The following is a 59,589-nucleotide window of genomic DNA, read 5'->3' as shown; positions in this document are numbered from 1 at the left end:
GAAAGTGAATCCCAAGGATCTTTATAGACATATTAAGAGTAAAACAATAACAAATGATAGAATTGGTTCTCTTGAAAATCAGTGTGGTCACTTATGCTTGGAGTCAAAAGAGATGAGGGAGATTTTAAATGTTTTTTTTCATCTCAGGAGACAGAAAGAGGATCTATAGAACAGAGGCAAAACAGTAGTAAGGTCATTGGCCATATCCAGATTACAGAAGAGAGGTGATTGCTGTCTTGAGGCAGATTAGGGTGAATAATTTTTTTATAAACAATACTTTATTAAAAAATAAAATTATATACAATAAACCATTCAATGACTCTCAATCCTTTACAAATGTTTCTGTTACGGTCTTTACTTTTTCACACCTTTCACCACCCACGTGGCACTCTGTTACTGTTATTGTGGATAAATGCCCAGGGCTTGTCATGCTGTCCCCTGTCCTGGACCTTGTGGGATGCTAATGCAGAAACTGCAGGGGCTCTGGCAGAGGTAGTTGTTGTGAATGTGACAAAGTCACCAGAGAGACACTGAAGCTGGTGGATATAGAAGTCTTTATTCAGCAAAACAAGCAGGAATCATTTGGAGACACTCTTGGAAGAAGAGGCCTCCTGACCCAATATTACATCACATCTTTATATGCTAACGATCAAAGATAACAGCAGGACAATTCTATAGTTACAATGTATCAACAATGTTTCCTTTGATATAGTTTTCAAACACCATCATCTTAAAGCACAAACTAACGGAGATGGGAGTAGACTCTCACATGGTGGATTGGATAGTGGACTACTTGACAGATAGACCTCAGTATGTGCGGTTGGGAGACTGTAGGTCTGACACAGTGGTCAGCAGCACAGGAGCGCCACAGGGAACCGTACTCTCTCCGGTCCTGTTCACCCTGTACACATCTGACTTCCAATATAACTCGGAGTCCTGCCATGTGCAGAAGTTCGCTGATGACACGGCCATAGTGGGGTGTGTCAGGAATGGACAGGAGGAGGAGTATAGGAAACTGATACAGGACTTTGTGATATGGTGCAACTCAAACTACCTGCGTCTCAATGTCACCAAGACCAAGGAGATGGTGGTGGACTTTAGGAGATCTAGGCCTCATATGGAGCCAGTGATCATTAATGGAGAATGTGTGGAGCAGGTTAAGACCTACAAGTATCTGGGAGTACAGTTGGACGAGAAGCTAGACTGGACTGCCAACACAGATGCCTTGTGCAGGAAGGCACAGAGTCGACTGTACTTCCTTAGAAGGTTGGCGTCATTCAATGTCTGCAGTGAGATGCTGATGATGTTCTATAGGTCAGTTGTTGAGAGCGCCCTCTTCTTTGTGGTGGCGTGTTGGGGAGGAAGCATTAAGAAGAAGGACGCCTCACGTCTTAATAAGCTGATAAGGAAGGCGGGCTCTGTCGTGGGCAAAGTACTGGAGAGTTTATCATCGGTAGCTGAGCGAAGGGCGCTGAGTAGGCTACGGTCAATTATGGAAAACCCTGAACATCCTCTACATAGCACCATCCAGAGACAGAGAAGCAGTTTCAGCGACAGGTTACTGTCGATGCAATGCTCCTCAGACAGGATGAAGAGGTCAATACTCCCCAATGCCATTAGGCTTTACAATTCAACTGCCAGGACTTAAGAACTTTTTTTAAAGCTATTATTAATGCTTTTTGAGTTAGTGATTTAGATGCATATCATATTATTACTGAGTTAAGTATTGTATGTAATGAGTTTTTGCTACAACAAGTGTATGGGACATTGGAAAAAATGTTGAATTTCCCCATGGGGATGAATAAAGTATCTATCTATCTATCTATCTATCTAAAATGAATGTTAAGCTCTCACCACAATCACAAACAACTCAGCACCTAAGCGCATTTTCACACATGATGCAGCCCACAGACTCTGGGCTGCATCATGCATATGCAGTCATCTCAGGGATATGGGGAATTTCTGCTATCGATCCCCGTCTGCAGCTGCAAAAACACATTGTTCTTGGTGCATTTTAAAGTCAATCTACAATCCACGTTCAGGTATGAAGACTGGCTGCTGTTGAAATTAGTATTTGCTGTCTACCATAACTCCAGAAAGCGGCCTAACAATATTTAAAACATCCTTAGCCACGGGTGAGGTGTTGGAGGACTGGAGGATCACAAATGTTGTTCTGTTGTTCAAGAAAGGCTCAATGAATAAGTCAGGAAATTATAGACCTGACATCAGTCATGGAAAATATTCTAAGGGACAGGATATATTAAATTGAATTGAATTGACTTTATTTCTTATATCCTTCACATACATGAGGAATAAAAATCTTTACGCTACATCTCCATCAGAATGTGCAATGTGCAATTTATAGTAATATGTGATAATATGTACAACAATATAGAATAGAAATACAATTGTATCTGATGGCCTGGTGGAAGAAGCTGTCCCGGAGCCTGTTAGTCCTGGTGTTTATGCTGCGGTACCGTTTCCTGGATGCAAAGCAGTTGGAACAGTTTGTGGTTGGGGTGACTCAGGTCCCCAGTGATCCTTTGGGCCCTTTTCACACAGCTGTCTTTGTAAATGTCCTGAATAGTGGGAAGTTCACATCTACAGATGCGCTGGGCTGTCTGCACCACTCTCTGCAGAGTCCTGCGATTGAGGGAAGTACAGTTCCCATACCAGGCAGTGATGCAGCCAGTCAGGATGCTCTCAATTGTGCCCCTGTAGAAAGTCCTTGGGATTTGGGGGCCCATACCAAACTTCTTCAACCGCCTGAGGTGGAAGAGGTGCTGTTGTGCTTTTTTTCATCACACAGCTGGTGTGTACAGACCACGTGAGATCCTCGGTGATGTGGATGCTGAGGAACTTGAAGCTGTTTACCCTCCCAACCCCAGATCCATTGATGTCAGTAGGGGTTAGTCTGTCTCCATTCCTCCTGTGGTCCACAACCAGATCCTTTGTATTTGTGACACTGAGAGAGAGGTTGTTTTCTTGACACCACTGTGTCAGGGTGATGACTTTTCTGTAGGCTGCCTCGTTATTATTTGAGATAAGGCCAATCAATGTAGCGTCGTCAGAAAATTTAATTAGCAGATTGGAGCTGTGGGTGGTGACACAATCATGGGTATACAGGGAGTAAAGGAGGGGGCTTAGGACACAACTCCTTCGCTCCAAGGAGAAAAGGCCGAGTTCACTCAACCTATTCTCATAAGGCATACCCCCAATCCAGGCAATATTCTTGTAGATATCCTCTGCACCCTTTCTATGGTTTCCACATCCTTCCTGTGGTGAGGCAACCAGAACTGAGCACAGTACTCCAAGTGGGGTCTGACCAGGGTCCTATATAGCTGCAACATTACCTCTTGGCTCCTAAATTCAATTCCACGATTGATGAAGGCCAATACACCGTACACCTTCTTAACCACAGAGTCAACCTGTGCAGCTGCTTTTGAGTGTCCTAAGGACTCAGACCCCAAGATCCCTCTGATCCTCCACACTGCCAAGAGTCTTACCATTAATACTACATTCTGCCATCATATTTGACCTACCAAAATTAACTACTTCACACTTATCTGGGTTGAACTCCATCTGCCACTTCTCAGCCCAGTTTCGCATCCTATCAATGTCCCACTGAAACCTCTACACTATCCACAACACCTCCAACCTTGAAGGCCAAGGTCTCTGAGCTTCTTGTCAAGCCTGGATGGAATTATGGTGTTGAATGCTGAACTGTAGTCCAAGAACAGCATTCTCACATAAACATCCTTCTTCTCCAGATGTGTAAGGACGATGTGTAGAGCTGTGGCTATTGTGTCATCTGTCGATCAGTTGTGTTGGGAGGCGAATTGTAGGGGGCCCAGTGTGGGTGGCAGCATGCTGCAGATGTAGTCCTTGACCAGCCTCTCAAAACATTTGCCTATCATTGAAGTGAGTGTGACAGGACACCAGTCTTTCAGACATGTTACATTGGTCTTTTTAGGTACAGGGACAATGGTGGGTGTTTTGAAGCAGGAGGGCACTCTACACTGGGAGGGGGGAGATTAAAAATGTCAGTAAACACACCTGCCAGTTGTGCTGCGCACATCCTGAGTACTCGCCCTGGGATGCCGTCTGGTCCCGCAGCCTTGTGACTGTCCATTTGTTGGAAACACCTGCGTACTTCAGCTTCAGGGATGATTGAGGTGCAGGTCTCTTCAGTGGCTCTCCTCGGGCTCAGTGTTGGCAACATCGAACCAAGTGTAAAACACATTTAGCTCATCTGGGAGAGAGGCAGTGATGTTGGCAGCACCACTGTGCTTAGCTTTGAAGTCTACGATGATGTGCAGACCTTACCATAAGCTGCATGTGTTGTTGGTGGAGAGTTGTGTCCGGATCTTGTCCCTGTATTGTCGTTTCGCTGCCTTGATGACTTTGCGCAGATCGTAGCTGCATTTCTTGAGTTCCTGTTGGTCACCAGCAACAAAAGCTCTGTCTCACGTGGTAAGTGCTGCTCGCACGGAACTGTTGATCCAGGGTTTCTGGTTCAGATAGACCCTGAATCAGCAAATTTGCTGATGATACCATCACCGAGGATCTCACGTGGTCTGTACGTACTAGCTGTGTGATGAAAAAAGCACAACAGTGCCTCTTTCACCTCAGACGGTTGAGGAAGTTTGGTATGGGTCCCCAAATCTTAAGGACTTTCTACAGGGGCACAATTGAGAGCATCCTGACTGGCTGCATCACTGCCTGGTATGGGAGTGTAGTGGACAGCATGGAAGGCTATCAAAGCTTGCACTGTGATCTGGACCCACTGGGAAAATGGCAGATGGAATTTATTGCTGACAAGAGTGAGCTGTTGCAATTTGGCAGGGTAAACCAGAGTAGGACATACATGGTGAATGATAGGTTACCGAGGTGTGCGGTACAGCAAAGGGATCCAGGAAAACAGATCCATAATTATTTGTAAGTGGTACCACAGGTAGATAGGGTCATGAAGAAAGCGTTTGGTGCATTGCCTTCATAAATCAGAGTACTGAGTACAGGAGTTGGGATGTTATATTGAAGTGGTATAAAACATAGCTGAGACCAAAACAGGAGGATTGGGTGCAGTTCTGGTAGAAATAAGATTGAAAGAGTGCAGAGAAAATTTACAAGGATGATGCCAGGACTTGAGGACCTGTATTAAAGGGAAAGGTTGAATAGGTTAATGTTATGTTTTGTAACTCCAAAACATAAAACTAATTGAATGAAAAACATGGAGATATGTGTATGTTTCATTTTTACTTTAGTGAGGTGAGCACTTATGACGTGGTGGCATAATGACGTATGCCATTCATGTACTTTTACATGTAACCCGTAATGAATTATTTCAACAAAGAATGCTTAATCAAACAACACATTTACAATATTACTCAAATATTACTGATATATTAAATACACAACAGTTAGGACTTCATTCCCTGCAGCACACAGCAAGGAGGGGAGATCATTTAGAGGTAGAGATATGGTAAGTACATGGAGGCTTTTCGCCTTCAGTTTGTGCGAGAATAGAACTAGAAGTCATAGCTTTAAGGTGAAATGTGTAATATTTTGCAGGTCCCATCTGCAGCTGGATTACAAACTTCCTCTCAAGACGTACAAAAAAGCTGGATGAACTCAGCAGGTCGGGCAGCATCCGTTGAAAGGAGCAGTCAACGTTTCGGGTCGAGACCCTTCGTCAGGACCAAAGAAGGAGGGGGCAGGGGCCCTATAAAGAAGGTGGTTTCCCTTCTGCGTCATCAATGATGCCCTCACCCGCATCTCCTCCATTTCCCACACTTCGGCCCTCATCCCATCCTCCCGTCACCACAACAGGGACCGTGTTCCCCTTGTCCTCACCTACCACCCCACCAGCCTCCGGATCCAGCATATTATCTTCCGCAACTTCCGCCACCTTCAACAGGACCCCACCACTAAGGACATCTTTCCCTCTCTACCCCTCTCTGCTTTTCGCAGGGATCGTTCCCTCCACAACTGCCTGGTCCACATGTCCCTCCCCACAGACCTCCCACCTGGTACTTATCCCTGCAAGCGCAAGTGCTACACCTGTCTCCACACCTCCTCTCTTACCACCATTCAGGGCCCCAAACAGTCCTTCCAGGTGAGGCAACACTTCACTTGTGAGTCTGTTGGGGTAATCTATTGCATCCAGTGCTCCCGGTGCGGCCTCCTCTACATCAGCGAGACCCGACGCAGATTGGGGGACCGCTTCGTTGAGCACCTCCGCTCCGTCCGCCACAACAGACAGGATCTCCCGGTTGCCACCCACTTCAACTCTGCTTCACATTCCCATTCGGATATGTCCATACATGGCTTCCTCTACTGCCATGATGAGGCCAAACTTCGGTTGGAGGAGCAACACCTCATATATCATCCAGGTAGTCTCCAGCCCCTTGGTATGAACATCGAATTCTCCAACTTCCGGTAATTCCCTCCCTCTCCCTTTCACCATCCCACTTTCACTCTGTCTCCTCTTCCAGCTGCCTATCACCTCTCTCATGATTCTGCCTTCTTCTACTACCCATAGTGCTTTCCCCTTAGATTCCTTCTTCACCTCTCCTGCCTATCCCCTCCCTGCTTCCCCTCCCCCACCCCTTGATCTTTCCTCTGATTGGTTTTTCACCCTCCCCCCACCTTCTTTATAGGGCCCCTGCCCCCTCCTTCTTTGGTCTTGACGAAGGGTCTCAGCCCGAAACGTTGACTGCTCCTTTCAACGGATGCTGCCCGACCTGCTGAGTTCATCCAGCTTTTTTGTCAGTGAATAAAGATGATCATTGATCTTTGATCCTTGATTTATAGAGAATCTGAGGGGAGATTCTTCACTCAGAGTGTGGAACGAGCTAACAGTGGAAGTGGTAGGCATAGCTTCAACTGTAAAATTAAAGAGAATTTTGCATAGGTACATTGATGAGAAATATATTGAGGTTTATGATCTGGTTGCATGCAGAAAGGACTAGGCTAAAGATTGGGCTGGCATAGACTAGATGGGCCAAAGGGCCTGCTTCTGCACTGTAGTGCTCCATGACTATAAAAGATTCATTGTTAGATCGGAGATGCGGAGAAGGCACTGCACTGTCAATTGTGTATTGGGAGAAGTTTGTGTGGTAGGGGGTGGGGAGATCATTGTCTGGAAAGATTGGATGGGGTCCTGCCTAAATGTATCCCTGAGGTGGGTGGACGGGGGTGTGAGGTGGTTCGGGAAGGGGCAGGGATGGGTGGTACAAGAGGTGGTCACAGGGCAGCCTTTGCATTTTTCACAAGCTGAGTTTTTGGTTGTTGAGGAGGAAGAGCAGCTGACTGACGGAGCAGGTGAGCAAAATCTGTGACTGGTCTTCTTTAACAGTGTAGTTAGTGCTCAGTTTTTTAATGCCTTCTCAGAGGTGTTACTTTTCAGATTGGAAACCGAGCCGAAGGTAAACAGACCGAGATCCCTGTGGTCTGCTTGATTTTCCTGATCCATGCAGAGCTGTCTGTGCTTCTGTTCCAAAGATCAACTTGCATTTATTTCATTGAAAGCCCCAACTACAAAACTGCCAAAATTGTAAAATCATTTTGTAAAAATTCAATTGTAAAAAAAATGCAGTCTCAGTAATACTGAAAGTCACAATGGTACAAAATGCTTCTCAGCTTTACCAGCTGAAGGATGAGGTGCAACCATTCACACCTCTGTATGTGTGATTACAATTGTTCACAGTGGTTCCCCTGGAGGGGCTGGCTTGCGTGTGTCTAAATATACAATTCCCAGGCTTTCTGTCTGCAGATATTTCTCTCAGTCATAATCAGATTTATTATCACAAACATGTCGTGAAATTTGTTGTTTTGCGGCAGCAGTAAAGTGCACGACGTAAACCTCGCTATAAAATACAACACAGTACAGTGCAAAAGATGAATAGCGAGTTTGTGTTCATGGATGCATGGACCGGGACCGGTCAGAAATCTGATGACAGACAGACTGAAGCTCTTCCTAAAACTTCAGGCTTTATCCCCTCTGGTTGGGTGATTGTAACACTAGAGGTGATAGGTTTAGGGGCGATTGTGAGATATTTAAGGGGAATCTGAGGGGAAATTCTTCACTCTAAGGGCGGTGTGAATGTGGAATGAGCTGCCAGCGGAAGTGGAGGATGCAGCTTCAGTTGTAACGTGCAAAAGAAGTATGAAAATGTACAATGATGAGAGAGGAATGGTCCAGGTTCAGGTACTTGGGACTAGACAGAAGACGGGACTGTTGTGGATGAGATGGGCCAAGGGGCCTGTTTCTGATGACGATAAAAGATCCAGTGTTGGATCAGGGAAGGCACTGCACTGTGTATTGTGAGAAGTTAGTGTGGTCAGGGGTGGGGAGACAATTGTCTCTGAGGTTCTACCATTCCAAATGCTTGGGCAGGACTTTGGGAACAGAGTGAGGGTGGGCGGTGCAAGAGGCGCTCACGAGGCAACCTTGATTGATCACAAGCTGAGTGATCAGGCTGTTGAGGAGGGAGAGCAGCTGACTGATGGAGCGGAAAGACAAGGCTGGGTGAGCAAAAGCTGTGACTGTTGTTCTTTAACATTGTGGTTAGTGCTCAGTTTTTCTCTGAGAAGCCTCCTGCCTTCTCAGAGGATCACCCATTTACAAAAAACTTTTCTCAGCTACTGACTGGAATTTGTTAATTGAACCGAAGGTAAACAGACTGAGATTCCTGTGGTCTTACTTATCCCTCTTACTATCTCCTCTTTCAGTTAGCCCTGACGAAGGGTCTCGGCCCGAAACGTCGACTGTATTTCTTCCTATGGATGCTACGTTCCACCAGCCTTTTGTGTGTGTTGTTCCTGTGGTCTGCTTGATTTTCCTGATCCATGCAGAGCTGTCTGTGGTTCTGTTCCAAAGATTAACTTGCATTTATTTCATTGAAAGCCCCAACCACAAAACTGTCAAAATTGTAAAATCATTGGAAAGATTTTAAAAAATGCTTCGTTCACACAAGACCAGATAAATCCGTAACCGAAGATCTTACTCTTCGTTTTGACCCTCCGTCCACACTGAAACGGCGTTTTCCTCCCCCGAAAACGGAGCTTTTCTAAAACACCATCCAGAGTGTGTACTTTTGAAAATGCCGGAATGGCCGGAGCAGTGTGGACGGGGTAACTGGAGAAATCTGAAAACGCTGTCATGAAGTGCTGGAACAGATGGTGACGGCAGCGCGCCATTTCATTGTTTTCTTGAACGCAACCTAACAATTTCAGAACAGACGGCAGCGAGACTGATGCCAGAAGAGTTAGAAATGTACTCACCAAATACTTTGACCCATAACTTACTGAATAAATAAGTATACTGTACTCACTTTGCCCTGTTTTCTGTCCTTGATCGTATGAAGGTGGTTTACCTATTTATGCAAGTACTTCCCTGACAATAGATGTGTAACAGCCTAATGTAACATTGTATGGAAATACAAGATAACACTGATGCAGACATGTTTTATACATTTAACAAGGTGCTTTATTAATGCAACAGAGTTAGTCAGTTTTTCAGTGTTCGTCGTCAGCCGGGTCAATCTGTCCGTGAACTCCCTGTCGGTTGCCTCCGTACGCTCCAGAATTTGTTTTTTTTTACTTTTAAGTTCTCCTGCGCGAGAGCCGACAGCTGTCCGTCGATTAAGTTTTTCTAGTCTGTAACTACACAAACGCGTACCAGGTCTTTCATGGTGAGTGAGATGCGACACTAAACATGTCGCTTGTTTTCGGTAGATGTGTCCTGCGCATGCGCAGGAGGAGGAGATTCGCCGAAATCTCCGTTTCAGTGTGGATAGAGATATTTTCAAAAATGCATAGTGTGGACGCCTATTGTTTTTACGCGAAACGGGCATTTCCAAAATTATCCGGTCTAGTGTGGACATAGTCTCAGTAATACTGAAAGTGACAATGGTGCAAAAGCTGAAGGATGAGGTGCAGCCATTCACACCTCTGTATGTGTGATTACAATTGTTCACAGTGGTTCCCCTGGAGGGGCTCGCTTGTGTGTGTCTAAATATACAATTCTCAGGCTTTCTGTCAGCCAAGGCATCAGATATTTCACTCACTATTAAAAAGACAGGAGAACTGAGTCAGTTAAAGGTAGAGGAGGGGGAGTATGCTTCATGGTTAACTCATCGTGGTGCACAGACATGGTGGTTCTGTCTCAGTTCTGCTCAGCCGACCTGGACTATCTATTGGTCAGGTGTTGTCCGTTTTATCCGATGAGGGAGTTTTCCACCCCTGGCCAATGTCAGGCAGGCTCTGGAGGAACTGAACAATGTAATCAGCAGGCATGAAGCAGAGCACCCTGGTGCCTTCCCAGTCATTGTGGGAGATTGCAACCAGGCCAGCTTGAAGAAGTGAACTTCGACTATCAACTTGTCACCTGTGGAACCAGAGGAGCCAACACACTGGACCACAGTTACACCACCATCTAGATCACTTACTGTGCTATCCCACACCCACACTTTGGAAAGTCTGATCACCTGGTGGTACTTCTACTCCCAGCGTACAGGCAGAGACTGAAGACATCAGCACCAGTGGTGAGAATCATGGAGAGAGGCGGAGGAATGTCTACAGGACTGCTTTGAATCAGTGGACTGGATAATATTCAGGGATTCATCTTCGACTCTGAATGAATGCACCACAGTTGTCACTGATTTCATTGAGGTCTGTGTGGATGTGTCTGCCTTTCAGAACATACCGGACATACACAAACCAAAAGCCATGGATGAACCAGGAGATTCATAGCCTACTGAGGGCTAGATCTGTGGCATTTAAAACCGGAGACCCAGAACTATACGAGAAGTCCAGGTATGACCTACACAAGGCTGTTTTAAGAGCAAGAAAAACAATTCTGATTGAAGTTAGAGGCGGAATCAGATGCACATCGCTTCTGGCAGGGTTTGCAGGCCACTACCTCCTGCAAGGTAAAACCTAACTTCATGAATGGCTGTGATTCTTCACTCCCAGATGAGCTCAACAGCTTTTACACTCTCTTTGAAAGGGAGAATAAAACTACACCTGTGTGAATCTCTGCAGAATCTGGTGACCCTGTGATCTCTGTCTCAGAGGCCAACATCAGAACATCTTTCCAGAGGGTGAACCCTCGCAAAGCGTCAGGCCCGATGGTGTACCTGGTAAGGCTCTGAAAACCTGGGCTAACAACTGGCAGGAATGTTCAAGGACATCTTCAGCTTCTCACTGCTGCAGTCAGAGGTTCCCACCTGCTTCGAACGGGCGACAGTCATACCAGTGCCCAAGAAGAGCAGGGCGAGCTGCTTCAATGACTATCGCCCAGTGGCACACACATCTACTGTGATGAAGTGCTTTGAGAGGTTGGTCATGGTCAGAATCAACTCCTGCCTAAGCAAGGACCTGGACATGCTGCAAATTGCCTACCGCCACAATAGGTCTACGGCGGATGCAATCTCATTGACCTTGGATCATCGGGAGCAGCGGGTTAGTTGCCATGGGCTGTGTGTCCAGAGGGCTGTGCCTTCCTGGGGCTGACTCTCTGGGCGCAGAGCTCGGAAGAAGTGACGCAACAAACTTTTAACGTCGTAAACCAGTGAGTTGTTTGTTATGTTTCCCCTCTCGCTGTGAAACGGGGACACTTCTTTTTCCCTTATTAGAGAGAGAGAGCCTGGGGTATGTCGAATACCGGGTGAACAAGTAGTCTTTGGGGTACTGCAAGTCTGTGTCTTTACTGATGCTTTGCTGCAAGCTCGAGTGCTCGGTGAGGGGGGGCGCCAATGCTTTTTTGCTGGTGGGGGTGGGTGGTCGTTGCCTTGCTGGGCTTTGGGGTTCTAACATTTAACTGTCATTCATTCTTTGGGGCACTCCTCTGTTTTTATGGATGTTTGTGAAGATAAAGAATTTCAGGATGCATATTGTATACATTTCACATTAAATATACCTATTGAACCCATTGAAAAGGCGATGCCTCAAAAAGGACCCATATCACCCAGGACTGGGTTGTGAGGTGGAGATGCGTCTCTACCAAAGGAGGTGTGAGGTGCTCCTTCCCTCCGCCAGCCTGCAGGTCACCCTTGGGCGAGGTGCAGCACCTACTTAGCCCCCACCCCCAATCAGGGTCATGTGAAGCCATGGGAGCAGGTGGTGGATAGTCGTTTGAGCAGCCGGTGCAGATCACAAATCCTGGTTATGTGACCACTGACACCAGGCAGGCAATCTCTGAAGAGTATTGATAATGGCCGGGGTCACCCGTCTTGTAAAGACACTGCCCAGAAGAAGGCAATGGCAAACCACTTCTGTAGATAAATTTGCCAAGAACAACCATAGTCATGGAAAGACAATGATTGCTCACATCATACGACACGGCACATAATGATGATGATGATGATCACCCCGGACACGCCCTCTTCTCATTGCTACCTTCAAGGGTGAGGTACAGTAGCCTGAAGACACACCCTCATCATTTCAGGAACAGCTTCCTCCCCTGAATGGACAATGAATCCATTCGAAATACCTCAGTATTTTTTTTGCTCTCTTGTTACACTTCTTATTTAACTTAATTTTTAATATATATTTCATATTGTAATTTATAATATGTTTATTATGATGTATTGCTCCCACAAAACAACACATTTCACGACATCTGCTAGTGATATTAGACCTGATTCTCACTCTGATTCAGTGAGTGACAGCAGGGGCAAGACGTGAAATGAGGAACAATGGACATGCTAAGATGGAATCAGATGGACTCAGGGCTTAGATGAGCATACAAGATTTTGATATTACTCAAGCATGGTTTCGCGATCAGCAGAACTGGCAGCTGAATTTCTCAGCAAGATAGGTGCGGGGGTGAGATAGGAGGGGCGCTGTGATGTGGAGTAGAGAGGACATCATGAAAAAATCTTAGAGATGTCAGTGGGAACATCCAATAGGCTATCTGTGTAGAATTAAATAGAGGGCATGTGGCGACCCACTTTCTGCGCAGGCGAACTGGCTCACAAATAGCCAGCGTGCGGGGGGAGACTTTGGTAATGCACCTCTGACGTCATTTCCGCCCGGAGAGGGCGGGTGCTAGGGATTAAATGCCAGCGCCACGAAGTTTGAATAAACTAGTCTCGAAACGACTTACCGACTGCGTGTCGTTTTTTCAGCTCTGTGTGTAGCACATCGCTACATTGGTGACCCCGACGGTCCAAACAGGATTTGGACCAAAGATGACCGACTCTTCATCTGTTCACGCAGTTTCGCTAAAACTGCTGACTTTCTGGATGCTGCGACCACGCGTGTGGTTTAGCCAAGCAGCAGCCCAGTTCCAGATTCGGCAGATATCCTCTGATTCCACGCGTTACTACCACGTGCTGAGCACCCTTGACCAGCAGATGGCCGCCCAGGTTGCGGATTTCATACAGTCGCCCCCGGAAGAAGACAAATATGAAGCATTCAAAGCGCTGCTCATTGGGACCTTTGGCCTCTCACGGCGTGAGCGGGGTGCCCGGCTGCTTCACCTGGATGGTTTGGGAGACAAGCTGCTGTCAGCATTGATGAACGAGATGCTGTCCCTGGCTGACAGACACAAGCCCTACCTCATGTTCGAGCAAGCGTTCCTGGAGCAACTGCCCAGGGACACACATCTGCTGCTGGCTAACGCAGATTTCAGCGACCCCCGGAAGGTGGCGGCCCGGGCAGACGTGCTGTGGAAAGCCAAGAGGGAGAGCGTGGCGTCCGTCGGTCAGAGTACCAGGCCATGCGCCCAACAGCAGACCAGACCAGGCCCGGCAAGGGAGCGCACACAACACAGAGGCAAGGACATTACTTGGGACGAGGAGGCCGTGGGCACTTTCGTTAAAGCCAAGGAAGCCTTGGCAGATGCTGCGATGCTGGTGCACCCCAGAACAGACGTTCCAACCGTCCTCACAGTGGACGCATCTGACACAGCAGTCGGTGGGGTGCTGGAGCAGCTCATCGAGGGGCGCTGGCAACCCCTGGCTTTTTTCAGCAAGCACCTACGACCACCCGAACTCAAGTACAGTGCTTTCGACCAGGAGCTGTTGGCATTGTATCTGGCAATCCGAAATTTCAGGTACTTCTTGGAAGGCAGGCCGTTCACCGTGTTCATGTACCACAAACCATTGACCTTCACGTTCACGAAGGTGTCCGATCCCTGGTCGGCTCGCCAGCAGCGACATCTGTCCTACATCTCCAAGTACACGACAGACATCCAGCATGTCTCGGGAAAGGACAACGTCGTGGCGGACGCACTCTCCAGACCAGCTGTCCAGGCCCTGTCCCTGGGGGTGGACTATGCAGCACTGTCGGAGGCGCAGCAGGCAGACGACGAGATGCCCAGCTACAGGACCGCAGTATCGGGTTTGCAGCTGCAGGACATTCTCGTAGGCCCAGGTGATAGGACCCTCCTGTGCGACGTGGCTACCAGCCAACCTCGCCCCATCGTCCCGGCAGCCTGGAGGCGGCGAGTTTTCGACTCCATACACGGTTTGGCACACCCATCTATCAGGACAACCGTCCGGCTGGTCTCCAGCAAGTTCACGTGGCATGGACTTCGCAAGCAGGTCAGTGAATGGGCCAGAACGTGCACGCAGTGCCAAACAGCCAAGGTGCAGCGGCACACTAAAGCCCCGCCGCAGCAGTTTGAACCCACCCACCGGAGGTTCGACCACATTCATGTGGATATCGTGGGCCCCCTACCAGTGTCCCGAGGAGTGCGGTACCTCCTAACTATGGTAGACCGGTTCACGAGGTGGCCAGAGGCGGTCCCGCTCACCGACACATCTGCTGATTCCTGCGCCCGAGCACTGATTGCAACCTGGGTAGCACGTTTCGGGGTACCGGCCCACATTACCTCCGACAGAGGCGCCCAGTTCACCTCCAGCCTGTGGTCAGCTGTGGCCAGCCTGTTGGGAACGCAGCTACACCACACTACTGCCTACCACCCACAGTCGAACGGACTAGTGGAACGCTTCCACCGTTACTTGAAGTCAGCTCTCATGGCCCGCCTGAGAGGACCTAACTGGGTGGACGAGCTTCCCTGGGTCCTGGTTGGAATTCGCACAGCGCCCAAAGAGGATCTGCATGCCTCGTCGGCCGAGTTGGTGTACAACACACCCCTGGCCGTCCCGGGAGAGTTCATACCAGCCCCAAGGGGGCAAGAGGAAGAACCCGCAGCAGTCCTGGACAGGCTACGCGAAAGGCTCGGCAACCTGGCCCCCGTGCCGACTTCACAGCACGGACTGACCCCGACCCATGTACCCAAAGAACTGCAAAACTGTAAGTTTGTGTTTGTACGAAGGGGCGGACACCGGGCACCGCTACAGCGGCCGTACGAGGGGCCGTTCAAGGTGATCAGCAACAACGGGTCCACGTACGTTCTGGACATTGGAGGGAGAGAGGTGGTTTTCACGGTGGACGGACTCAAACCAGCCCATGTGGACTTGGCGCAGCCAGTCGAGGTTCAGGCACCGCGGCACAGAGGCAGACCTCCCAAACAGAGGCTGATCCAAACTGTGGACATTGGGGGGTGTATCGCCGGTTCGGGGTGGGGGGGTTATGTGGCGACCCACTTTCTGCGCAGGTGAACCGGCTCACAAATAGCCAGCGCGCGGGGGGAGACTTTGGTAATGCACCTCTGATGTCATTTCCGCTCGGAGAGGGCGAGTGCTAGGGATTAATTGCCGGCGCCGCGAAGTTTGAATAAACTAGTTTCGAAACGACTTACCGACTGTGTGTCGTTATTTCAGCGCTGTGTGTAGCACCTCGCTACAGGCAACCATTTTGTTGTCATTGTACCATAGGCCATCCAATATCCAGCAGGAAGTAATGGAGCAAAAATGAAGGGCAATTAAATATGCATAAAATGAGGTTGTAAAAGTAGGTGATTTCAATTTCCCTAATGGTGACTGGGACATAGATTAGATAGGACAGAATCAGGAAAACGCTGTGAAGCAATATATAGATGGGCCTACTAGAGAAGGTGCTACACTTGACTTTCTCTTAGGAAATGATTCTGGGCAAATCTATTAGGCTTAAACTAGCTATGGAAAAAGATAAAACTTTAATTTGTGGACCTGTCCTAAACTGGATCATGCCTAGTATTGATAGCATTGGATAGGAGTGTCAAGGCAAAGCTGGCTGAACTGAGGAACTCTGGTAGATGAGGGATATTGATGCTGTGGTCAGGAAAAGGGATGTGGCATAGGTAGTGAGTCTCCCGTGGTGTATAAAGGATGTACCTGTTCACAAAAGAGGGAAATCTGGAGGAGGCAGAGTCAGATCCTAAAAGATTCTACAAGTATTGTATATTAAGAGACAAAGTAACATTGAATATTGTCAAATGCACAGGTACAATGCAATGCTTACCTGCGGCAGCATCACAAGCACGTAGCACCATTATACGGCCACTGGGGTAACTAGGTAGAGAACAGGTCCCAATAATTGGATCGGTGCCTTCATTCGTGTGTGGGGCCACGTGAAATGAGCGAGGTCTGAAGTGCGTTCTTCTCGGCTGTATTTATGGTGGAGAAGTTGATGGAAGCTAGGGAATTCTGGGAAACAAACATGGATGTCCTGAAGCAAATTGATATTGCAAAAATGGAGGCGCTGGCAGTCTTAAAACGGTTAAAGTAGGATAACTCTCTTTGGTCTGACTAAATATATCCTAGGACATTTTAGAAAGGTAGGGAAGAAAAGGTTGGTGCTCTAGCTGAGATATTGTGATTATATTTGTATCTTTGTTAGCTACAGCTGAGGTACTCTACTGGAATTTACTCTGTACTCTGTTATTGTTTTATCTTGTACTACCTCAATGCACTGTGTCCTGAATTGAATTGTATATATAATATGCACAACAAGCTTTTCACTCTGTCTCGGTACGTGTGACCTTAATAACGGAATTCCAATTTCAATTACCTGAAGGCTAAAGTTGTGCCTATGGTTAAGAAAGGCAGCATGGATAAGCCAGGGACCTACAGGCCAATGGTGAGAAAGTTACTGGAGGGAATTCTGAGAAACAGGATCCATCAGCATTAGAAAAAGCGATGACTGGTCGGGGATAGTTGGCATGTTTTTATGCATGGGAAATGAGGGCTCACAAACTTAACCTTTGCAGTTTGCACTCTGTTGTGGTGGATAGCTCTGCCCCATTGCCTGGATGTAGCCACACCACCTGTACTCTATGGAAAAGTTCTTTCAACATGGTAAGTCCTGCAGTCACTGTAGAACAGGGACTCTGAGGGACCAGGGGTCTAAATAGGGAAAGTAAATATGGCTTTCTGCATCATGGGTCATGTCTAACCAATCTTACAGAGTTTTCCGAGCAGGTCACAGAGAAAGTTGATGAATGAAATGCAATAGACGTTTTCTACATGGACTTTAGCAAGGCCCTTGAAAAGGTCACACATGGGAGGCTAGTCCTGAAGGTTAGGTTGCTTGGCATTCAGTATGAGGTAGGAAATTGGATTCAACATTGCCTTAGTGGTTGCCTCTGGCTGGAGGCCTGTGACTAGTGGTGTGCCGCAGGGATTGGTGTTGGGTCTGTTGTCGTTTGTCATATATTTTGATGATTTAGATTAAAATGAGGTAAACTGGTTCAGCAAATTAGTGGATGACACCAAGACTGGGGGTGTAGTGGACAGTGGTCCAGTTACAGACGGAGGTACAGAGGCTCAAGTTTTGAAGTTTGTTGAATAGTACTGAGGGGATGGTGGTGTTGAGCACTGAGCTGTAATGAATCAACAGCAGCCTGATGTAGGTACTGCTGTTGTCCAAGTTTCTCAAAGCCAAGTAAGTTCGGAAGAAAGAAGAGGTCAAAAGAACTTGACTCATGGTCAGGTTTTATACCGAAGACTAGTCCGAGGTGAACAGAGAAAGTGGAATTCTATTGTTGGCAGAATTTCAGAATGTGACAAGAGAGCATACAGGAGCAAGATATATCAGCTTGTTGAATGGTGCCGCAGCAACAACCTTGCACTCAACGGCAGTAAGACCAAAGAGCTGATTATGGACTTCAGAAAGGGTAAGTGGAGGGAACACAAACCAGACTGTGAGCAGGTTTACAAGTAGATGATGGGTGTAACATGAATGTAAGAAAGAACAAGCCAATGATTGGGTACAAATGCAGACAGAGCAAAGAGTTAAATTGTACCACAGAGGCAAATTTCAAAAGGGCAAAGAATGCAGGACTGAAGGTGCTGTATTTAAATGCGTGAAGCATTTGAAATAAGGTTTACAAACTTGTGGCGCAGTTACAGATTGACATTGTGTTACTAGATTTTCAGAAGGCATTTGGTAAGGTGCCACACATGAGGCTGCTTAACAAGGTGAAATCCTATGGCGTTACAGGAAATATACTGGTATGGATAGAGGAATGGCTGACACACTGGAGGTAGTGAGTGGGAATAAAAGGGGCCTTTTCTGGTTGGCTGCCAGTAACTAGTGGTGTTCCTCAGGGATCAGTATTGGGACCGCTACTTTTCACATTGGTTGTCAATGATTTGGATGATGGAATTGATGGCTTTGAAGCAAAGTTTGTGAATGATACAAAGATAGGTGGAGGGGCAGGTAATGCTGAGAAAGAAATGTGATTGCAGCGGGACTTAGACAAACTGGAAGAATGGACAAAAAAGTGGCAAATGGAATCCAGTGTTGGGAAATGTATGATAATGCATTTTGGTAAAAGGAACAATAGTGCAGACTTGTATCTAAATGGGGAGAAGGTTCAAACATCAGAGGTGCAGAGGGACGTAGGAATCCTCGTGCAAGACTCCCAGGAGGTTAATTTACAGGTTGAGTCTGTGGTAAAGAAGGCAAATGAAATGTTGGCATTTATTGCAAGGGGAATAGAATGTCAAAGCAAGGAGATAATGCAGAGCCTTTATAAGACACTATTCAGGCCGCACTTGGAGTATTGTCAACAGCTTTGGGCCCCATATCTCAGAAAGGATGTGTTGTCGTTGGAGAGAGTCCAGAGGAGGTTCATGAGGATGATTCCGGGAATGAAGAGGTTAACATATGAGGAGCATTTGGCAGCTTTGAGCCTGTACTCACTGGAATTTAGAAGAATGCGGGGCGATCTCATTGAAACCTACCGAATGTTGAAAGGATGAGATAAGGTGGATGTGGGGAGGATGTTTCCTCTGGTGGGAGTCCCTAGAACTAGAGAGCACAACCTCAAAATTGAGTGGTGATCTTTTAGAACAGAGGTAAGGAGGAATTTTTTTAGCCAGAGAGTAGTGAATCTGTGGAATGCTCTGCCACAGACTGCAGTGGAGGCCAAGTCTGTGGGTATTTTAAGGCGGAAGTTGATTGTTTCCTGATTGGTCAGGGCATCAAAAGATATGGTGAGAGGGCAGGTGTATGGGGTTGAGTGGGACCCAGGATCAACTATGATGGAATGGGGGAGCAGACTCGATGGGCTGATTGGCTTAACTCTGCTCCTATGTCATATGGTCTAATGATATTATATTGATTTCTATACTGCTACTTTTGTTTTTCTCTCTGTGTTGAAATCTGATGAGACTGAGGTGCTTTGGAGTGTGCAGGCCTCTCCTCCACATGTTCTACCAGCCTGTTGTTACCAGTACAGTCTTCGATGCGGTGGTGTGCTGGGGTAATGGCATCAACATGGGTGATGCCAACAGGCTCAATAAACTGATTAGAAAGGCTGGCTCTGTTATAGGAGTCAAACTGGACACACTGGAGGCTGTGGTAGAACAAAGGACCCTACGGAAAATCCTGGCAATTCTGGACAATGTTTCTCATGCTCTGCATACTACCTTGGCTGAACAGATGAGCACATTAGTAATAGACTAAGAGAACTGTGCTGCTCCAAAGAGCACTATATCAGGTCATTCTTACCCTCGGCCATTAGGCTCTATAATGAATCAACCTATAGCTGTGGAGGTGATGACCCCTTCCTGTTAGACTGATTGAGATAACTTATTGTATATTCTTCCTTACTTCTCTTCTAATATTTATATCTGCACTTGTAATGCTACTGTGACACTAATTTCCTTTGGGATCAATAAAGTATCTATCTATTCTATGAAACAACACACACAAAATTCTGGAGGAACTCAGCAGGCCAGGTAGCATCTATGGAAAAGGGTACACTCGATGTTTCGGGTTGAAACCCTTTGACGGGACTGGAGGAAAAAAGCTGAGGAGTGGATTAAAAAGGAGGGGGAGGGGAGAGAAATACCAGGTGATAGTTGAAACCTGAAGGGGGAGGGATGAAGTCAAGAGTTGGGAAGTTGATTGTTGAAAGAGGCAGAAGGCCATGGAAGAAAGGAAAAGGGGGGGGGAGGAGCACCAGAGGAAGGCGATGGGCAGGCAAGGAGATAAGGTGAGAGAGGGAAAAGGGGATGGGGAATTGAGGTGGGGGGGGGGCATTACTGAAGTTTGAGAAATCAATGTTCATGCCATCAGGTTGTAGGCTACCCAGACATAATAAAAGGTGTTGTTCCTCCAACCCAAGTGTGGCCTCATCACAACAGTGGAGGGGGCCATGATGGACATATCTGAATGGGAAGTAGAATTAAAATGGGTGTCCACTGGGAGATCCCATTTTTTCTGGCATACGGAGCGTAAATGCTCAGCGAAGCGGTCTCCCAAACTAAGTTGGGTCTCACCGATATACAGGAGGCCACACCAGGAGCACTGGATACAACAGATGACCCCAACAGACTCACAGGTGAAGTGTTGCCTCACCTGGAAGGACTGTTTGGGGCCCTGAATGGTAGTGAGGGAGAAGGTGTAGGGGCAGGTGTAGCACTTGTTCCGCTTGAACGGATGAGTGCCAGGAGGGAGATAGTGGGGAGGGACGAATGGACAATGGAGTTGTGTAGGGAGCAATCCCTGCAGAAAGCAGAAAGTGAGGAGGGGAGGGAAAGATGTGCTTGGTGATGGGATCCTGTTGGAGGTGGTGGAAGTTTCAGAGAATTATGTGCTAGATGTGGAGGCTGGTTGGGTGGTAGGTGAAGACACGAGGAACCCTATCCCTGGCAGGGCAGTGGGAGGATGGGGTTAGAGCAGACGTGCGTGAAATGGAAGAGATGTGGTTGAGGTGGAGGAAGGGAAGTTCCTTTCTTGTGGTTAAATACATGTGAAGTGTCTCATTTGTTTGTGGATGAACATGCAAATATCCTGAGCTGAATAAGGAAAGAACACATAACGAAATTTAAAATTTTTCGCTACAATAATTCCACTCACCACATCTCTGAACTGATTCCACAACCTAACACTTACGTTCAAGGACTCTACAGCTTGTGATCTCAGCATTATTTAGTTATTTATTCACTCACACGTTTTGTCTTCTTTTGCACATCAGTTGTTTGTCAATTCTTGTGTACAATGTCCGGTGTATGTTACTAAAAAGGGCTTCTTTGGTTTGTTACGAGTAGGAATGTTTCTTTGTCTGTTAAATGTTTCTCTCGCCGTTGTTTCGCTTTAGAATGGCTGATATGGTAATTGTATTCATTTGTTAATCAGTGGGGAATGTTATTGTGTTTTGTGAGGCTGGGAACTTGGGGGAGGGGTTGCGCGGGCTTGGGGGTGAAGGGAGTCGGCAGGAGGGACGGACGAGGCTCTAGACGGCTCGTAGGACCACCGGGTGGTCCCAGGGGTGACAACGTGGCTGTCGAATGATTCGTTGATTGAGCTCCTACGATGTGCACTACACTGACTGAACTTTGATAAGTTGGCGCCTTTTGTTTTTTTCTTTCCTTTTATATATATATATATATATATAGTATTGCCTAATACTTCTTTAGTTAATGTTAGTAAATTCTATAAAGTGTATGTCATATCGGTATTTGGTGTGAAGTTGATACAGTGAGCGGCGCGAGGCATAAACTCGATTCTCACAGCACCTGCGTGTACGGGAGGTGGGGTTGGTGTGTGGCTGGATCTCCTTTTCCCCTAGACATATACCAACCAGCCTGTTGGGTAAGTGTTACACTTGTTTATGTATAGTTTTTCATAAATTCTAGTTTATTTCTTCATTTTCCTGGAGATGGCTGCAAGAAATGAATCTCACAATGGTATATGGTAACCATAATAAGTGAAAGTTGACTTCGATTTGACCTTGAACAGTGTATGTGGTTTTACTGGATTCACTCACTGGCCCAGGGCAGCAGTAGAGGCTACACCATCAATTATTGTTAAGACACATTGTTAAATATTGTTAAGATAGATTTTTGCATTTCAGAGAATTCAAGGGTTCTGGGGAAAAGGCAGGTAGGTGGAGCTGAGTCCACAGCTAGATTAGGCATGATCTTATTGAATGGCAGAGCAGGCTGGATGGACCAGATGGCCAACTCCTGCTCCTGTATTTTATGTTCTTATATTCAACAAGTTGTTGTGTGATTTCAGTATATGACTCAATCATCACTGAAGTGTAGTTTCACAACCCCAGAAATGACTGGAGTAGCTGAACTATTTAAGGTGGTTTTGTGGATTTGTATGATCCTTGGGAAACTCCTTGTCCCAAGCAAATTCTTGTTGCAATTGCTCTTTGCCCAAACTTTGGAAGGTTTTTCAGAAATTGAGAATGAGGCACAAATCTCATGGTTACAGTCATATTGTTACATGTTCATAACAAACAGGTTTACTGACTCTAACTGTAAGCAACTCACACTACTGTAAGTAAGAAGGAATGAAAAGAACAAAGGAACTTGCCTCAAGCTTGTTTTATATGCTGAAAACCGATGCATGCTGGATTGATAAAGATACTTCTCAGCCTATGAGACAAGGACTGCTCTGCTTTATGCTGTCTTGATTGATGCTGGGAACATGGTTTTCAAGGGATATTGAGACCCTTGGATATTGGATATTGGGCCAGATTAAAAGGGACAGGGTGCTGGGGCAGATCGATGCTACATGAGGTTTTACTCGGCTTCACACTGAATTTGAGTTTGTTACCCCATGAGGATTACTCATCTCTGCACCAAACTGTGGCTGTGGCCTGATAGTATCACAGCATGAGCTCACTTTTGCAAACTTCAATTCTGAAATCTATTTGCTTACTTTTATTGTTTGCCTGTTTTTCTTTCTTTTTCTCTCTGCATGTTGGACGTTTGACGGTTTTCTTTTGGTTTAGAGTTCTTTTGGGTTTCTTTGCTTTGTGGCTGCCTGTAAGGAGACGAATCTCAATGTTGTATTAAGTATACATACTTTGATAATAAATGTACTTGGAACTTTAACCATGACCCTGGTCAAGTATGGACATTTAGGATCAAATGAGGTGCTTGAGGAGTATAAAAAATGCAAAGGAATATGAGATAAACAAAGAAGTCACAAAGAGAAGTTGAGGTTGCTCTGGCAGACAAGTCAAAAGAGAATTCCAAGGGTTTTACCTTTTGCTATCCCTTTGAAGCAAAGGACAGAATTAGTCCTCTAAATTTACTGTGTTTGTCTATGCATGGAACCAAAAGATCTGAAATGAATCTTTTTGTACCCTCATTGACTCGGAAGACAGACACAGCACTAAGTCAAGAGTAGCGAGGTCATGGATTGTATCTGGATTATAGAAACGTAGGTGCTTTCTGTTACAGGCAAATCACCTGGATGAATCCCCAGACACTGATAAGGTGTCCCCTTGGACCTTATGGGAGGCTAGTGCAGCAATTGCAAGGTCTCTGGCAGGGGCATTTAAGATGTCCTTAGCCACAGATGAGGTGCCAGAGGCCTGGAGGATAGTTAATGTTGTTCCACTGTTTAAGAAAGGTTATAAGAATAAGTTGGGATATTACAGGATCGTGAGCCTGATGTCAGTGTGACTGAATTATTGGACAGTGTTCTAAGGCATAGGATATACAAGTATTTGGATAGACAGGGCCTAACTAGGGATAGTCAGCATGGCTTTGTGCATGGTAGAACACATCTAACCACTTTATAGAGTTTTTCAAGGAAGTTATCAAGAAAGTTGATGAAGGAAAGATGATGGACATTGTTGAAGGTCTTGCTAAAGTTCATGTAGACAAAGTCCTGCATGGGAGGCTGGTCAAGAAGTTAAAGTTGCTTGATATGCAGGATGAGTTAGTAAAGTTGGATTCCACTTTGGCCTAGGGAAGAAGGTAGAGAGCAGTATAGATGGCTGCCTCTCTGGCTGGAGGTCTTTGAGATGCCACAAGGATCAGTGTTGTGTCTGTTGTTGTTTTTCATCTTTATGAATGATCTGGAAGATAATGTGGCAAACTGGATCAGTAAATTCGCAGCTGGCACCAAGATTGGGGGCATGGTGGGCAAGAAGGAAGACTGTGAAAGCTTGTTGCGTGATTTGAACCAGCTGGAAAAATGGGCGGAAAAATGGCAGATGGAATGTAATGCAGACAAGTGTGAGGTTTTGAACTTTGGCAGGACCAACCAGGGTATGTCTCACACAATGAACGGTAGGGTACTGAGGAGTGCGGTAGAACAAAGGATCTGGGAATACAAGTCCATAATTCCTTGAAATTGGCTTTACAGGTAGGCAAATTAGCTTTTGTCACATTGACTTCATAAATCAAAGTATTGAATACAGGGGTTGGGATATTATATTGAAGTTGTACAAGATGCTGGTGAAGCTGAATTTGGAGTATTGTGTGTCGTTCTGACAGGATATCAATAAGCTTGAAAGAGTGCAGAGACATTTTATAGGCAGGAATGTTGCTGGGACTTGTACCTGAATTATAGGAAAAGGTTGAATAGGATAGGACTTTATTCCCTGGAGCATGGGAGAATGAGGGGAGATATTATAGATAATTATGAGAGGATAGATAAGGTGAATGCTTGCATACATTTTCCCCTCGGGTAGGGTGAGACTAGAACTAGAAGTCAGAGATTTAGGGTGCGAGGTGAAATATTCCAAAAAGAATCTGAAGTAGAACCCTTTCACTCTGAGGGTGGTGTGAGTGGAAGTGGTAGATGCAGGTTCGGTTGTTGCATCTGATAGAAGTTTGGATCAGTACATGGACGAGAGAGTTATGGAGGGCTATGGTCCCGTTGCATGTGGATAGGGCTAGGCCGAAGATCAGAGTGACACAGACCAGGTGGGACAAAGAGCCTGCTTCTGTGACTGAATTGTTCAGTGTTGGATCAGAGATGTGGGGAAGGCATTGCACTGTCGATTGTGTATTGGGAGAAGTGTGTATGATGGAGTGTGGGAAGATCATTGTCTGTGGAGATTGGGTGGGGTTCCACCATTGCCAATGCCTGGATGTATCCTAAGGGCAGGGTGGTACAAGGTAGCCTTTGGATTGATCGCAAGGGTGAGGTTTTGGCTGTTCAGGAGGGAGAGCATTTGACTGATGGAGCGGAGAGACAAGGATTCTGCCCTCATCCAAGAGTTTTCCCCGTTTCAAACTAGGCAGGTGAGTAAACTCTAGTCCCGGCGTTATTTGTAGTTTCGAGGTGATTTTATTGCTCACCAACGTGTACGCAAGGAGCTGAGTAAAAACAGTGCTTTAGTGTTCTCACGAGAGATGAACCAAATACTGATTAAAATTCCTTCGACTCATAACAAAAGTACTCCTGACTAATAAATCAATGAAATACACAAGCGATTATAAAATGGCCGATCTGATGTCGAAGATCAATTTGCTGAGCAACGCTGCAATAGTAACGAACAGCCGTAAACTTACAGGTCGGCAGTGACATCTAGTGGCTAGAAATAAAATAGCAAACCAGGAGGGACATGAGGGTAGGTGAGGTCCATCACCGTCGTGAGTCAACAGTCTGTGGAGTTAGTGCTCAGTTTTTCTGGGTCTCCCCTCAGAAAAGGTTTTTCCAGGTACTGACTCGAATTTCGAAAGCGAACTGAAGGAAAGTAGTGGGGAGATTTATGCAATCTCCTGGGCCGGGCAGAGCTGTGGTTCTGTTCGAAAGATTAGCTTGTATTTCATTGAAAGCTCCTCCAACTACAAAAATCATTGGGAAGAGGGAAAAATGCAGTCTCGGTAATGCTGAAAGCAACACCTCTGTTCATTTCCTGTGTGATTAGAGTTGTTCACAGTGGTTCCCTTGGAGGCGAATCTGTGTTTAAAGATGCAATTTGCAGGCTTTCTGTGTGCACAGGCATCTGAGATTTCACTCATTCAGATCAGAAGCAGGTTTATTATCATTGACAAATGTGATTAAATTTGATGTTTTGTGGCAGCAATACAATGCAAGACATTAAAAAATTAGTGTGCGTTACAATATAAAAAAATAGAATAAATAATGCAAAAGAGTAAGAGTGAGGTGGTGTTCATGGACCATTCTGAAATCTAATTGTAGAGGATAGAAGCATGCATCTTCAGGCTCCTGCACCTCCTTGCTGAGGGAAGTAATGAGAACGGTTATGTTGTGGATGATGAGGGTCCTTAATGATGGATGCTGCCTTTTGAAGATGTCCTCGATGATGGAAGGATTGTGCCCATGAGCCAAAAACTCTCTGCAGCCAGCCTCTTCCAATCTTGTGCTTTGCAGCCTACAGACCCAGGCACACTCAATATGTCCAATAACCAGTAAGGAGGAAATATTATCACCAATCTGCAGTTACTTTGGTCTCCCAATGAGGGAAATCAAGGATCCAGTTTCAGAAGGAGGTACAGACCCCAAATGGTTGATTAGTACTGAGGGGATGGTGGTGTTGAATGTTGAGCTGTAATTAATAAACAGCAACAAGGCTGAGTGGAGAACCAGTAAGATGGCACCTACTGTAGGGCTATTGCAGCAAGTTCATGCCCTTGCTTGGGGAAGAGTTAATTCTAGGCATGACTAGAACTAACTCCCCTTTGAAGCAACTGGGGACATCCGACTGCAGCAGTGAGAGGTTGAAGATGTCCTTGAACACTCCCTTCAGCTGGTCAGCGCAGGTTTTCAGAGCCTTACGAGGTTCACTATCGGGGCCCGATGCCTTGCGCGGTTATCCTCTCGTAAAATATTCTGACGTTGTCCCACCAAGGCAGGTGGGGATTCGCACAGGTACAGATTTATTCTCCCTTTCAAACCCTGCCACAACCGTTATGCATCTCTAATTTCACACAGAAGTTATTTAAGGGTTCAGTTTGTGCTCTTTGGCTTATAGTTAACAAGGGAACAACGGCCTCTAATCCTCTGCTCACTGCTGGGATGAATTTCAGTGTGCTCTGGGTACAGGAATAGGAGGAATGCACCAGAAACTTTGTGTCTGGAGAAGTGATGCAGGAGGGAGGTGGGGAGGTGAGTGCTTGAGATCCCTGGGACACTGGGAGCGAGTCAGGGATGTGGGACTGCTGGATAGAATCAGGATCTGAGTTACTACCACTAACACTTACCGTGAAATTGGCTGTTTTGTGGCAGACTGCAGGGCAAGATATAAAAATTACTGTAAGTTACAATAAATAAATAGTGCAAGAGAGGGATAGCGAGGTAGTGTTCATGGGTTCATGAATCATTCAGAAATCTGATGAAGGGTCTTGGCCTGAAGTGTCGACTGTTTACAATTTCGGAAATACATGCAGTAACAAAGAAAAAATATTTTCACTCATGTCCCTGAGTGTCCAGCCTGTTCTTCCACTGAGCAAGCAGCAGAGGGCAGTACCGAGCAGGCACCGTGTGCCGAGCAGAGCTGTGGTTCTATTCCAACGATTGGTTTGCAAAATTTCCAAGATTCTAATATTGGAAGGACAAAAAAAATGCGGTCTCTGCAATGTTGAAAGTAACAATGCTGCAAAATGCTTCTCAGTTTTACCTGCTGAAGCCATTCACACCTCTGTGTGATCTGGCTTGGACAGCTCCAGCTACCTATTTTTTTCCCATGTAACACACTGTAAGGCTTCACTGCTAATGTAATGTCCTCTCTGTAATGTTCCACTGCTGAGGCAATGGTTTCTCTGTAGCAGCAATGTTTGGGTTATGACTAGAGATAACGGGGTATGTTAGCCACTGAGCGGGATGTTGTTCTTTCTTGTGTGTCTGGGAGAGGGACTTTGCTGGGGAGAGATGAAGAGAGAAGACGCGAATGGAGAGAGTTGGTAGACTGCCGGACGGAGTGGACTTGGAGCGAGAATCCGAAGGTCAGCGACAATCGGAGGAGATCGATGGTGAACGAACGGCTTTATCACTGAGCTCCAGTGTTTGACATTAGACAGTTTCATGAGAATGGGCCCTTTTCTTTTTTGCTCCTTTACTAACCATATAGTCAAATTAAGAATTATAAAGCTCAGTCATTTAATTGCATATTGTGTACTGTTAGTTATTTCGTGGTACTGATTTGTAACAGGGGACACATCGCACAGCATCCACCCAAACCAGACTTATTAAGTTTGGCCAGGCTGGGGACTATCACCCCCAGATCAGGGGTGTCAAACCCATTTTAGGTCACGAGCTGGATTGGGCGAAATACGACTTCATGCGGGCCGGGTCAGTAGTGCTCCCACAGCTTTTGTTGCCTTGGCTTTTTCAACCTGCTCTCATGCCTCTGCTATAACCACAAAGTGTTTCACTTTACAAATGTTGTTTCTTATGAAGAAGATTGCCCAGTAAGCATTATTTTTATGATTGGTATTAACTTACAGTCATAGGCTACAAGAAAGTTGTGATGAGAGAGAGAAACAGTGATGCTATTTTGGCTAAGATTGTTTAGGGAGCTACACCCTTTCCAGTAATAAACCATTTGAAGTCAAACATTTGCAGACACAAATGTAGACCTAACAAAACAAATTGTAAATGTAGGCTGCACAACTGCACCTAATTTTTATTAGCCTGCTTCCAGCAATCAAACTCGGACAATGAACACAGTCAGCCTCTAATTTTTATTGAAGTGATCATATTTACAATAATAGAATAATCAGAAAATGAATGAATCAGAATATTATGACACTCAATATTTCATAATGCATTTTGCTTACATGTCGCAGAGCATCGAAAAGTGTCACTCATGTTACACCTGCTGCTTCCAGACACCTGACATCTCTTGGCTTTAATCAGCCCGTCAACATCAGGGACCAGTTTCTGGGCAGTTCCGATTTTCATAATGTCATTCAGATGTTTGTGTGTCAGCTGCGAGCGCAGTTTGGATTTGTTAATGTTCATTATGGAGAACGCCTGCTCACAGAGATATCTTGTCCCGACCATGCAAAGGATCTTTGAGGCAAAGTCTGTCATCTTGAGGTATTGATAGAATGAGTCCAGACTCACAGTCTCAAATTTATATTTCAAAGCCGAGTTACACTGAATTTCAATCAGTTCCATTTGGAGTTCCTACAAGGTATGCCACAAAAATTGTAAAGAATGTGGGACACATGAGAAAATTAATAAAAATATTGACAGGGTTTTTACAGAAATACAAGCAAAAAGCCAAAAGCTCCCATGAGCGACACACACACAGACTGTAAAGAGGGGAAATGAGCTGGGTTGCTCCGGGATAGTTGCATCTCCCACAGGCCTAATTTAATTTGAAAGGCACGAATGCTGTCATAGTATTCCATAACAAGTTTGTTGCGGCCTTGCATGTTAACATTAAGCACATTTAAGCGCTCTGTTATATCCACCAAAAATGCAAGATCATGAAGCCAGTCTGGGTCATCCAACTCTGCCATTGGCTTCCCTTTCTCATTGATGAATAGTCCAATTTCCGCACGCAATTGAAAAAAACGTTTGAGCACAACAGTGTGGTAGGGTAGGCCATGTCCAATATTATTTTCCGACAAAAGAATGTCAAATTGCCGATAGTTGAGTCCCTTGCCTCTAATAAAATTAACCGTTTTGATTACTACATCCATGACATTGTCCATTTTCAGACTCCTGCTACATAATGCCATAATACCAGAATTCCTGGTACACTTCATCCAACCCACTCCGGTCTTCTATCATTTTGCATTTTCCCCTCCCCCTCTACTTTCAAATCTGCAAATTTCCTCGTGTTTTGATACCCGAATAAGACCGATGAACGTGGGAAAAAGTATTACGTGGAGCAGTGTTTACACGCACAGAATTCAATTCTATTCTTTAGTTGTTTATAATCTCCCCGAAGGGAGGTGCACCGTTCCCGAAAGCACTGCAATACCGGGTCGATGCGCGGAGTGGACGGAGCAAGCCCCTATTCCATCTCCCTGTTCCAAAAATCAATTTAATATATAGTCCCTAGATAAGGGACGTATCAGATATTAAACTGATAAGAACAGATACTACACTTGATCTTAGCCAAAAGGCCGAGAAGCGATACCTAAAACCATCCGGACCCTTTCGGATCCTGCTAGCCTTCCCTCTATTAAGTTATAGCGACTGTCTACAGGACACCTACTTCTTCTACCTCTCTTCAACCTTTGAAGTAATTCTGGTGAAATTTCTCTCAATCTTTGGTATATGTTGTCTTTTTCTCCCTTGTAGCGAAACCCCTTTTGGAATATAGCTGATAATGTAAAATAGCTGATATTTAGCCAACCAAATGAGAGAGGCGGACCTTGTTTGCATGCATAATACTCCTCCTCCTCTCAGCCGAGACTTCCTGTCGAGCTGTTCAGCCCACCGTCTAGCGTCTTATGTCATCGCAAGCGTAATGACGTTTGCGGTAGGCGTCGCAGGGAGAACGTAAGGCGCCAAACTCGATCGGGATCGTTGTAGCAAGAAAAGTAAAGTTTCTGCCGGGTCTTTCGGCAGGCCTGGCGGAGCAGGTGATTGGGGAGGGGGTCCTCCGGAAACGGGAGGAGTGTGGATAGATCGGATAGAAGCGATGGCGCGGGAGTGAGAAGAAGGGGAGGGTTGTAAATGGGGCCGTTTAATGAGAGACGATGAGTGGTTGAGTTGGTGGGGGAGAGGGATGGGGTAGGGTTGCAACTCGGACAATATTTAAGTGTGAGCTGGCATGTGGCAAATTACGCCATTGCAGTCAATGGAAATAATCTAACCATCTGGCTGGTATTGAAAACTTGTTGACCAGAACTGGTTCCATTAAGAAATCGGCGATAATCAGGGGAGAATGTGGGTACACTGTAGTGACTACTAACTTCTTTCCTGACATCCCAAGGCCTTTCACAAGACCACCTCCAGTATATGCCACAAGCCAAATGATGGAAATAATCATGAATATTCCGTATTTGCCTAAATTAGTGCAGCTCCATCCAGCATTTAATTTAACAACATTCGCCAACCTATGGCTTGCATCACTTTACTACATCTCCAAGGAGAAAAAAAGGTGGCAATCTGGGGAAAAGGAGCATAAAATACTGAAAAGGATTCGGTGGTAATGCATTATTCTGTAGAGAAAGAAGCAGTTAATGATTCAGATGTGATGTGATTCTTAATCATGGCAGTGATCTTTCATCGGTTTTAAGGGAGAGCCATTAACCTGAAACATTTGCTCTGTTCCTCTGCAGAATGCTGACTGAAGTGCCAAGTATTCCCAGCAATTTATTTTAATTGAAAAGATATTCTGAACTATTTAAAAAATCTTTGAATTGTTATTATGATATAGAGCTGGGCTATTATAAAATACTATATGGTAAAGTACTCTCTTCTTTTCCCTCTTGTTTTTCTTTCTCCAAACAGCTTTGACTTGGTAGGGGGTATAGATTTTATAATATAATTAACCATACTAATGTATTTCATCATTCAATTTATTTTATTTGATAGATCAGTATGGGATACTGTGATTGTATCACTGATTTATTTATAGTGCATTTTGTGCTATCTTATTTTGATTTATAAAAAGTATCCTTATGAACTCTGTATTTGTGTATATGAAATTCCATAAAAGTATTGGAAAAAGAAAAGATATTGCCATTCCAATGTTGCGGTGGCTTAGTCTAAATCCTGGAATGCCATCCCCATCAGGAGTACAGAGATCCTTAACCCGAAGAAGTGCAGTTGTTCAGGATGCATTCACTGTAACTTTCTTTGGGGCAATGGTGGATGTGCAGTAAAATCCGGGTAATGAAGTGTGGATTCTGAAAAGTCAATAACTGAAAACGGCCTTCTAGAACACTACAGCACAGTACAGGTCCTTTGGCCCAACCACTCCCTCCTAGATCACCCTCTACCTTTCTAAAATCCATGTGCCTGTCTAAAAATTCCTTTAATGTCCACAATGTATCTGCCTCTGTGCACCACTCTCTGTTTTTTGAAAAAAATTCTTACACCTGATGTCCCCCGGACTTTTCTCCAGTCACCTTAAAATTATGCCCTCTCGTATTAGCCATTTCTGCCCTGGGAGAAAGGTCTCTGGCTGTCCTTCTCGCGAGCCTTCAGGTGTACCTGAAGATGACTTCAGCTTGTGATGATGTGTTCCCTTTTTCAGCATCATTCGTGATTGTGCAGGATGATGGCAGTTCCATTTGTGGAGGATTGGGATCTGGTGCAGACTCTGGGTGAAGGAGCGTATGGCGAGTAAGTCATGCACTTCGCTGAAGTGAATTATAAAAAAGTTCTTAGAAACTAATTTGCTAGATCAGCAATGGCACTCATTTAAGGAGGTAGTTCTTAACTTGCAGTAAAAGTCTGGAGAAAGAAACGCTCCACGAGTAGGGTGCACCATCTGTGGAGAATTCCCAAGGAAGTTAGGATGATATAACTTTGAAATAACATGCATTATAATGAGAATTAATTAATTGATGGTAGGCAAGAGGATTGGGAAGGTTTAAAACTACAAGGTATGCCACAAAAATTGTAAAGAATGTGGGACACATGAGAAAACTAATAAAAATATTGACAGGGTTTTTACAGAAATACAAGCAAAAAGCCAAAAGTAATGTTGGTTTTTGAGGCTCAATGTAAAATTGGTAATGAGAAGGTACAGATTCTAAATAATGAAAATACTAACAGATAGCAAAGGTCTGTAGAGAGAGGGAAACTTTTATTTTTATCAGTGAAAAAGTACCGGACAAATTTGTTGTACCTTTACAAATAAGTGGTGTCAGAGATAGTGGATACATTGGTTGTAATCTGAGGAGACCAGATGTATGTTCTCAAGTTTGTTGAAAATATAAAGATAAATGGCTTATCAGGTGATGCAGAGTACACAAGAGCCTACAAAGTGATAAGAACAGGTTAAGTGAATGAGCAGGAAGGTGGCCTTTGAAATATAATGTAGAACAAAAAATGAATTTGCCTGCCAGCTTTGGAAGGAAGAATGAGAAACTTGATTGTTAAATAGACAGATGATTATAGAATATTGAAGTGCAAACTAAATCTCTAGCACACAAGACTGGTATGTATGTTAAAGAAACAAGTGGAAAGGCTAATGGAATGTTGGCCTTTATTGGGAGCTTGTAAGACAACACCCGCCGTTCTGTGTACAGTTCAGATCTCATCTTTAAGCAAGGACATACTTGGATCAAGGGATTCACACATGGGGGCGAGGGATGAGCAAGTAGGGAAGAATGAGAGGTGATCTTACTGAAGCAAGTTTCTGAGGGTGTTGTCAGACAAGATGCTGAGGATGTTTCTCCAAGTGAGGATATCGAGAAAATGGGATATAGTTTGAGTAATTGCTTTCCCATTGATCAGGAGATGAAGAGGAATTTCTTCTGCAGGTTGTGATCCTTTGGAATTCTCCACTTAAGAGCTGTGGTAGGAGCCATAGAAGATACAATATATTGCAGGCTTATGAACTACATGGAAACCTACAGGTGCAGAGAGAGAGTTGGAAAGTGGTGGAGAGGCCAAAACCAGATCAATAATGATCTTATTGCATGGGAAAGCAGGGATGAAGAGCCAATTGGCTCATGCTCTGTTTCTGATGCATTTAACTCAATGGAGCATTCAGAAGTTTTGCAATGTACATAACTTTTGTATTTGATCATAGGGTACAATTGGCAATTAATCGACGAACAAAGGAAGCGGTGGCAGTGAAGAAAGTGGACACCACACATGCTCGTGACTGCCCTGATAACATCAAGAAAGAAATCTGCATCAATAAGATGTTGAACCATGAAAACATTGTCCGCTTTTACGGGCATCGTCGAGAGGCCCATATCCAATACTTGTTTTTGGAGTATTGCAGTGGAGGAGAGCTCTTTGATAGAATAGGTAGGATCTGTGCTTAAACTTAGGGTTTAAAATGGAGAAGTTTGGGTGAAGGGGGGAAAAGGGTTAAAGATATTTTGTATACGGATTGGCTAATTTTAATAATTGGTTATACCGTTGCTGTCGCTTTTACAGATATACTTGTGTGGGTTCTTTGGTAATTGCACCATTGTGTCCTGAGCTAGAAAAAGCTGACATCCACTCCCAGACATTCTCCCTTATAGAGCACCCAAAAAAAACTAAATTATGGGAGAAATGAAAAATCTGCAGTGGTACATAATACATTTCCAGATGTTACAGGAACAAAATAGGACAGGCTTTAAAGTTCACTATGTTCACTGCTGCTTCAGTTGCCCTATGTTTTTTTTGGTCTATGGTCTAAATAGGGCATGCTGGAGAATCCGTCTGCTTGGGCACCTGGGAATTGGGATTACATTTAAGGGTGATGTAAAATGATGTAATTTCAGCCAATGTTAATGATTTGCGAACTGATACCAAGTTAATTTGATCTGCCTTCCCACAGAGCCTGATGTGGGGATGCCTGAAGCAGATGCTCATAGGTTTTTCCAGCAGCTGATAGCAGGAGTGGTAAGTGCTCCTAATCATTTATTCTATTGTTTTAAATGAGTGTTTATGATGTGCAGCAGCAGTTTTCTCTAGTTCATCGTGCATTACAGAGCATGATCATAGACGGATTGTGGTACTGACCTGCCCATGTTTGCTCTCGAAGAGCTTTGTCTGCCAGAATTGAATTAGCACTATAACCAGCAGTAAGGAGATTAACAGTGCTTTGTCCCAGTTTTCAAATGAGATAAATTTTGGAGCCCACCATAATTCCCTTTTACAGAAAAACGCTGTTCATGGATGGGGGACCTCCCAAAGTACATCACACCCTATGAACATCTTTAGAAGTTTCATCATTCTTCTAAGCAAGCCTTAATACTCAACTTTCATATAGGCATTGGAAGTCTAGTGTGCACCCGGATTGTCACAAAATATTCTCTGAACCAATTGTCCAGCAATTGTATCTGACTTGTTAGTGTTGCTAATTCTGCCACAAATCTGTTCCATTTGTATAATTGATATTTCGTGGCTTGGAGATTTAGAAAAAGATGTAAATTCAAAATACCTGATTTATATTTGTCTTTGCCTACTTCCAGGAATATCTTCATAGCATTGGAATTACACACAGGGACATCAAGCCAGAGAATCTGTTACTTGACGACCGAGGTATAAGAATGCAAATCTTTTCACTGTTATTGTGCAATAAAACAAAGTTTGGCTATTGTTATGCCTTATTCACAACATTTCAGACATTTAGAACTATACTAAAGCCCTGAGCAACAATATTCATACCAGTTGACAATAATGAAAAGCTGAATGGGTCTTGAGTCAGTGGTCCTCTTTGTATCTTCGTTCTCTTTGCTCAGTATGCAAAGGATTCTACATGCTAGCTGACGGTGAGCATTTGTTCTATATGGTTCAACAGTTTTGAGATCCATTAGCCCATAGGATGTGGGAGGAGGCTACCCATCAAGCTTGAACATTTCCCCGCATGTCACCTAAACTTTGGAACGAGAGCTTTGGTCTTCATAGCAACATCTGAATCAATGGGAGTATTGCAAACCATGGGTCTATTTGTTTGATGTGTATGCTAAGAGAAGGTGATAGGGGTTCCAGCTGAATATTTTTTCTCCCATTCCCCTGCAGCTTATCTCAAATTCATTTAATGGTGTTTTGACCTAGGCAAACCTGGTGATTGAACAGACCGTTTTAGTTCTGCAGTAAGAAGGCAAGGTTCAACGCTGGTTATTATTGAATGATTTGGTAAATGCCCATGGCTGTGTTGGGTGCGCAACGGTTTAAAGTTTGGGTATCTTTTCTACTTTTATGTACTATATATATCTCGGATGCCTAAGACTTTTGCATAGTACTATATTTGCCAACGTGGAGCAGTGAGCAAGTTTGTAAATCTGGCGGGTGCAAAGGATGTTAGGAATGGCGCGGTTGGAGTGCCGCAAGGGGTGTGGGACAGGTGGCAGAGAAGGTGACGGTGCAGACACACGTAGCTCTGAGACACAGGGAAGGTCATTTGATTACAAATACAGGTCCACAATCCCTTATCTGAAATTCTGAAAACCGAAAAGCTCCGAAAACCGGTTTTTTCCGTGGAGTGTGGAGCGTGTCGTAACGAGGCTTGTTTGGTGCGCCAACAGCTGACGTCACTTGGATGTGACATGGCAGCACCAGCAGAGACCGCCAGATGTCAGTTGTGGCTCAGCGCTCGTACTGGTTACACGTGCACTTGCTGTACGCTGATATTTTGTGTTCACTGTTGACTTTGGGTTTAATTTCACTGTGAAAATGTCAAAAAGAGCTGCAGATACCCCTATGGGTAACAATGAGAAAAAGAGAAGGAAGCTTCTATCATTATCAATAACGCAGAAAGTGGAGTTATTGCAGAAGCTTGATCGTGGTGTGTCTGTGTGGCGTCTTACTGAAGAATTATGGTGTCGGAACTACCGCTGTATATGATTTAAAGAAACAGAAAGACAAGTTACTGAAGTAAATGAACGTACAGATCAAGACTTTGAAGGATTTCATGTCCCTAATGAGAAGATGATATCAAACCTCGTAACTTACGCTAAAATGTTATCAAACGAAAGTGTAATTAAGTTAGAGGAAGCTGACATTGAAGAAATGCTGAACATTGACGATGATGCACCTGTTGTGCATTCCTTGAGTGATGGGGAAATTGCTGAAATGGTGTTAAATACAGATAAGCATGAAGGTAGTAGTGATGATGGTGACATAGTGAACACAGGTGAAAAAATCCCCATAGATGATATAGCGAAAATGTGTGATTAGTTAATCGCTGGCCTTGAACAACGTGCATTTATCAGTGAGCAAGAGATTATGGCAGTTTACTCAGTTAAAGGGAGATTGCTTAGACATAAACCTATGTTAATGAGACAGATGACACTTGAAGTCTTTAAAAATGCCGTCTATCGTAGTGCTGCTTCATAACTTGAGAATCCTGTTCCTGGACCATCAGGTACCCGTAGAGTATTTAGCTTTGTTTGAACCTGTACACGTCCTAGAGTATTTACATTCTACAATTATTCCAATAAGTAATTTACCATGTGTTTGATTCGGTTCATTTGAAGCTGTATATTTTAATGTTTTATTGAATGTTTTTGTTGGAAATAAAATGTACTAGTGTATTTATGGTCTATAATTATCCCACTATTTCATTTATCAGTATATTACTCTATAAATAAACTGTAATAGTATTTGTAAAAGAGCATGGATTGGGAAAACCCGGAAGTTCTCCCTCCAGCATTTGTTGCTTGAGCATGTACAGACTTCTTCTCTTGTCATTATTCCCTAAACAATACAGTATAACAACTATTTACATAACATGATGATTTGAAGTATACGGGAGGATGTGCGTAGGTCCAGAGATCCCCCGGGTCCTAAAGTCCACCTGCACTAAGCCAGGTTAATTATCAATACAGGTAGTCCCCGAGTTACGAATGTCTGACTTACGGACAACTCGTACTTAGGAACCGAGGAAGGAGAACGCCATTTTAAATCGTTGCCGTTGACACTGTGTTGAGTGTTTAACTTTGTATTTGGCCTGATTTTTTCTTAATTAAGATTCACCCTGGACACCCCCACCCCCGTTCCAGTTGGCTGGTGGCGCAGTGAGATCAGTGCTGGGCTGGAGAACGGAGGTTCCCGAGTTCGATCCAGTGACAGACCGCTCCCGTACCAGGTTGATGTCGATCCAGTGACCCCCGTAACATCCGTGCCGGGTTGATGTTGAGCTCGCAACTCGACCTCGTAAAAAACAAAACACTGCCACCTCCAGTTTAAATTCCCAGGCGGAATATTGTGGAGGATCAAATACCCAAACCCAGCACAGTCCCCACTTGTCCCTTTTAGCCTGTCTCAGTGCGGTGGACTTTCGGACCCGGGGAATTCAGTGCGGTGGTCCTTAGAACCCAGCGGACCTCTGGAGGGCGCAGGTCGGGACCCGCCACCCGCAGTATTTCTGTTCCATTGACGGGAAGCGATCACGATTGAAAATGAAGTGGAAATAATAAAGCATTTGGAAAGAGGTGAAATGCCATCGGTCATTGGAAAAGCGTTAGGCTACAGTCAGTCAACGATCGGAACAATTTTAAAGGATAAAATGAGAATAATGGAGCATGTGAAAGGCCTTGCCCCGATGAAAACTACAATTATTATTAAGCAACGCAGTGGTTTAATTATTGGAATACATACGTTTCTTAAGTGTTCTATATGCATAGAAAGGTAAAATATATACTATATACTAAGACAAATGTTTGACTAACTGACGCTAAATAATGCCGGATGTACTTGTTTCGACTTATGTACAAATCCAACTTAAAGACGGACTCGGGAACGGAACTCGGACGTAACCCGGGGACTGCCTGTATAATTATCAATTTTCTGAAATCCGAAATGCAACTGGCCCCAAGGATTTCGGATAAAGGATTGTGGACCTGTAATTGATTTATTGATCATTACTGAATGTCATTCCCGCTCCCTCCTCTCACCCTTCCCCCTTTCTTAACCATGATTGCCCTCTTCCTGCTCCCTTCCCACTCTCAGTCCATAATAGAGACTCATATCAGAATCAGGTTGATGATCACTCACGGATGTTATGAAGTTTGTTTTTGTGGCAGCAGTATAATGCAATACATAAAATTACATACTGTGCAAAAGTCTTGGGCACTGTAGATATACATGTGTTCCTAAGCTTTTGCACAACACTGTATCTTCAGTGAAAAGAACAAGGAGTTCTGCAACAGGTGGTATGGCCTCTGCAGAGCCCTGATCTCAACATCATCGAGGCTGTCTAGGATTACCTGGAGAGACAGAAGCAAGCGAGACAGCCAACATCTGAAGAAGAACGGTGGCAAGTTCTTCAAGATGCTTGGAATAACCTACCAGCCAATTTTCTTATAAAACTACACAACAATGTACCTAAGAGAATTGATGCAGTTGTAAAGGAAAAGGGTGGTCACACCAAATACTGATTTGATGCAGCCTTTTACTGTTTACTACTCTTTGTAGTAATTTTTTGATATTTAGAAACTTTTCATTATTTTTGAAAGCATCTTTACAGATTTTTTTTTACATGTGCTAAGACTTTTGCACAGTACTGTATTTGTCTTGATAACATCAGTCCTTTGTGCCATGTCCTCAGCCTAATGTTTTTGTTCTCCAGATAATCTGAAGCTCTCTGATTTTGGCTTGGCGACAGTTTATAGACACAATGGCCGGGAGAGGTTATTAAATAAAATGTGCGGCACTTTACCATATGTTGCCCCAGAACTACTGAAGAGGAAGGAGTTCCATGCAGAACCTGTGGATGTCTGGTCCTGTGGAATTGTGCTTGTTGCAATGCTGGCTGGAGGTTGGTTCAGTTTTAAGATGTGAGGAGTGATCCATCTGAATTGTGAACTTTATCATGCCAAATTGTCTTTTTTCCTCCCTGTTCATTCATTTCTTCCTTTCTAATCTGTTTCTGCTCTCTGTCTTTTGCCCTGTAATCAACTTGCACAAAATCTGCATGTTTTCCAGCAATATAATTGTCTGCATACAAGCTATAAGCTAAAGTATAGTGCATCAATGATAAATTAAATGTTTAAACCAGTGGTTAATTAATTAAACTGCTATCTCTGGAATTCAGATTGCTTTTGTCTTGTACTTGTAAGAATTTTCAGAGTTGAAATTTCAGAACCAGTTTTAATTTGACTCGGAATTGCTGTATTTTAGAACAAGTGGTGTAACAACAGCTGTTTGCCACTTGAGGTCGCTGGAGTTACAAATGTAGTTTAGCATCAAACAAATTACAGTGAAACTAATCTGTCACACTTGGTGCTGGACTAACAAATTTCCTAGACTGTTGGGTGGTATTTCTGTTATTAATCCAAACTGCTTTTAGTTTTCTACTTTTATTAGGTATTGCACAGTAACTTTTCAAGTCCCTTGATTATCTATTGTTATTTGAATGTTTTAATATCTACTGTCCTGAAGAGTGACCCAAAGTAGTTATATGGTATCTAACATTTCCAATCATTAATTCTCCAGTCTCGTTCACTATGAAGCCAACTCTACTTTCTTTTTTACACTTATGGAAATTCTTAACTCTTCTTATTATTTTCTGGTTTATTTGTGTTTAGTGTTCGACTTCTTTATAACTTCTCTAGTCACCCTTTGCTGTTTTCTAATCTGTTCCCAATCTTGAAAGAATTCCTTATTGTTTAATTTCACACTCTCTTGGTTAGCAGCTGATTCTTTCTCTCTCGAATGTATCTTCTCAGATTTGAAATGGCTCTTTTATTCTTTAATCAATTATTTCAGGCCACTTTAGCCAACTCTGTCCTTGTGCCACTGTAATGGCTCCTTCTTAAACTTAGTGTGCTATTAATTTTGGCCTGATTTTCTCACCGTCAAATCCTAGCATGCAATGATCACTTTTTCCTAGAGCAATTTTTTAACTATAAGATTAATTTAATCCTGTCTAATTATGCAATACCATATCTAAATTAATATGTTCTAACAGAAAAAAATATATTATTCTACTTTCTTTTGTCCATCGTTGGGGAGCAATGTTTTTTTTTGCAGGACCAGCCACAGATTAGTGTTTCAATAACCCTATGCAGTGAACCCTATTCATTCAACACTATTGGTGTGATAGCAGAATACTAAGTTGTAGATTACAGAATGTTAAATAACTTGCACTGTAACAATTTGGCTTCTTTGCCTTTTTCCCCCTGTGGTTTTGGAAACTTTAAAGTTTGGCTGTTTCCAAGGCTAAAGTTTTTCAAATTTAATTTAATTCTTTTTTTAAAAATGGTAGTGTAGCTGTGATTGAGTGGGGAGACTGCTCTTAAGTGCCAGGACACGTCTCCTGGGCAGAATGTACTAGCCACAGGTCTTTACGATGCATGATTTTGTGTTACAGAGTTACCCTGGGACCAGCCTGCTGTGAGTTGCCAAGAGTACTGTGATTGGAATGAAAAGAAACTATATCTGACACCATGGAAGAAGATTGAACCTTTCCCATTGAGTAAGGAAATGATTTGGAATCTGCCCTTTGGCTAGTGCAGCATTGAGTATAGTGAAGTAATTTGGTGTTATTTTATAATTTTGGGCTGTTGCACAATTTACCAGTAACTCATTTGTTTTATCTTATTTGATTCTTCACAGATTGAGAGTGTAGCAATCTTATTTATGGGATGTCCAAATTTAACTATGTGGTGTGTTTTGGATTAACAGACATATAAAACAGCTAGAGCTGAGTAAAGCTAACCGATCAGCATAAAGTAAATGGAGCTGTTCCAAAGTTGCTGTCTGACTTGTTGAGTTTTTCTAGCGTTTTCATTTTTTATTTCTGTTTACTAGCCTCTGCGGTTTAAAAAAAAAAAAAAATTTTTTTATTTCCCCCTCTAAGTTAGACACCACATGTCGGGTTTGGGTCTTTGTGTGCAGATGTCTTCTGTTGCCCAAAGTTTGTGTTCAGGTGACTTGTGAGCAGAGAGTGAGCTAGGAAGCTTGGAGGCAATGGACACCACAGCTTTCTGAACCCTGTCTTCATCTGGTGCCCATGTGTTTACTGAAGAATATGTTCCTTGACAGTACAGTGTACCAATGTTTATTTCTCTTGCTCTCATTCGTCCCATTAACAAGCCTAGTAACACTGAGCCAGTTTGTGGCCATCTGAATGAGATTAGTCTGCTCCACTGGATTCAGAATGCAGATTTGATCTATGTAGTTTTTCCATTTGTATCTTTGTACAGAATCTCATCACAGCCCTTTTCAATAAAAAAAGTAAAGTTGTTATTCATGGATGGGGTGACTTTCCAAAGTACATCATGGTCTATACGTAGCTTTTGAAGTTTTATCATTGTCTTTCTAGGCAAGTCTAAATCCCAAATTGCAAGTTACGGGAAATGAAAAAACAAAGTTGCTGTGTTAGTTTGAGGATACTGGGGAAGTCTGCCCGTTCTTCACAGGGTACTAAGGGATATTTTGAGCTGCATGAAATAGGAAATGGGCCCGTTATTTATCATTTCATCAGCAGGAGGGCGTTTCTGATGACGTGGGACTCCCTCACTATCGTGCACTGGAATGTCAGCCCACATTTTTGTGCTCGAACCACCAGAGTAAGAAGGGAACTCCTGGCCTCTTAATTTGACAGCAAGACTGCTACGCTGTTTCATGACTGACCTGAAGTTGAAACTTTGGTTTTTGGTTTATGTTTGGTATATGTTTTTCAATAATTGACTGCAAATTATCCTTGACGTAAGGCAGTGGTTATTTATTATAATCCTCAACCAAAACATCTGTGAAATTCAAAGCAAAACTTTAAATTTAACTAAGCCTTTGCGGTAGACTTAGAATTTCCATTGATAGAAGATAACATTCATCTTTTTAGACTTGGTTCCGGATAGTTGCCATTCTTGTAAGTCTGTCCAGACTCTAAATATTGTGGTTCATGTACATTATTTGTGATATAGTGTATGAAAGCTCCTCTTCCAATAGAGGGAGATGTTTGAGGAATTTTTCCTAGCTCTTCAGTTCTTTTTGCTCTACTGCTCTGTAAGCACCAAGGATAAGGTGATGGCTCTACAGGATTAGCAGTGATCTTCCAAAATTCCTGCAGCTTCTGAAGCAGTTGAAAAGCAGAAAATATGTTAGTATTATAGAAATGATATAGTGACAAATTAGGAAATCTTTGTAGTTTGCAAAATGCCAAAGTATGTAAAGAAAATCATGGTGTCTGGGCTTTGTGTCATACCATGGCAAATCAGCATGGTTTAATGGAGCTGTTAGTTGGAACTTGGCCAGATCCAGGGTTTTGAGCTTGGCTTGAGTTTGCAGCGGGAGCTGGAATCTAGTAAACTGGGGGGGGGGGGGGGGGGAATGTGGGTAAATTTACATATAAGATGAATCAGGCCTGGACTATAGAGGGATTGACTGCTATATGTGATTATAACATTGGTAGTGGTCTGAGTGATATCCGCAGGTATTATGCAAAGGAAGTCCATGCCCCTATCCTGTGTGATCGTAGATGAGTGTCTCCCCACAAAATCATTCAGAGTCTCCCCAACCAGAAGTCCTGGATGAACCATGAGATCAACAATCTGCCGAGGGCCGGATCAATATGTCAGGGTCTGATGAACACAAGAGCTCCAGGTACAATCTCCAGAGAGCCATCTCACAGAGAATCAATGAAGGATGTTCGACAGCTGTGGCAGGGCTTGAATGCTGTTACTACTTAAAGTAAAATCAAGTGACATAGGTGACAACATTGATCTCGCAAGCTCAATGCCTTCAGTGCTCATTTTGTCAAAACATGGAGAAACCGTCACAAACTCCCACAGTGATTTCAGTCTCTGAGGCCGATGTGACAGCATCCTTCAGGAGGGTGAACCCACTGCAAACATTTGGCCCAGGTGGGGTTCCTGGCCGAGAACCAAAGACCTGTGCGGGTCAACTGGCTGGAGTGTTCACTGAGATCTTTAACCTCTCACTTTGGCAGTCTGAGGCACACACCTGCCTCAAGCAGGCTTCAGTTATATAACCATATATAACAATCACAGCACGGAAACAGGCCATTCCGGCCCTCCTAGTCCGTGCCGAACTCTTAATCTCACCTAGTCCCACCTACCCGCACTCAGCCCATAACCCTCCACTCCTTTCCTGTCCATATACCTATCCAATTTTACCTTAAATGACACAACTGAACTGGCCTCTACTACTTCTACAGGAAACTCATTCCACACAGCTATCACTCTCTGAGTAAAGAAATACCCCCTCGTGTTTCCCTTAAACTTTTGCCCCCTAACTCTCAAATCATGTCCTCTCGTTTGAATCTCCCCTACTCTCAATGGAAACAGCCTATTCACGTCAACTCTATCTATCCCTCTCAACATTTTAAATACCTCGATCAAATCCCCCCTCAACCTTCTACGCTCCAATGAATAGAGACCTAACTTGTTCAACCTTTCTCTGTAACTTAAGTGCTGAAACCCAGGTAACATCCTAGTAAATCGTCTCTGCACTCTCTCTAATTTATTGATATCTTTCCTATAATTCGGTGACCAGAACTGTACACAATATTCCAAATTTGGCCTTACCAATGCCTTGTACAATTTTAACATTACATCCCAACTTCTGTACTGAATGCTCTGATTTATAAAGGCCAGCGTTCCAAAAGCCTTCTTCACCACCCTATCTACATGAGACTCCACCTTCAGGGAACTATGCACTGTTATTCCTAGATCTCTCTGTTCCACTGCATTCCTCAATGCCCTACCATTTACCCTGTATGTTCTATTTGGATTATTCCTGCCAAAATGTAGAACCTCACACTTCTCAGCATTAAACTCCATCTGCCAACGTTCAGCCCATTCTTCTAACTGGCATAAATCTCCCTGCAAGCTTTGAAAACCCACCTCATTATCCACAACACCTCCTACCTTAGTATCATCGGCATACTTACTAATCCAATTTACCACCCCATCATCCAGATCATTTATGTATATTACAAACAACATTGGGCCCAAAACAGATCCCTGAGGCACCCCGCTAGTCACCGGCCTCCATCCCGATAAACAATTATCCACCACTACTCTCTGGCATCTCCCATCTAGCCACTGTTGAATCCATTTTATTACTCCAGCATTAATACCTAACGACTGAACCTTCTTAACTAACCTTCCATGTGGAACTTTGTCAAAGGCCTTGCTGAAGTCCATATAGACTACATCCACTGCCTTACCCTCGTCAACATTCCTCGTAACTACTTCAAAAAATTCAATAAGGTTTGTCAAACATGACCTTCCACGCACAAATCCATGCTGGCTACTCCTAATCAGATCCTGTCTATCCAGATAATTATAAATACTATCTCTAAGAATACTTTCCATTAATTTACCCACCACTGATGTCAAACTGACAGGTCTATAATTGCCAGGCTTACTTCTAGAACCCTTTTTAAACAATGGAACCACATGAGCAATACGCCAATCCTCCGGCACAATCCCCGTTTCTAATGACATCTGAAAGATCTCCGTCAGAGCTCCTGCTATCTCTACACAAACTTCCCTCAAGGTCCTGGGGAATATCCGGTCAGGACCCGGAGATTTATCCACTTTTAAATTTCTTAAAAGCGCCAGTACTTCCACCTCTTTAATTGTCATAGGTTCCATAACTTCCTTACCTGTTTCCCACACCTTACACCATTCAATATCCTTCTCCTTAGTGAATACCGAAGAGAAGAAATCGTTCAAAATCTCTCCCATCTCCCTCGGCTCCACACATAGCTGACCACCCTGATTCTCTAAGGGACCAATTTTATCCCTCACTATCCTCTTGCTTTTAATATAACTGTAGAAGCCTTTCGGATTTACTTCCACCTTATTTGCCAAACCAAACTCGTAACTTCTTTTAGCTTTTCTAATCTCTTTCTTAAGTTTCCTTTTACATTCTTTATATTCCTCGAGCAATTCCTTTACTCCATGCTGCCTATATCTATTGTAGACATCCCTCTTTTTTCGAACCAAGTTTCTAATATCCCTTGAAAACCATGGCGCTTTCAAACCTTTAACCTTACCTTTCAACCGAACAGGAACATAAAGATTCTGTACCCTCATAATTTCACCCTTAAATGACCTCCATTTCTCTATTACATCCTTCCCATAAAACAACTTGACCCAATCCACTCTCTCTAAATCCCTGCGCATCTCCTCAAAGTTAGCCTTTCTCCAATCAAAAATCTCAACTCTAGGTCCAGTCCTGTCCTTCTCCATAATTATATTGAAGCTAATGCTATTGTGATCACTGGACCCGAAGTGCTCCCCAACACATACATCTGTCAGCTGACCTATCGCATTCCCTAACAGGAGATCCAACACTGCCCCATCTCTAGTCGGTACTTCTATGTATTATTGCAAAAAGCTATCCTGCACACATTTCACAAACTCTAAACCATCCAGCCCTTTTACAGAATGAGCTTCCCAATCTATGTGTGGAAAATTAAAATCTCCCACAATCACCACCTTGTGTTTACTACAAATATCTGCTATCTCCTTACACATTTGCTCTTCCAACTCACGCTCCCCATTAGGTGGCCTATAATACACTCCTATCAGTGTTACTACACCTTTCCCATTCCTCAATTCCACCCAAATAGCCTCCCTAGAGGAGCTCTGTAATCTATCCTTCCAAAGCACCGCCATAAGATTTTCTCGGACAAGCAATGCAACACCTCCTCCTCTGGCCCCTCCTACTCTATCACACCTGAAGCAACTAAATCCAGGAATATTTAGTTGCCAATCACACCCTTCCTGCAACCATGTTTCACTAATAGCTACAACATCATAATTCCATATATTGGTGCCTAAGAAAAATGTGGTAACTTTCCTCAATACTATTGTCCAGTAGCACTTGGATCCACTGTGATGAAGTGTTTTTACTTTATACTTTATTGTCACCAAGCAATTGATACTAGAGCGTACAATCATCACAGTGATATTTGTTTCTGCGCTTCGTGCTCCCTGGAGTACAAATCGAAGTAAATATAATAAAAATTTAAATTATAAATCATAATTAGAAAATAGAAAAGGGAAAGTAAGGTAGTGCAAGTCAGGTCCGGATATTTGGAAGGTACGGCCCAGATCCGGGTCAGGATCCGTTCAGCAGTCTTATCACAGTTGGAAAGAAGCTGTTCCCAAATCTGGCCGTACGAATCTTCAAGCTCCTGAACCTTCTCCCGGAGGGAAGTGGGGCAAAAAGTGTTTTGGCTGGGTGGGTCGTGTCCTTGATTATCCTGGCAGCACTGCTCCGACAGCGTGCGGTGTAAAGTGAGTCCAAGGATGGAAGATTGGTTTGTGTGATGTGCTGGGCTATGTTCACGATCTTCTGCAGCTTCTTCCGGTCTTGGACAAGACAACTTCCATACCAGGTTGTGATGCACCCTAGAAGAATGCTTTCTACGGTGCACCTATAAAAATTAGTGAGGGTTTTAGGGGACAGGCCAAATTTCTTCAGCTTTCTCAGGAAGTAAAGGTGCTGGTGGGCCTTCTTGGCAGTGGACTCTGCTTGGTTAGACCAAGTCAGGTCATTTGTGATATTTACCCCAAGGAACTTAAAGCTTTTGACCTGTTCCACCTGCGAACCCAGTGATGAAACATATCAACTCCTGCCTGAGAAGTTACTTGGATCTGCTCCAGTTTGCCTAGTGACACGACAGGTCAACAGCAGATGCCATCTCATTGGCTCTTCACTCAACCTTGGAACATCTGGACAATGCCTGTGTACAGAAAATCCTACAAAAATGATTGGGTACAGCCTAGTCCATCATGGATAAAGCCCTCCCCTCCATTGAGCACATCTACTTGGGGTGTTGCATCAGGAGCCCCCAGCACCCAGGTTATGCTCTCTTCTCACTGCTGCCATCAGGAAGAAGGTACAGGAGCCTGCGCACTCGCACCACCAGGTTCTAGAACAGTTACTACCCCTCAACCAACAGGCTCTTGAACCAAAGGGAATAACTTCACTCGCCCCATCACTGAACTGTTCCCACAACCTATGGATTCATTTTCAAGAACTCTTTATCTCACGTTATCACTATTTATTGCTTATTAATTTATAATTACTATTTCTGGTTTTCTTTTGTATTTACACAGTTTGCTGTCTTTTGCAGATTGGTTGTTTGTCCACCCTGTCTTTCATTGATTCTATTATGGTTATTGGATTTACTGGGTATGCCCACAAGAAAATGAATCTCAGGGTTGTATATGGTAACATATGTACTTTGATAATAAACTTACTTTGACTAATGAGGACTTGTGTATAAAGATTTATATTTATATATATAGATATTGTAACTGTCCCTTGAGCATGATCTGCTCAAGCCCATGCTGACCATGAGCCACCCATTTAAACTAACTCTATATAAATGTTTTATTTCTCCAAACTTTCAACTGCTTCACTTCCCTTTCTCATTCCTCTGAGCCCCAATACTCCCTCCCCTCTGACCCCACTGTGTTCCCAGCCATGTCTTTACCATTACCTCCAACTTTCCCCTCTCTGAGGCAGAGCGTTCTGTCCTCAGCAAGGGACTTACATTTGTCCCCGATGTCTGCAGCTCAGTAAGTTCCATGATGAGTTTTCTTCCATCCCCAAGCCTGCTCCTTTGGCAAGGATTCCCCACCCCCGCTGATGACCCCTTCTCCTATCTCCAACCCTCCTTATTTTTGGATACCCTGCTCTGGTCTTCTGCCCACTCTGGTTCTTTTCATCTCTAACTGGTAACGAGACATTAACTGTTTTGACTTCAGCACTCCTCTCTTGTTTTCAAACCTTGCACCCTCTAAATGCAGTGCCCTCTACACCAATCCAAACCTCGCCGTTAAACCTGCAGACAAGAGGGTGGTGCTGTTGTAGTTTGCAGACTGCCCTCTATATTGCTGAGGCCAAGCAGCAACTCTGAGACCTCTCTTACCCCTTCAAAAGGACCATCAGGCCATTGTCCTCCCACACTACCACCAACCTCATCAACTCCCATCGACTTGCCACCAACTTCATAGTTCCCTTACCTCAAATTGCTTGTATTCCAAACCCAAGGTGTAGCCATGGGCACCTGCATAGACCCCAGCTATGCCTGCTTTTTCGCTGGTTACATGGAACAGTCTATGTTCCAAGTGTTCATGTAACACTCCCCAACTCTTCCTCCACTACATCGATGATTGCATTGGTGCTGCTTCCTGCATCCATGCAGAGCTCATCAATGGTAGGGGGGGGGGTGGGGGGGAAAGAATTTACCTGAAAGTTAGAGATCTCAATGTTCTTATCATCAGGTTGGAAGCTACTCAGATGAAATATGAGTTGTTGCTCCTCTAACCTGAGTATACCACAAAAAGGCAGGATTTTCCAGTGGCTGCTCATTTTAATTTAACCTCCCATTCCCATTTCCATTCTGACATGCTAGCCATGGTCTCCACAACTGCCACGATGAGGCCACACTCAGGTTGGAGGAGCAATACCTCATATTCCATCTAGGTAGTCTCCAACCTGATGGCATCAACATCGATTTCTCTAACTTCCAGTAATTTTTTCCTTCACCTTTTTCCATACCTCATTTTGGTTCCCCTCTGACTCCTCTTCTGACCTGCTCATCACCTCTCTCTGGTCCCTCTCTTCCTTCTCTTTCTTCCATGGTCTACTCTCCTCTCATCTTGGATTCCTCCTTCACCTCTTCCACCCATGACCTTCCAGCTTCTTGCTTCATCCCTTCTTCCCCAACACTCCTTCCCCCTCAGTTGGTCTCACCAGCTTCCCCCTCCCCTATCTTATTTTGGCTTCTTCCCCCTTCCTTTCCAATCCTGATAAAGGGTGTTGGATTGAAACATTGATTGTTTATTCCCTTCCATAGATGCTGCCTGACTTGCATTTCGTGTGTGCCCATCATCTGCAGAGTTGCTTGTTTATGAATTTCTAATGTTCTGTGTACAGTGCCTTTCTGCAGGTGGAGAGGAGCAGATTGGAAACTTTTACACTTGCTGTTTGTTTAATTTTGTGTTGAGATTTTCTACAGTATGATTGTTTCTGGTTTGCACAGGTCTGTTGAACAACATTCTAACTGAAGGTCCAAAGAACAGAGCCACAATTTCAGATATTAAAAAGGACAAGTGGTTTAGTAAACAGTTTAAAAAAGGTGAGTTATTTTGATACAGCAATCATGACCAGTAACTCTAGACTGCAAGACAAGTAGATTCATTGTGGGTTGTAAAAGTGAATCTTTTCCTTTATTGGGACAATAATGGATGAACTTGTTTGGGAAATGGATGCAGCACTGGAGATAATAGGCAACAATTTGGACCATGCTTCCCTCTTCCTACCAGCTTTTTTAGTAGAAAAGAGAAATCGCAAAATTATTTTGGCACTGAAAGAGGGCATTCTGCCCATCAAGCCAAGTAGAACAATCTTCCATTCTTCTCCCTGTAGCCCTGCAGGTTCTTTCCTTAAGTCCAATTGAATTAATTGTTTTGAAGGCACCACCTACAGATTTGTTTCCTTCATTCCCACAGGATTTGGGGAAAATATCTTCCATGTTTCCTTCTGTAACATGTAGATTACCTTTTGCTTAAAATATTAAAATTATGCCGCCTGGATGTTGAACCATTTTCTAAAGGGGGCAGCTTCCTTCTATCTGACTTCATTCAGACACCTGTATGAAATCCTGTTCAATTTTCTTTCTTCCAAAGAGAACAATCCTAGCATCTCCAATGTATCCTCCATGCTGAGCACACTCGGCAAGCAACCACATCTAAATATTGATTGCATCCTTTTAGAATATCAGAAGTTATGTAACCAAAATTAGATTTATTCTTCTGTTTGTGGCTAACCGGAGGCTTATGCAGATTTCATACAGTTGCAGGTCCATTATAATTCTATAGTTTGTATGTTGATGATTTTGGTGGAGAGCTTGTAATGTATTTGAAAAATGAGAGAGGTGTTGCAAAATAGTGTTTCTATTATCTGGGAGATTGTGAATAACCAGATCATTTTGGAATAGGATCTTGAAATGAGTGGTTTGTTCTGCAAGTGAGATTGGGTTTTGCTCTTAATATAATCTTGAGGGAGAGGTTGGCAAATTAGTGAAGCTTTTTTTGGAATGTTATTTGATGCTCAATGTCAAACGCTTATTCCATTAGAGCATTTAGCCCATCAAATCCATTCCTCAACAGTTCTCATAGGATAGCAGAACATTAATTTTCTGTATGAAAACTAATTCTTGAGAGGTGGGCATTGATGGCAAAGCCACTGTTGCTCATCTCAGTTATTCTTGAATAAGTCGCAAGGTCATTTGAGGCCATTTAGGGGTTATCCACATTGTTGTGGGTCTAGAGACTCGTATAGGGCAGACTGAATAAGCAAAGTTGGATTTCCTGAACAAACTGAGAACCAGATGAGTTTGTGATTATCTTTAGTGATGCTATCTTTTTACTTCAGATTTACTTAATTAACTAAACATGAAATCCCAGCTGCTGTGATAATATTTGAACTTGTACATCCGGATTAGCAGTCCAGTATTGCTATGATCCTTACCCCCATCTTTACCATCTTAATCCAACTGCTCCAACATTTGATTCTTGTTCATTCTTCTTTTTAAAGAATCTCCCACTATCAGTTCCTGACAGTTTCTCTCTAATTTGTATGCTTATTTTCTTATTTGTCATAGTGATCTTGTTATATTATACCTCTAATTTATCAGTTACATCTCTGATAAGGAGCTCTTAACCATTTAATTTTAGTCTAGAAAGAAAGCCTGCTTGTTATAGCTTTTCCTGCTTTTGGACAGTAGTGAACAGTAATCTCAATGCTTATTTTTGCTTGCAGACTAAGTAAGGGTACAAATAGGTGACAATTTTTTTAATAGTTGCATTAAGATGGGTAAGAAGCATAGTGGTTATGTAAATTGGCTAGTAGTTCAGAAACATGAGTTTGTATCCTATCATTGCCACTGAGGAATTTAAGTTCAATTAATTCTTCAAAACTATAATAAAACAGACCAGTGTTTTCATGGCAGAGTATGGATCAAGATTAGTCTGGTATTTTGAATGAAGTCTCACTATTTGACTGTTCTTGAGACTTGTCAGCACATTTGGGAGCCTAGCATTCTTGAGGATGGACCATGATCAGGAAATCTGAGGGCAAAGAAATCTTCTCTGCAGTATGCTGCAAGCTGTCTTGCCTGGTCCTCAGTTTCATTTTGTTTTTTTATTCAGGTGTGAAGAGAACTCGGTTGACCTCTGGTTGCTCTAATGATTCTCAGGGACCTTTCTCTAAACACATTCATTCCAATGTGGACCTGTCCCCTGTTAGTGATCTGCGCTGGAGGTGAGTGAATAGTTTGTACTGATATCACATTTAGATAATACTTCTTGCAGGGAAGTTTTTATTGGGTTGAATGGATATATTTGGATCATTGTCCTGTGACTGACAGGATAGCACTGCACAACAAATCTTCTTGATTACCCTACCCAAATGTAAAATGAAATTTTGTTTGTGAGAAACTCATTTTAAAATGAATCATTATGCAGAATACCCTAGTTGATTAAATGTGGATATACAGAGATCATCATTTAGTGTAGAGAGTTATGCAAATGATCCATTCCAGCAATATTATCAATATCCCACAATCTCAATTCACATTCCAAATGAAACTATATTTTTTGTGGAATCCCAAGGATTATATTTCCCTATGTTCCCCAAAGGCATCATCTGCATTTTGGGTGTGGTGGTGCTTATGCCTCCATGCACCTTTAGCTGTTGTCCTTCTAGACCTGCTGAGGATTTCCAGCACATAATTTCCCTATGTATTGATGCTCATCCTGAATTTGTTTGTGGTGCTCATTAATCGTGTTTACTTGTTATATACTCTAATTCTTCTACATCTTGATGCTGTCCCAAGATCTCCCTGTTTACTGTTAAGCAGAAAATAAAGGCTGCACACAAGCCCTGTTTATAAAGACAAGTTGGAGTAAGATTCATGCTGCTTTTAAAATGTATGTGCAGTTGAATCGGATGTGACAGGATAAGTTACCCTGTCAAAGTTTAAGCCTCTTGTGATTGACACTTGTTATTGCATTAGCAACTGCCTTTTGTTATTTTTGTTGTCACTGGCATTAAGAAGATCAGAATGCTGATCAAAAGTTTTAACATCTATTTAAAAGTTATTTCCATTACCATTTATTGGTCTAATTTCACGGTTTTGAAGTAGCTATCAGACCTTATTTTTAATGTTTTCCCCATTTCCCCATTTTTTTTTTTGCACCCTCGGGTACATCAAAATACCTTACAACCAATGAAATACTTCAGAAATATTGCAATATTATCAATGTGGCAGCCTGTTTGGAAACAGAAATATTCTAGTGGACTTTAGATTGTCTAAGGTTAAAAAAAATCATCACCAGCGATGTACAGATGTGGGTGATTTATCAAATGTTATTTGCTGGCCAAAATATTTTAATAGAAAATCGTACTATGGTATTTAAGTTTTAAACTGTATTTTCCTTCGTGGTACTTTTAACGTAGGGAGGATCAAGTTGGAATCTCTATCTCCCAGCCCGAGCCTCGGATTGCCTTGTCGTTATGTGAATCCAGTCAGTCCAGTATTAATAATCTAGTGCAAGGTATCAGTTTCTCCCAGCCTACTTGTACAGATCACATGTTTGTTGGCAGCCAATTACAGAGCACTCCTGGATCATCACAGGTAAATTACTGTTTTCAACTTTTAATACTTTTTAAAAGGAATTCAAATTATGAATGCTATCAAAGTGAGTTTAACCACGGGGTTACTAGACCAATAAGATAGCTACTATATTGTCCCTTAGATTGGGAGAGAGAACCTATCAATGGGAACCCCTATCATAATTTCTTTTATGATGTATGACCTATCTTTAAATTTTTGATTACAGAGTGGTATACCTTTATGTGATATGCTGTAACATTTTGATCAATTTTATTACAATATATGAATGTACACAATTTATGTTGAGATGTATCTATGTGTTGCACTCTGTAAATCTTGTTTTTTCTTCTAAATAAAAATATTGTAAAAAGAAAAGAGAAAAAAAAAATCAATGGGATTTGAGGCAAGACCAGAACAAATGGGAAGAAACCAAGAAACAGGAAAGGGAAATCATAGATGTGTACTAGTGAGTGAGTGAATTAGCGGAGGACAGCAGTATGTAAGGAAATATAGGGAAATTTTCTCAGTTATTTGTATTTAGCAGGAAGTGGTGCTCATAGCTCATTGTGTACAGTTCTGGTCACCGAATTATAGGAAAGATATCAATAAATTAGAGAGAGTGCAGAGACGATTTACTAGGATGTTACCTGGGTTTCAGCACTTAAGTTACAGAGAAAGGTTGAACAAGTTAGGTCTCTATTCATTGGAGCGTAGAAGGTTGAGGGGGGATTTGATCGAGGTATTTAAAATGTTGAGAGAGATAGATAGAGTTGACGTGAATAGGCTGTTTCCATTGAGAGTAGGGGAGATTCAAACGAGAGGACATGAGTTGAGAGTTAGGGGGCAAAAGTTTAAGGGAAACACGAGGGGGTATTTCTTTACTCAGAGTGATAGCTGTGTGGAATGAGCTTCCTGTAGAAGTAGTAGAGGCCAGTTCAGTTGTGTCATTTAAGGTAAAATTGGATAGGTATATGGACAGGAAAGGAGTGGAGGGTTATGGGCTGAATGCGGGTAGGTGGGACTAGGTGAGATTAAGAGTTCGGCACGGACTAGGAGGGCCGGAATGGCCTGTTTCCGTGCTGTGATTGTTATATGGTTATAACTTCAGCTCTTGTCCTTCTAGACCTGATCATCCTTATCCTGAGCTTGCTTATGCCATTCTGCTCAAGTCTGCTTATAATTCTGCACCTTGGTGGTGCTGTCCCAAAATGTCTCATTTAATGGTGTCTGTTAACTATTGCCCTGTGCTGTTTTCTTGTTTCTTTTACTCACACTCCAGACTCATCATCGTGTCACTTGTCACTTTAATCTCTCTGATCTGCTGTTTAGAAAGTTTCCAAACTTAAACAAATAATTGCCTTTAACTCATACAGGAACTCTTGTAAGGTGAATATCTTTTGGAACCCTATGTCAATGACTTGCAAACGTCACCGTGTAGCTGCCTGTGCCTTTAGCTTATAAGCTTTATCACACATTTAGTGCATGATTTTCAACCCCTTCAACTCCCTTTTTTCCTGCATAATCCCGCTTGAGCTGTTTTTCCTGTTTTTTTTAACACATGATCCGCACCTGGCTTCTCACAAATATTTTATCCATGTGCCCATCCTCCATGAACCTGATTAACCTTCAAGTATGTTGGTCCCAGTTCATTGTGGTATGCCCAAATGTCTTAATCATATCCATCCTACCAAGAACAGAAATGGCCCCATGCTCCAGGAGTTGAAGGTTGTCTCTGCTGCATTATTTCTCTAGCTTCTTGTTAATCTGTTTTGTTCTGCTATTTTGAGACTAGTCTCAGTTAGAGCTTTGGCTATGCCCACGATTGTCACCAAGCTCATTGTCTCAGTCAATACTCCTTATTGAAGAATATTTGTTGGTTCACTTGGTATGAACCAGATAGAGCTCAAACCATTGCAGAATAGCCACAATAAAGATTTGGCAAGTGTCAGGGAGCAGTTGCTGTCCTCGAGCCGTATCTTACTAAGATCCAAAAAGGAGTAGAGAAGCACTCAATCAACTAAAAAAGATGGGGATCTCAAGAACATTGGCAGACTAAAGAAGCTACGATTATGGTCATTATGGAATTTTGAAGAGGAAGGAAATGCAGATGTTCAAAATTATGAACAGCTTGGTTAGAGCAGAGAGGAGAATGAGTTCCCACTGGCTGGGAAGATCACTAACAAGATAGGACAGATTTAAGATAACTGAGAAGAGAGGTATTGTAGGTGGCTGCGGTTCTCTTACTGTCAATGATCCTAGCTGTATTGCAGGAAGTACAGTTCATTTGACTGATCGTAAATAGATTTCACCTGTGAAGAAAGGCCCAGTTATGTTGGAGGGTGCGGTAAAAGTCAAAAATTAGATTGCACGTGTACTGATAATCTTTTGCAGGCTTTCTGATATCTTGGTGCATTAATGTTACCATTTAGAATCTTTAGAACCTTAACACACTGCAGGTCCAAAGCTCTTACAATATATTTGGAATTATCTTAAGCATCTGAAATAGATTTTTCTCCATTTAAAAAAACACACACACAACACTGTCCTGGTTGTTATCACCAATTTTCTCCACTTCAAACTTGACTTTGTATAATAAAAAAATCCTCTCAGCAAAGCAGAGGCCTACATGTGTTTTGGGAAAGGGGTTTGTATTTCATTGAGCTTAGTTTTTCTCCCCCTGACCCTAAACTGTAAGTGTGATTTGAACAAACTTTAATAGACGGTAAGATCTTGAGCTGTGTTTTATGCTAATGAAATAAAACTAAACTTGCAGAATCATTGGCAGCGGTTAGTGAAACGCATGACTCGCTTCTTCACAAAGCTGAACGCTGAACAATCCTACCTGAGCCTGAATGATGTCTGTGAGAAATTAGGCTATACCTGGAAGAAAAATTGCAACAATCAGGTAGGCTGGTTAATGTATCAGTGGTTAACAGGTTAAGTAGGTGGTCAAAATTGTTTGCACTTCACTGACTTCACTTTAAAAAATTTTTTTTACTGAATCAGTTCTTCTGTAGAAATGGGGGAATTTGTGAGCTCAGGTCACTAATGTAGACTGCTTTTCAAATTGTCTCCAAATTGGGAATAAAAGGAAAACAAACATCTCGGTAATGTGAGACTAAGATAAGATGGGATAAAATTTTAAGTTATCCCAAAGGAAATTAGTGATTTTTAAAGATCAATGTTGATTTCCTAGGTGACCATATCAACAGTGGACAGACGGAACAACAAGTTGATATTCAAAGTGAATCTGATTGAGATGAATGAGAGAATTCTAGTGGACTTTAGATTGTCTAAGGTAAAAATAATTTCATCACCAGCGATGTACAGATGTGGATGATTTATCAAATGTTATTAAGTATTTCCTTTCTCCCTTTGTCCTTAAGCTATTTGAGTGACTGCTAGTTGAAAGGATTGTTAACATTTATTTCTAATATTCCTTTGTTTAAAAACAGTTTTTGATCTTTTATTCTGAGCATTTGCACAAATCAAATCCATGATACTTAAATTTTTTTTTATACAATTCAAAAGTGAGTGAAAACTTTAATTAGTTTTAGTAATAACTAAAATTATTAGTTTTAGTAATAACTAAAATTATTAGTTTTAGTAAATTAGTAATAATTTGGTAATATTTGGGCTCACCTTTGCTGTTGAGTTTTTTTTCCCCAATTTGTAACAAAATATTAGCTTGACTCATGTGGATGAGCAAGAATTCAGCAATCTTAAAATTTAAACCCTTTCTAAAATTGACATTGAGGAGAAGTAATAAATGAGGATCTCAGAAAATATTGCAATTCTAAATTAATATTTTAATATAAATGTCTTTTTTTCTCCTTTAAACAATATTATTTCTATTACTAAGATCACTGTAGTAATACTTCTTACTGAAGACAGTCAAGTTGTCCTAGAGGTCGAACATTTCTAGCAAAATGTTAAACTATATGCAAACAGAAATAATACTTGGCTCCTGCTTGTAAAGGCTTCTGTGACATTATCCTTGTGTGTAGACACTTCTCGCTGCTATCTGAAGGGAGACTGGTGCACCCAACATCCTTTGCCATTAAGATCATCTTCTCAATTTTGGAGCGTATATACATATGTGAACCTTGAACATGTACAGTTTTCTCATTGTTGGGTTCATTCTGAGTGTAAAATGCTGCAATGTAAATAATATTTGGGATCAGTCAGTACCAATATAATTACTGAAACTGACGGACAAGGAGCTTTGGTGGCCCTAGTGACTTTGGATATTTGTTTGACAGAATTCGATGTCTGCTTTGTAAACTAGACAATGTAAACTTTTGAACTCTGAATTGGCATTGCTCCACATATAGATTTATGTCTGAGATTTCGATGTAGTTAAGAGCCTCAGACTCGAGGGCCAATTGGCTTTGTATCTAAAACCACTGTGCTTCTAAACCAGTGCCCTCCCCCTCATCCTCCTCCCTGCAATATTGAGAATCTTAGCTAAAAATATCCGTTTCTTTTTATGCTCAGCCTTCCCCTGTAGAAATGTTCTAATCACATTTAACTGAATGGTTGTCTTTAAGAGTGCAAAAGTCGGTACCTTAATATTGTGTATTTTCTAAATTTATTTCCCTTGTGTATATTTGTGTATGAGGCAACATTGATAACATAACAAAAACGTGTCTTCTACCAAGATCGACAACTAGAATTGCAAAGTCTCCACCAATAAGAACTCTCCCCTTTTGCAGCAATCCCTTTCGCAGATTGTCATTCTAACCAGCTCCAGCCCACTTAACTACTGTCATGTTAAATTCTGTTGTTTTGCTCAATCTCACTTTTGCATCTGTTTTATAAGTGTGAACTACCTGTGTTAATCTGGCATGAGGAGGCATGAGAGAAGCTAAAGTTCCTTTTAAGTAACAGTCCCGAGAAGTGTGCAGGATTTACAAAAAAAAGATATGTTGAACCTTCCACAACCTATGTACTTTGTAGCCAGTGAGACAAGCTGCAGCTGTTTCTTCAGCTAAGCTTCTGAACAAACTAGAAACATGACTAAGACTTGAGCAAAACCTACTGCATTTTTAGCTTTTAACATCTTGGCTACTAAAATGGATGAATAGTTAGTTACAGCCAACACTCAATGAATATGGCTTGGTTTTCTTTGTAACAAAAGGGTGACTTTATTTTTTAAAGTATTTCTCATCTTTAGATTAGCAATGTAAGTGTACAGTATTGTGTATTTTGTGAAACATGGCAGCTAATTTGTGTCTCTTGATTTCATATGAAAGACATCTAAAAGACCACAGTCAGAACTATGGTGCAATCTTAGGAAAACCAGGTGACCTAGACTAGAATCCTGAAGGGAATATATTTCCTGTATAAGATTAAACTCCTCTGCACTGATAAAGTTGCTAGACTTGTACTTGAAGACTTAATATATATTCAGACACTTGAAGTTTATCCAGAAGTCTAACTCTTGTTCTTATTTCTTGCAGGGTGATGGTCTTGAATTTAAAAGACACTTTGTGACCATAAAGCACAAGCTAAGTGACATAATCTATACTCAGAAGATCCTGACGCCTGTTACCTGATTTTATTTCCTGAGCACTGTATCTCTGCTCAGTATCTGTGGCTGGATTACATTCTTTGGCTTGTCTTGAAGACAGTAAGGTTCTGAGATTGTTTATGATTAAATGTTAAGAGTAAACCCCAACCATAATTAACCTGTGGAAGTTTACCCAGGTCAAAAACAATGCTTTTCTCTAACCCCATTCTGACTGTCCAGGTCACAGTCTGATCTTCATTTTAGCAAAGTTGGGAGGTTGTGCTAAATGTCTTAATTATGTCTCGAGCTAAGCGTAACCACTGGATGAGAATTATCTGATCAGCGGACTTGAATTTCACAATCAAAATTAAATCAATGGGAAAATGGAATCATCATTCACCACAGGGTGAGAATAATGGGTGAGAATTTATTGCAGCAGCTGCTCCAATCTGTGGGTCAGCTTCTGAAATATTCTGGAAATATCAGGGTTTTTTTTTACAAATATTAAATAAAAATGCCTGTCCTGTCTGAAGTTTGTCCTGTATGTAAGTGTTGGGGAAATATTGAGCCCAAACGAAGACCTGATGATTGAAAAGTTGGGGCTACAGTTTAAGCACCAGTATTATACTTGAGTGCGCAAGCACACACACATTATTCAATTGAGATTACACACTGCTGTAATTACTCATTTATATTACTATAACAATATTTAAATTTGATTTTTTTAAAAACAGGTTGGCAATATAAGAATTGGAATGTTATGGTGAAGTTGTATAAGATATTGGTGAGGCCGAATTTGGAGTATTGTGAGCAGTTT

The 59,589-nt window shown here is 42.8% G+C and overlaps 1 protein-coding gene and 1 non-coding gene across 5 annotated transcripts; one reads left to right on the top strand and one right to left on the bottom strand.

Moving 5' to 3' along the window:
- Window positions 1–21,540: 21,540 nt before the first annotated feature.
- chek1 (checkpoint kinase 1) lies at window positions 21,541–59,300 on the top strand. Of its 4 annotated transcripts, none has more exons than XM_073029703.1 (13): window positions 21,541–21,690; window positions 32,231–32,319; window positions 33,737–33,960; window positions 34,481–34,545; window positions 35,118–35,187; window positions 39,218–39,406; window positions 40,961–41,065; window positions 49,625–49,720; window positions 51,795–51,906; window positions 53,104–53,281; window positions 56,034–56,165; window positions 56,457–56,558; window positions 58,723–59,300. In XM_073029703.1, exons 2-13 carry the CDS (start codon window positions 32,252–32,254, stop codon window positions 58,816–58,818), a joined length of 1,437 nt encoding a protein of 478 aa, XP_072885804.1. In that variant the 5' UTR covers window positions 21,541–21,690; window positions 32,231–32,251; the 3' UTR covers window positions 58,819–59,300. The 4 variants fall into 4 exon arrangements, with proteins under 4 accessions (XP_072885804.1, XP_072885806.1, XP_072885805.1 ...); XM_073029705.1 differs by lacking the exon at window positions 21,541–21,690 and adding an exon at window positions 21,772–21,939; XM_073029704.1 differs by lacking the exon at window positions 21,541–21,690 and adding an exon at window positions 29,946–30,525.
- Window positions 29,968–30,158, bottom strand: LOC140716988 (U2 spliceosomal RNA). Its single transcript, XR_012096407.1, has one exon. It is a non-coding gene; the product is annotated as a U2 spliceosomal RNA (small nuclear RNA).
- Window positions 59,301–59,589: the final 289 nt, after the last annotated feature.

Source organism: Hemitrygon akajei, chromosome 26, assembly GCF_048418815.1.
Source record: "Hemitrygon akajei chromosome 26, sHemAka1.3, whole genome shotgun sequence".
NCBI classification, from domain to species: Eukaryota; Metazoa; Chordata; class Chondrichthyes; order Myliobatiformes; family Dasyatidae; genus Hemitrygon; species Hemitrygon akajei.
Note: the sequence above shows the minus strand (reverse complement) of the source record. Positions and strands in the feature narration are given on the sequence as shown.

Excerpts from the sequence above, each read along its gene's own strand:
- chek1 (XM_073029703.1), top strand. The coding sequence starts at position 32,252 with ATGATGGCAGTTCCATTTGTGGAGGATTGGGATCTGGTGCAGACTCTG. Across the intron at positions 33,961-34,480 it reads AGAGCTCTTTGATAGAATAG|AGCCTGATGTGGGGATGCCT; the intron begins GTAGGATCTGTG and ends GCCTTCCCACAG. Across the intron at positions 51,907-53,103 it reads GTTAGTGATCTGCGCTGGAG|GGAGGATCAAGTTGGAATCT; the intron begins GTGAGTGAATAG and ends CTTTTAACGTAG.